The sequence below is a fragment of the Trichosurus vulpecula genome, chromosome 4 (assembly GCF_011100635.1).
Source record: "Trichosurus vulpecula isolate mTriVul1 chromosome 4, mTriVul1.pri, whole genome shotgun sequence".
Lineage (NCBI taxonomy): Eukaryota > Metazoa > Chordata > Mammalia > Diprotodontia > Phalangeridae > Trichosurus > Trichosurus vulpecula.
In genome coordinates this window covers 180,974,626-181,046,714 of record NC_050576.1, presented here as the reverse complement: position 1 = coordinate 181,046,714, position 72,089 = coordinate 180,974,626, and the positions used below count along the sequence as shown (strand labels likewise).

Sequence of the window (72,089 nt, the reverse complement as noted above, 5' to 3'; positions counted from 1 at the left end):
ACCTCCTTATGGCTAACTATGTATGTATTAACTCTCAGCGTTTGGATGCTTTGGGCATGATGAAGCCACCTACTTATTGCACACTGAGCAACAGAAGCTGATGACTCAATGGATCTTTAGAAGGGAATGACTCTGTACAACCCTGTGTAATGGCAAGCAAAGTGGGACTTTTTGTTTTGCTCTTTTTTTCTTTTGGAGTTCTAGTTCTTCTCAGTACTAAGGCAATCAAGTGCCTTTGATTGAGTCTTGCCTTTGTCTGGATCAAGAGTCTTTGATTGAATCAAGAGTCTTTGATGACTTGTTTAAGTCACAAGAAAGCCAAAGTCACATGAGTTTGAGTCACATGGTTGTGACGCCTTCTGTGGGCTGACCCTGAGGAAGTGTATATATATACTCTGAGGTTAGCATTTTGCTTTGGGGGCTCACTCGTTGGAAGGACGTTCCTGTGATTTCACCAGATGAGACTCTGGGTAGACATTAAGGAGTGCCCCCCGCCCCCTGCCTTTGAAAACCCAGATGTTGGTGCTTCTCTCTCTGGTAACTATGTATATATTTCTTTTTGAGATCTTTTTGAGGAGGTGATCTGTGGATTCTTTCGATTTCTATTTTACCCTGTGGCTCTAGAATATCAGGGCAGTTCTCCTTGATAATTTCTTGAAAGATGATATCTAGGCTCTTTTTTTGATCGTGGCTTTCAGGTAGTCCAGTGATTTTAAAATTATCTCTCCTGGATCTATTTTCCAGGTCAGTGCTTTTTCCAATGAGATATTTGACATTGTCTCTCACTTTTTCATTCCTTTGGTTCTGTTTTATAATATCTTGATTTCTCATAAAGTCACTAGCTTCCACTTGCTCCAATCTAATTTTTAAGGTAGTATTTTCTTCAGTGGTCTTTTGGACCTCCTTTTCCATTTGGCTAATTCTGCCTTTCAAGGCATTCTTCTCATTGGCTTTTTGGAGCTCTTTTGCCATTTGAGTTAGTCTATTTTTTAAGTTGTTGTTTTCTTCAGTATTTTTTTTCAGTTTTTTTTGGTTCTCCTTTAGCAAGTCATTGACTTGTTTTTCATGGTTTTCTCACATCATTCTCATTTCTCTTCCCAATTTTTCCACTGTTTCTCTAACTTGCTTTTCCAAATCCTTTTTGAGCTCTTCCATGGACTGAGACTAGTTCATGTTTTTCTTGGAGGCTTTTGATGTAGGCTCTTTGACTTTGTTGACTTCTTCTGGCTGTATGTTTTGGTCTTCTTTGTCACCAAAGAAAGATTCCAGAGTCTGAGACTGAATCTTGAGTGTGTTTTCGCTGCCTGGCCATGTTTGCAGCCAACTTACTTGACCCTTGAGTTTTTCGTCAGGGTATGACTGCTTGTAAAGAGTACTTTGTTCCAAGCTTGGGAGGATGCGCCATTGTTTTCAGAGCTATTTCTATACAGCCAGCTCTGCCACACCAGCACTCCTCCTTCCCCAAGAACTGCCAACCCAGACCTGACAAAAATATTAAGCAGGCTCCTGCTCTGATCAGCCACTTAATTCCTCTCACCAGATGGGCCTGGGGCTGGAAGCAACAGCAGCTGTAGCTCTGTAGCTGCACCACCTCCGCCGCCCCCGGGGCAGTGGCAGAACCGTGAACTCCTTCCACTCTGTCCCCGCAGCTTTTCCCACTAACCTTCTCTGTTGTCTTTGGTGTTTGTGGGTTGAGAAGTCTGGTAACTGCCACAGATCACTGATTCAGGGTGCTAGGGCTTGTTCCGCCTGGCTCCTGGTCTGGTTGGTCCTGCTGCTGCCCATGCTGTGCTCCACTCCCTTCCGCTCCCCTCTGCTCCCAGGCAATAGACCTCACCCAGTGACCATCCAGGTTGTCCTGGGCTGGAGCCCTGCCTCCCTCTGCTATTTTGTGGGTTCTGCAGTTCTAAAATTTGTTCAGAGACATTTTTTATAGGTTTTTGGAGGGACCTGGCAGGCAGCTCACCCAAGTCCCTGCTTTCCGGCCTCCATCTTGGCTCCCTATGTATGTATTTCTATGGACAGACAGTTAAAAGCTCTGTCTGCTGATTGGTGTTATTTGTTCTGCTTATATAATTTCTGCTTGTAATTTCTGTTTGTGTTTTCTCTGAAGTTCAGGGTGCTGACTTTTTCCCCTGACCTAAGTGAATAACATATGTATGTTTAATTAAAGTGAGATTGTAAACCCCTTAAAGTTGCTTTCCTTAGAAAAGCAGATCAAAGAACCTGTGCTAGCAGCCCTCCTATGTGCTGGTGTTATTGGCCTCACACCTCCACAGCAGCTGCAAGCAGCATTGTTGTTACACCCTGTTTCTCTTCTTCCTCTGAATCTCAAGTAGTGCTCTCATGGAGAGGGGAGTGGTGCAGGGACATGTTTCCCTTCACTCCACCCCAGAAGAAGTATTGCTCTGTTAGCACATGGCAGCCGAAGCACATGTCTTGCCTAGGCAAATCGGAGTCTGGGTTTTGGGCTGCTCCTTCTGTGTTTGTTCTTTTCTGAGTATAGTTATATGAACAGAGATCCTGAAATGAATATGTCTAATCTTGGAGTCAAACTTATGAGTTCAAAAAGTTTGGGAGATCATGGGTATTCAGTAAGAACTGAATCATGGTAGGGAAAGTTTCTCTATCAGAAAGGATACCACTGACAGGGAAGGAACTCAACCACTTGTCTGGCTTCCTAGAAGACATAGACCTGATGGGAGTTGATTGGACAGTACAGAGCCAAGGTGAAATGTGACAACGTTTATTCAGCAGTCCTGAGATCTGTTTAATATTCTGATGTTTAAACTTCAGCTTCTTGGCAGAATATAGCAGTATTTATGTTACTCTAGCCTGTTTAAAATTTTTCTTTTAAGGTGTGCTTGCGAGAGCCTTTTGTGTTTTTTTTTTCTGTGTAGGAAATAAGTGGTAGTTCCATATCTGATTCATATACTATACTGTGCATATTTTCTACCTTCGTTCCCTAGATTGGAGTCAAAATCTAAGCTTTAAGTAACTTTCCTGGAGCATTCAGATGGGGATGTTGTGAACCAAAGAAAGTGAGGGAAGGAGTCTGACCCTTCTTTTGGGTAGTCAAGGTTCTCCAGGACCTAACACAGTCCGGTATCCAACCCTATATACAGAGGAGATGGGCTCTTTAGTGACGAGTAAGAAGAGACAGTGCCCTAGCTCCCTAGGGGCTACTAGTTGTTCTGATGATTAGACTAGATTGAAGTGCATTAGACCTCTTTTATCTGGCTTTTCTTTTACTACGTAGTTGTGGTCCTAGAAGTTATGTATAATCAGTAATGATTAAAGTTTTATCATCACCTATTGTTTTTATAGGGGCGGCTAGGTGGTGCAGTGGATAGACCACTGAGCTTGGAGTCAGGAAGATCTGAGTTCAAATCCAGCTTCAGAAACTTATTTGCTGTGTGACCCGGGGCAAATCACTTAACCCCTATTTCCCTCAGTTCCTCATCTGTAAAATGGGGACAAACTGGAGAAGGAAATGGCAAACCACTCCAGTATCTTTGCCAAGAAAACCCCATGGACAAAAAGTCCATGGGGTCACATAAAGTTGGACATGACTGAACAACAGCAATAATTGTTTCTATATCTCACTTATTTCCCCTTAACAAGAACCTCTTCTTGCATTGAACCTGTATTTGTAACAGGGAAAGATATTAAAATAAAACAAACGGCACTAGTGATGGAGTATGACTTATACAGAATGCAGTCCATATCTATGGCCTTCCACCTCTCTACTGGCAGGAGGTAGCTGTGTGTTTCATCATCAGTACTCTGAGGCTGAGATTGTTCATCATGGTTCATTAGCATTCAAACTGCCTTTTAGCATTATCACTTACATTACAGGTGCAAGTCTCACCTCTGACAAATATTATTTATGTGACCCTGGCCAAGTCACTTAACTTTTCTGTGCACCCAAGAAACCCGCCAAGATTAGAAGTTTCCAATCATCATTGACAGTTCCTTAATAGGAGCTCCCAATACAGATTCGGTAAAAAATAAAAAATTAAATAATTTACATTATTATATTCATTATGTATATTGTTCTCTTGCTTCTGCTTACTTCACTCTGTATCACTTTTTACCAAATAATTTAGAAACTCCTTCTTTAAATGTACCAGGGTAGCTGGCTACTTAATAGAGCAATACGATGAATTCTTTTGTAAAGAGAAGAATTCTTTGTAGGGTTTGGATTTTTAAGTATGCTGCATATGCCCTGTATAACCCATGTGACATGTGTTATTGGAGTTTTCTTGAAACAGGGACACACTGCAAAGTGGGTGGACAGAGCGAGAGGAGTTAGAAATTAAAAGGACCTGAAAACATCTGGTCCCACCCTTTCATTGGATGAATGAAGGCTAGAGGCAGTATATAGGAGAAGCATGATTCGAACTTAGCTGTTGTTCACTTATGTCTGACTCTTCATGACCCCATTTGGGGTTTTCTTGGCAAAGACACTGGAGTGGTTTGCTATTTCCTTCTCCAGCTCATTTTACAGATGAGGAAACTGAGGCAAACAGAATGAAATGACTTACCCAGGGTCACACAGCTAGCGATTATCTGAGGCTAGATTTGAACTCAGAAGATGAATCTTCCCTGACTCCAGGCCCAGCACTCTTTTCACTGTACCACCTAGCTCCCGGGCTAATTCCTCACCAGATGTTGCCACAGGATTTAGGGCTAGAATGAAGCTTAGCTGTCATCCAGTCCAATATCCTTGTTTTACAGATGGTAAGCAGCAGAGTTGGGATTCAAACTCAGATCCTCAGACTCCAAATCCTACTTTCTTCTATGTTAATACTAATATTCAATTTCCTTTAACCTGCTGCTTTCTCTAATAGCAAAAAGTAAGGGAGTGAGCTGAGCGTGGGTAGATGCAGTTCTGGTAGCTCTGCTTAAGGCACTGCTAGTCCCCACTGGCTAAGCCATCTGTCTCCCTAGTCCAAGGTGAGCACAGATCAATTTCCTTCATTCAGGGAGCATGTTTTTCTCTGCACACCACAGTTCTGGGGACTTTGCATGTTGCCTGATCTTTATGCTATTCTTGTAACATCAGAATTAAATCCAAGCAAGAGACCCCAGCTCTGGGGAAGGGCCCAGAGTCAGAGCCGGCAGTTCTGTTGAGGAAATTAATAAAGAGGGAGAAGTGCTCACAGACAGACTGAGCGGTGAGAAATGAGTTAGGTCATGTCTCTTTCTAGTCAATCGGATATTAGTCTCGACCCTGATGTCACCCTGAAGCTATTAAGTATCACACTTCATAGAAAAGGAACTCAGTCCTCTACCCAGGCTTCTTATCATGGTTTTTTTTTCTTTTGGGTTAGTTTCTCTTATTGACTGTGGTCCATCTAAGCTATTTCTATGCCTGGCCCCAGGAGCCCTAACTGACTAGACTTCAGATATGCCAATTCTGTCCAGGATAAAAGGTGAACATATTAAATCTTGGTTTTGTGACAAGGATCAATGAGCTATCTCCCTGGGGTTCACTGGTAGGATAAGGTGGAATTAGCTTTGGGGAGTACAGAAGTTTGGAAAGAAGTGTCATGAGAAAAAGACTAACGGATTTCAATCTGGAAAAGGGGCGACATAACAGTCAAAAAATCTAATTTGGTCTTAGACTGGGTTGCATTTGTAGTACCTCCTTTGGGGTACCTACCCAATTTGGCACTCACAGGTTTATAGGTTGGGTCCCTAGAGGGGTGACTACTCTTAGATTCTAGAGTACTCTATAGTTATGTACTTCTAAAACTATAGTTCACAAGTCCCCATTGGTGAACTTCCCTTTAATAATCAGCCAGCAGCTTTTTCATAAGACCCTTAAGGGATGTGATCAATCCCTTCCAGGCAATAGACAAGCCTCTTCTAAATCAAAGGAAATTCCTTTACATTTAGTAGTAGTAATAATAATCCTAATAACAACTATGATGATAATGATAATGGTGGTAATAATACACAGCTGGCATTTAGATAGTATTGCAAAGTACTTTAAAAATATCTCATGATTTGATCCTCTCAACTTAGGGAGGTAGTTGCTGTTATTATCTCTATTACACAGATGGGAAAACTGAAGCAACCAAAAGTTAATTGACTTGGCCAAGGTCACACAGCTAGTAAGTGTCTGAGACTGGATTTGTATTCAGGTCTTCCAGACTCTTGGTCCAGGGATGACAAGGCATCACTTTCCATGAAGGAAAACATTTATCATACTTCCCAAAGGGATAATAGTTTTTTTTAAACATGTCATGTATTATCCTAACACATTAATACCTCAAAAGCAAAGGGTTATCTATCTCTTGATTTCTATGATTGCATCAGCTAGGGTGGAGGAAGAACCAAATTTCCCATTCCCCCTTTATGTTAGTAGCAAAATAGGATCCAGAACATGGGAAATGATGGTGCCCTGTACTATGCCCTGATCAGATCACCTTTGTGTTTACTCCTGGGCACACATTTTCAGAAGGACATTGACATATTGTTGTGATAAGAGGACTCACAACCATACTATTCAAGCACTGGTCGAAAGAATTGAGGATATTTAGTCCAGGGAAGAGAAGACTAAAGGGGACCTAGCTTCTCTCTTCAATATTTGAAGAACTGTTATGTGAAAGAGAGATTAGACTTGTTTTGCCGCAGAAGAAAGACCAAAGTGTAACGGGTAGATGTTACAAAGAGATAAATTTAGGCTCGATGTCAGAAAAACTTCCTGATGATTAGAATTTTTAAGAATAGGAATGGGCTGCCTTGAGAGGTAGTGAGGTCCCCATCACTGGAGGTCTTCAAACCAAGGTTGATTGATCACTTATTCCATATGTACTGTAGTATGGAATTCTCATTCAAACCCCAAATTCTATGATTCTTCTATATAATTGTAAACTTCTTGAGGTCACAAACGATTCCTTAAGTCTCTCTATTTCCCTTGGATATAGTGTAGAATTACACAATTCTTCAGCTAGTAGGAACCTCTGAGATCAACTGGTTGAAACTCCTCATTTTATAGAAGAAAAAGAGAGAAGAGATTTGTCTAAGGGCATATGGGTGGCAAAGTGGCATGGCAAGATTTCAACCCAAACTTGGCAGAGGGATTCATGTTACTCTATGTAGCCCCAGAGGGCGGAACTAGAAGCAACGGCTGGAATTTTTAGAGGAGCAATTTTGACTTAATGCAAGGAAAAACTTACTAACAATTATAATTGTCCCCTTTGAGATTGTGGTGAGTAAATGCAGTAAAGGTAAACTGAAGTACATACTCCAAGCAAAATCCATTTGTTAATAGTGACCTATTAACAAAGTGGGTCAGACTGGCTACCTCAGTAAGGCCAGTGACCCCAGTGAGAAGGGGAGGGCCTCTTTATTGATGCAGGAATGGAGGGGGATCTGGTTAGTTTTTGACCTTACAGTTGGCTGTACCAGGAAAAGTATATTGGCATTCAGGTGTGGCTAATTACACCCCTCTCTGACAATTAAGGAATGTTAATTGTTTTATGGGACTCATCAGCCTCTTGTAATCTTGGCTGGGAAATTGGAAACACCAGGTTATTTGTCCTCTTGGGGGAGATCAAACCTCCTCTAATTGCATAAGGACAGGCAAGGACAGATGACCTGTCTTTTGGGGGAATGGCACCAGGTTAAGCTGGTTGGGACCTACAGACAACAAGCAGATGTCCCAGGGGCTAAGAGCATGAGTGTTAACAATATTCCCTTTCAACTATACCCTTTTTTTATTAAGATTTTTTATTTTTAGTTTACAATATTCAGTTCCGCATGATTTTGAGTTCCAGATTTTCTTCCTTCCTCCCCAAGATGGCATGGAATCTGATATATCTTCTACATATAACTTCGCATTAAACTTATTTACATAATAGGCAAGTTGTAAAGAAGAATTATGACCAATGGAATGAATCGTGAGAAAGAAGAAACAAAGCCAAAAAAGCAAAAACAAAAACAAAAGAAAAGAAAAAGGAGAGCAAATAATATTTGCTTCAATTTGCATTCAGACTCCTTAGTTCTTTCTCTGGATGGAGACAGCTCTCCCCATCATGAGTCCTTTGGAGCTGTCTTTGCCCCTCGTGTTGCTGAGAAGAGCCAAGTCTATCAAGGTTAGTCATCACAGAATCCATGTATCTGTGGTTGTGTATAATGTTCTCCTGGTTCTGCTCTGCTCACTCAGCATTATATTGTGTAGGTTTTTCCAGATTATTATGAAGTCCATATATCTTCCTCAGCTACCTCCTTAAACTAACTTGGAGGGAAAACTGAAAGCGAGCAAGGTGAGTTCAAGCAGATACTAACCCAATTATAAAAATCAATACAGCATAAAATCAATTTCATTGTAAAATTAGAGGTGATAATAATTTTGATCTTTTTACAAGATATTGTGAGTACCCCATTGCTGGGAGCCTTCAAGGGGATCCTTAATGACTACTTGTTACAGAGGGGATGGATTCCTGCTCAAATATGAGTTGGACTATGTTACTTCTGAGATCATTTCAATTCTGATTTCTGGCAATTCTAGAAGGAGTGATATTTTGTTTGGGAAATATGGGTGGATCCAAAAAGAGACAATGCATGTATTCAGAGAAGAGAAGATCATTTCAGGATCATACAAAATACCTCTGGAAAATAGAACCACAGTAAAGAAATTTTATGGTGTGCATTGATACATGCCTGAGAAGTTAGGTGTAAATAACATCTTGGTAAATGGAATAATTTCCAATGCATGAGTGGAGCCCATGGTGAATCTTTTTATAATGTGCAGGCTGCTTTTGTATTATGAATTTGTCATTGTTCATTCACTCAGTTGTGCTCCAACTCTTTGTGACTCTGTAGACCATAGCATGCTGTTCCCTTCTATCCTCTCCTATCTTCTGAAGTCTGTCCAAGCTCATTTTCATTGCTTCTGGGGCACTATCTAGCCATCTCATCCCCTGCCACCCCCTACTCCTTTTATCTTCAATCCTTCCCAACATCAGGGTCTTTTCCAATGAATCCTGTCTCCTCATTATTTGGCTGAAGTATTTAAACTTCAGCTTCTGTATTTATCCTTCTATTGAGTAGTCTGAATTAATTTCCTTAAGTATTGACTTACTTGAACTCCTTGATGTCCAAGGGTCTCTCAAAAGTCTCCTCTAACACCACAATTCAAAAGCGTAGATTCTATGGCACTCAGTTTTTCGTATATCCAACTCTCACAGCCATATATTTACTGCTTGAAAAACCATAACTTTGACTATATGGACAAGGAAGTGATCCAGTGTATTATGGATAGTCACCTTTAATTTATTTGTAGCATCTCCTCTGGGCTACTCTTCTAACTTTCACTTTCACTCTTGGGTTGGTTCCCCGGTGGATCCCACTAATTTTAGAGTCTAGGGTACTTCTGTGTGTCTGCAGTATAGATTATAGTAATAGACTCTATACTCTTACTACTGTATCACATGAGCACCCACCAGTGTACTTCCCTTTAACAATCAGTCAAGAGACACAATTAGTTCTTAGCAAAGGCATTTACTAAGATGGCATAGTAAAAAGAGTATCTGCAAAATATTCTCCTCTTCTCTCCCTTCCCTCCACCCCACAGCTGATAAACCTGGGACATACTCTCCCACAAAAACATTCCATACCCATGAGAAGAGTGAGTTAAAAACTTAGTAGCCAGGCACATATAGCTAAGGCTGTTTATTCTCTACTTCAGTCCGGACATTCCTCAAAGTTCTTCCTCTTTTCTCGCCGTTCTCTCTGAAGCTCAACCCTCAGTTGAAAGGGCTAGTTCTCTTGTGAATCTGTAATCTTCTCTCTCCTTCAATGCCAGTGGTCCCTTTCCTTGAAGCTACCTCCTCTCTGGGGTGACTGCCTCTTTGGATCCATGTCTGTCTGGAGAATGTGTCCATTTCCTCAGCTATCCTTCAAACTGATTCTGCTATTGCTGGATGGGATATCTCATTTTTATGAGGCAGCTAAGTGGTGCAGTGGGTAGAGTGGTGGGCCTGGAGTCAGGAAGACTCATCTTCCTGAGTTCAAATCTGGCCTCAGACACTTACTATCTATGTGACCCTGGATAAGTCACTTAACCCTGTTTGCCTCAGTTTCCTCATCTGTAAAATGAGCTGGAGAAGGAAAGAGCAAACCACTAGCTGTGTGACTCCGGGCAAGTCACTTAACCCTGTTTGCCTCAGTTTCCTCTTCTGTAAAATGAGCTGGAGAAGGAAATGGCAAATCACTCCAGTATCCTTGCCAAGAAAAGCCCAAATGGGGTTGCAAAGAGTTGTACATAACTGAAAAATGACTCAATATGTATGTCATTTTAGGCTAGTTGCCTGAATAATGGTGGGGGGTGGGGGTAAAGGAGAAAGAAAAAACCCTCCTCCCCTACAAGATTGATTCCCTCTCAGGAGCAGGCTTTTTCCTCCACTACTGGCTCCTAAACTGCACTGTCTCCAGCTCTTGACTGAACTACTTAATGTCCGCGGTGGAGTCAAATGGACTGGATTATACCTCTCAAGGGTTGCCTGGGGGCTTGGCCAATCATTATGCAATGATGTTGCTCCCTAAGGATGAAATCAGAGAGATGTTTTGCTAGAGCAGTACAGGAAGGTGAAACATCCCTAACCATTTTTTAACATATTAACACATAATCATCTGTACATAATTGCATCCTGTGATTATATCATGTTGGGAGGGTGAGGTCCAACCAAATCTCTGCCTCCTCCTCATATATTGGTATTATGTTTGCATATTAAGGCAATTGTTCAGTGAGTAAATGACTCTTTCTGGGCCAAAAGATGTGGAAAGAGGGGGATGAATGAAGCAAGAAAGTAGTGAAGGAGAGAAAGAGAAAAGAAGAAAAAGAAGGAAAGAACAAAGAGAAAGAGGTCAAAGAAAAGAGAGAAACACATAGGGAAGAAAGGAAAGAGAAAAGAATAGAAAGCAATGGGGAAGGAGAAAAGGAGGGAAGGAGGGGGAGGAACAAAATGTGTCAATGAGAGATATTGTGGAGGACTTTTCAGGAACAGAAAATCAGAATCCATTAATGTCCTGTTTAATTCAGAGTATCCTCAAGGGTACTCAAAGGGGAAAGAATGAGGACAACTCATCAGTTTGACAGTGCCCATAATTTACCTAGATGGAAGAAAAGACCTGTGGCTTTCTTTCTTTTTCCTTCCCTCTTTCCTCTCTCCCTCCCATCCTTCCTCCTTTTCTCTCTCCCTCTCTCCCTCCTTTCTTCTTTCCTTCCTCCTTTCCTTTTTCCTTCCTCCCTCCTTCCTTCCCTCCTTCTTGCCTTCCTCCTTTCCTTTTTCTTTCCCTTCTTCCCTCCCTCATTCCTTCCTTTCCTTCTTTCTTTCTGAATCAGAAGATCCGAATTTCAGAGCTGTTTATGCTAGGTGTTCTTGTAAAAGAATATTAATAGAAAACTGGTGTTCTGGAAACAGAAGCAAGGAATTATATATCATATTGGCCAGTCTAACGGAAGGCTGGTGGGTAAGCCAGCTTAATCCACATAAAAAAAGGGAACCCCTTCTCTCATACTGCTTCCCCCATGCTGTCATTATCTGTAACAAAGGGTCTTTTTGGGTTGAGAGGCTGAATAACCACAGCCAATAGGGTCTTGTTCTCCAACAGCCTCTTGGTTTGCAAATGACCTCTGGCTCAGCTAGGCAGCTTGGAGCTCATTTCCAGTCCATGGAAGGGAAAGAAAGCCTCCCACTATGGAATCCCTCAGTTACGAAGAGTGAGAAAGGATGGAATAGTCTCCCTGCCTGACACCATTTCCCTTCTGTAAGTGAGCAAAGACGCATGGGACAAGCTCAGGTTCCAAAGTGCTGTCAGAAACAGGCACCGTCCAAGGCACAGGCTTGGAGCTGCTGATGTGTTTCGGAAACACTGAGTGCTCAACATGCACATGAGTTTTAAAGCTGGTTTTCCCCTGCCTTGTACTTACAGGCAAATTCTCACTTGGGGAAGAAGGGAATATAGAGTAATTAATGCTAGGAGCTTAATAAATGCTTACTTCATCCTTGATACTCTCCCAAGAAGGAGAAGCCAGTTACTGAAAAAAAAATCACAGCTTGGGATCTCCCATCGTTTGGATCTTCACCAAATTGTTCTCTTCTAATACAGTCACTTGGCAAAAGCTGGAAAAACTTGCCCTGAGTGGCACTTCTCCACCCACATGACCATGTGAGCTCCCAGGTCGGGAGCTCAAAATTTGGAGAATCTCTCGGTCTTGTTTTAATGAATATTCAGCAACGGGTTAATGTTCAATATTAGACTGAGAGAGACAATATTCCATGCTTGATTATTAAACCAAAAAATATCTGATTGAGTTATGAATGCATCTTTAATTTTGTGGGCATGACTTGATGGATTTAGAAAACTTGCTGCAAGTGACTTAGTAAATTAAACTATTCACACCTTAAAGAAATTTGATTTTAGTTTATATTCTGTTTAGCATAGTGCTTGGTATACAGTAAGCTTTTAATAGGGGCTTTTTCATTCATTCATTCATTTATTCATTCATTCATTCAACAAACGCTATCCAGAAGTCTGTTGTAGAACACTAATTCTAATTTTTCATAGGTTATTTGAAAAGGAAGGGATCTTAGAGATCATCTAGGATCAATCGGGGTGGGGAACCTGCGGCCTTGAGGATACATGTGGCCCTCTAGGTCCTCAAGTGCAGCCCTTTGTCTGAATCCAGGGCCACATGTGGCCTCGAGGCCGTGGGTTCCCTACCCCTGACTAGGTCATCACTTTTGTTTTATTTATTTCTTAATTATTATTTTTGGATACATGTGCAGTGGATAGAGCACTGGGCCTGAAGTCTGGAAGACTTGAGTTCAAATCCGCCCTCAGACGCCTACTAGCTGTGTGACCCTGGGCAACTCACTTAACATTGTTTGCCTCAGTTTCCTCAACTGTAAAATGTGTTGGAGAAGAAAATGGTGAGCCACTCCAGTATCTTTGCCAAGAAAACCCCAAATGGGGTCATGGAGAGTGAGACAACTGAAAGAACAGTAACACCAAATTTAATATAAATATTATAATAATTTACAGAGGTGTTAGACATTAGTGCATCAACAGTGTCAACTTCTAAGAATGGCAAAAATGAGCCCCATAGTGTCTGAACAGAAAGACCATGGATAAGAATAATAGCAGAGAGTTCATTGAAGATGAATGGTATATTCAGATGTGTCCCTAAGCCTAATCCTACCCTTCTTCCTCCTCAAATTCCCCAGGTTCACCCCCCAGTGGCACCCTGGCATTGCTGATATCTGGATATTCATGTTGTTGTTTGCATCTGTGAATTCCATCTTAAGAATTCATGTTTTCATCTGCGACCCAGTGCAGGAAAGCTTGGTGGTGGAACATAGCTGTAAATTGCTCCAGAAGGCACCTGGACAGCTTCTGACCAGCTGTGCTGTTGTCTATCTTGTGGTCACATGACATAATGTCACACCTGGTACTCTTCACATGGTTGGGAATCCACACTGGAAGTAGCTGTTTTCTTGTCCGGCACATACGCAAACATCTGTTTGTCCACCTCCTTTGTGGACACGTGGCCCCAGAAGATGGCAGTCATAGGTAGGCAATAAATAGCCATCCTAGAACCAAACCTAGCTTGAAATGCTGATAGGGGAATGACACCATGTTTTTTGCCAGTTTGTAGAACTCATCATTCACCTGGTGGGAACTGGAGATTGGAGTGGCGATTCCATTCCCGGTACCTGAAGGCAAATGGTTGGAGTCTCCACAATTGGGTGTGGTCAGTTTAAGGGTTTGGAAGCAAATGTCATATGGAACTTCATTGTCAATGGAATTTCATTGTCAATGGAATAGGTTTTTTCTGTGTTATTTACCAATGGGTAGATTGAGAGATTTAAATTATAAGGCCATCTGATAACTTGGGAAAAGGTATCTTACTGAAGTTACTCATGGTTCAATCTGGCCACTCTTCCCTGATCTTGGTGATAAGCAGGGTTCTCCTTCCAGATTCAGTGCTCCTGACAGTGAATGGGTCAACCATAAATCTTATAAACAGACATCTTTCTTATTCCTTCATCTCCATATCCAGTAGACACAGAGCTTACTTATTCAACTCCCTCTGCGTAGTGGCCTTTTGCCCAGTTATTTCTTGTACCACGCTGGCCAAAAATGAAGTTATCTGGCTTAAAGGTCTAGTCAGATGGTCCAGCAATGACTGAATCCATTGTGCCAGGCTCCAAATCCACTAGGATTGTCTGAGGTACATATTTGTTACCAGTAGCTTCATTGTAGTACACACTGATTTTCTCTAGCCACACATCATTGTCTCCATGATAAATGCCCGGAGGGGGGTGTCATCCTATTCATCGCGGGTGACTTCTCAAAACTCGGCTCCCACCTGGAGGCCACATTGGCCAGCCTGGATGAGCATGATGGTATCTGCTTGTGAAAGTGACTGTCCTTTTCCTCACCTGGCCTGAGCAATCCTGTTCCCAAGGCTGCCGCTGAGAGCAATATTTCCATTTTACAGGCAAGGAAATTGAAGACCAAGGAAACGACTTGCCCACATTGTATAGTGAGTTAGTAACAGAGAAGACTAGAACCTGTTATATCCTGGCTCCGCATGCAAATGTGTCTCTTAACAGATGGTGCCTCTTAGCCGCCATGTTTACAGATCCCAGCTCAGTTTGTTTTAATGACGACAACGACAACAAACAATAATAATTGTTCAGTTGTTTCAGTTGTGTCCGACTCCTCATGACCCCATTTGGGGTTTTCTTGGCAAAGACACTGGAGTGGTTTGCCATTTCCTTCTCCAGCTCATTTGACAGATGGAGAAACCGAGGCAAACAAGGTTAAGTGACTTGCCCAGGGTCGCACGGCTAGTAAGTGTCTGAGGTTGGATTTGAACTCAAGTCTTCCTGACTTCAGCTCCAGCACTCTATCTGCTGCACCACTTAGCTGCCCTGATAATAATAATAATTAATAATATTTTTGTGGGTCTTCAAGGTTTACAAACTACTTTATGGATAGTTTCTCATTTTACTTTCAGAGCAATCCTGGGAGATAGATATTATTATCATTTCCACTTTATAGACGAAGAAATGGAGGCAGACAGAGGTTAAATGACTTGCCATAGCTAGTCAGCGACTGGGACTGGATTTGAACTCTTCCTGCATTTAAAATCTCCCTGACTTTAGGTCTAGCACTCCATCCCACTCTATCCACTCTACCACCCACCTGCCTTTTCAGGGATTAGATTGCTTTCAAGTAGAGTTTTCAGTTTTCCCCACTTTCTTACTTCTTTCATACCTTTTTTTATGTCATTGTTCTACAAGCCTAACCTGTTCTCCTAGCTTATAAGCTTTGTTTTGCCTTTCTTCTTGTCCGTTCTTGTTTGGTTGGGGGGAGAAGGGAAGGCAAGTTGGGATTAAGTGACTTGCTCAAGGTCACACAGCTAGTAAGTGTGTCAAGTGTCTGAGACCAATTTGAACTCAGGTCTTCCTGATTCCAGGACTTCCTGCTCTACTCACTGCACCACCTAGCTGCCCCCTTCTTGTCCATTCTTTACCCAATTAATGGTAAGTCCTTGCAGTAATACCCTCTCCTCTTCCCTTGACCTTCTACCGTTACTGTCCTCTCCCCTTAGGTAACCCCCAAGAGTTCACCTGCCTTTTCTCTTTCTACTCACAACCCTTGAATGCTGCTAAAAAAAATCAGGTGCTGACTACATTCACTACAAGTTTTACCTTAATTGAATCATAGAATCACAGAATCTAGGGAGTTGAGGAGTAGCAAAATCTAGGAGAGATTTTTTTTTAAATTACAGGAAGATCTGAGAATTCTGTAGACTAAGGAGGAAGGAGACAACAATGAGAGAATGATTGAAGACTTGAGAGGAAAAGAGATGATTAATAGAATAAGCTAACAAAAGACAAGGAAGGACATAGGATCAAGGACACAAGCAGAATAGTCTTAGCAGGGAGGAAACACACCTCATCAATCCATCAATAGACAAGCATTTACTAAACACTTATTATGTATCAGGCACTGGCCTAGGAGAGACAAAGATAAAAATGAAATAGTAACCTGTCCTCAAGCTTACATTCTATCAGGGAATACGATATGGACACATACTTTTATATATAACATACATATGTATATAAAACATGTATTATATATATAATATATATGTATTTATAGTTTCTAAATCTAAATACATATAAATAAATAATATGGACACATATAGAATTGGAAGTTGGAAGAAACCGCCTCAGCCGTCTAGCCCAACTCATACATGAAATAAATTTCCTCTATAACGTATCTGAGTATTAGAAGAAGTCTATTTCCTTCTTCATACAGCTCTCATGTCCCCCTGAATCTTCTCTTCTCCAGGTTAACTGGGCTCAATTCCTTCAACAAATCTTCATATGGCATGAATGCAAAGCCCTTCATCATCTTAGTTGCCTTCTCTGGACACTTTCTGGACACTCATCAATGTCCTCCTTAAGCCATAGCACCCATAACCAAGCAGAGTATTCCAAATGAAGTCTGATGAGGGTGCAGTATAGTATCCTCTCCCTATTCTTGGAAGCTCTATACCTTGTAATTCAGCCCAAGATCTCATTAGTTTTCTTGGATATCATAATCTCTGATGGCAGAAAGTGAAGAAGAATTAAGAAGCCTCTTGATCAGTGTAAAATAGGAGAGTGTAAAAGCTGGCTTGAAGCTTAACATAAAAAAAACAAAACAAAACAAAACAACAAACCAAGATCTTGGCAACTGGTCCCATCACTTCCTGGCAAACAGAGAAGAAATGGAAGCTGTGTTAGATTTTATATTCTTGGACTCAAAGATCTACAGAGGGAGAATGCAGCCACGAAATTAAAAGACATTTGCTCCTTGAAAGGAAAGCCATGGTGAACCTGGACAGCATATTAAACAGCAGAGATATTACTTGGCAACAAAGATCCATATAGTCAAAGCTATGGCTTTCCCAATGGCAATATAAGGCTGTGAGAGTTAGCGCTGCAGAATTGACACTTTCAAATTGTGGTGCTGGAGAAGACTTTTGAGAGTCTCTTGGACAGCAAGGAGATCAAAGTAGTCAATACTTAAAGAAGTTAATTCAGGCGATTCACTGGAAGGTCAAATACTGAAGCTGAAGTTGAAATACTTTGGCCACATAATGAGAAGATGGGATTCATTGGAAAAGACCCTGATAATGAGAAGGATTGAAGGCAAAAGGAAAAGGGAATGGCAGACGATGAGATGGATAGAGAGTGTTATAGAAAGAATGAACATGAAGTTGGACAAACTTTGAGAGGTAGTGGAGGATAGAAGGGCCTGGCGTGCTATGGTCCATGGGGTCATGGAAAGTCAGATACAACTAAACAACAACAAGAAGAATAAATGTCACAACCACAGAGTTGATTCACATTCACCTTGTGGTCTTTTGACACCTGCTGTTCTTTTTCAGAACATCTGCTGAAAAGCTATACTTCCCCTGTCTCATACTTACGAAGTTGCAAAATATTTCATTTATCCTCATTGAACTTTATCTTACTAGATTCAGCCCAATGTTCTTGATTGTCAAAATCCTTTTGGATCTGACCTTGTCATCCAGTGTGTTAGCTACTTTGGTGTTATCTACAGATCTCATGAGTTTACTAAATATTATCTAAGTCACTGCAGTGTAGCATTTCTTGTATTTATCTTGTCTTGACTCTCTATCACACTTCCCATTTCCCCACAAACTACCTCTCTCTGCAAGACTCCACCTCTATCCCATCACTTTCTCTCTCATCTAATGAGCTACCCTCTTGCTTGGCTCGGAAGTACTAGACCAAGGGTGGGGAACCTGTGGCCTCAAGGTCACATGTGGCCCTCAAGGTCCTCAAGTGTGGCCCTTTGATTGAATCCAAACTTCACAGAACAAATTCCCTTAATAAAAGGATTTGTTCTGTGGATTCAGTCAAAGGGCTGCACTTGAGGACCTAGAGGGCCACATGTGGCCTCAAGGTCACAGGTTTAACTAGACTATCCCATATGATTACCTTCATTCTCCCTCTGCCACTTCTTAGACACATGGCATTCTATCTCTTATCTCCTGTATCTCTGCTTTTGAATGAGATGCTTAGAACATGTTTCTTACTTATTTCTGCCTCTTAGAATTCCTAGTTTCCTTTAAAACTCAGCTTAAATATCATCCCTTACATGAGGCATTTCCTGATCTCCCTCTCAGCCCCCAGTTATTAATGCCTCCTCTTCCAAATTACCTTGTATTTATTCTATATAAATATATTTGCTATGTTATATTATAATAAATTATATTTATATTTATTATATATGTGTACATATTATTATATACACAATACGTATTATATATAAACGTATGCGTACTTATTATATTCCCTGATCAAATGTAAGCTTGAGGACAGGTTACTATTTCATTTTTATCTTTGTCTCTCCTGTGCCTAGGCCAGTGCCTGATACATAATAAGTGTTTAGTAAATGCTTGTCTATTGATGGATTGATGAGGTGTGTTTCCTTCTTGCTAAATTTACTCTGCTTGTGTCCTTGATCCTATGTCCTTCCTTGTCCTTTGCTAGATTATTCTATTAATCATCTCTTTCCCTCTCAAGTCTTCAATCTTTCTCTCATTATTGACTCCTTCCTCCTTTGTCTACAGAATTCTCAGATCTTCCTGTAATTAAAAAAAATCTCTCCCAGATTTTGATATTCCTGAGATTATATTCCTGTTTGTTTTTCCTTTCTAATGTCAAACTATTGGGAGTAGATGACACTCACTCATCCTGTCCACTTAACACCTATTCATCATACACCTCTTGCTATGATTGAGGCATTTTTTTGGACACAGAACTCATTTATTTTGCTTAACTCTACCTGTTTGTAATAGGCTATGTTTTTCTTGCTTTCTCGGGGAGGGAGGGGAAGAGAGAGAGGAGAGGGAGAGAATGTGGACTTGAAAAACAAAATCGAATTTAAAAAAAATTATAACTGGCTTTTGTTGCTAGCACTCGAGTGAAATAGCTCTCATCAAGGAACCAATGGGAAAGGGGGCAGGAGGAGGAGTCCCCAGTTCCAAAGTACTCAGTGATTTCCTTTCAAGGACCAGGTTCTTTTTCTACTGCTGGCAACCTAATGCCTCGTCACCCAATTCAATGTCCTTTTCCCCAATTATCTTCATAACTTCTCTGTATCTTGTGACACTGTGGACCACTCCTTGATCCTTTTTCTTTTTTTGCTGGGAGTGGGGAAGGGGAAACAATTGGGGTTAAGTGACTTGCCCAGGGTCACACAGCTAGTAAATGTCTGAGACTAGATTTGAACTCAGGCCCTCCTGACTCCAGGGCTGGTGTTCTAGCCGTTGCACAACCTAGCTTCCTCCACTTTATTTTTTTTGTTTAAGTAGTATTTTATTTTTCCCCACAATTACACATTAAGAAAAATTTTAGCAATCATTTTTTACAAGATTTTGAGTTCTAATTTTTCTCCCTCCCTCTTCTCCCCTCTTCTGAAAATGGTAGGCAGTTTGATATAATTTATACATATCCTATCATGTAAAACACTCCTTGATTCTTAACGGTCTATCTACACTTGGCCTTTATCTATGTTCATGCCTTTCCTTCTTTTCCCATTTGTCTTTATTTCCTTCATTGTTTTCTCTTTCTTAGTCGGCCTTCTGAGTGTAGGCATCCCCCAGGTTCAGCCTTTGGTTTTTAAGGAAAACGTTCCTAAAAGTCATCCAAACGTAGAACGTGCTACCTTGGAAGACAGTGGGTTTTCCTTCCCTGGAGGTCTTCAAGCAAAGACTGGATGACCTCTTTCCAAGGATGTCGTAGAGAGAATTCTTTTTTTTTTTTTGAGGGGGGGAAGGCAGGGCAATTGAAGTTAAGTGCCCAAGGTCACACAGCTAGTAAGTGTGTCAAGTGTCTGAGGCCAGAGTCGAACTCAGGTCCTCCTGACTCCAGGGCCACCTAGCTGCCCCTGTGGAGGAAATTCTTGTTCATGTATGGGTTGGATTACGGGGTCTCTGAGGTCCTTTCCAACTCTGAGATTCTAGGATTCATTTCTTTCATTTCTATGCCTCGCCTTTTTTTTGGCGAGATATCTAGGTGGCATCTAGATACAATGCTATCCTTGGAGTCAGAAAGTCTCAAATTCAATTTGAATTCAACTCCTGCCTCAGATACTTACTTTGCTGTATGATTTGGGGCAATTCTCTCAACCATTCTGTGCCTCAGTTTCCTTATCTGTAAAATGGGGATGATTATCACCTACCTCCCAAAGCTGTTATGAAGGTAAAATAAAATTCTGTATATGAAGCAACTTCCAAATCTTAAGTGCTATAAATGCCAGTTATTATTATTATGTCCTCAGCTCCTATGGCTTCAATTATCTCTAAGCAGATGACTTCCATAGCTACTATCTCCAGTCACAATCTCTCCCCTACCTCCAGTCCCACATCTTCAACTGCCCAACTGGATGTCCCCACCTGTATGTCTCAACAGTACCTCAACCTTAACCTCAACATGCCTAAAAATGAATTCATCATTTTCCCCTCTAAATCATCCTGTTCTCCCAAATATCTTATTTTTGCTGATCGAATTTAGGGACAAGTTAAGGCTCTGGTGTACTCTAGGCAAGGATTGCTATACAATCCTCCTGCAACAGACATTGTTTTTACTGAAATTATACTGAAAGTTAATGGGAAAATATCTTGTTTTGCCAAAGTTTCCTTTACATCACTTTCCAGGAATATATAGGGAAGAGGATGGGAAACAGTTCCATCTGCATAAAGTTTTTCTCCCTCCAATTTGTAAAGACTCACTATTTGGTGGGATTTTCCTAGTTTCATTCAGGCAAGAATCAGGATTGTTACCAGAAATGAAAGAGAAGTGTGCACAAGATCAGGGGGAAAGGAGGGGAAACACCCAAATATTTTTTTTAATTTTTATTGCTTTTTTTCTTCAGGATTTTTGTTATAAAGTATAATGATCTTGAAGAGTTAGATTGATGAGAAATATACAGTTGTGCTTTACAAAAAATTACAGATGCTAAAATCAGTCATGCCGGTTGATGATCAATTTCCATGGTTTTTGTAACCGTTCAAAACCACATATGAAAGATCAAAGACTTCATTCCTGGCTGCCTTACCCTCTGCAGTGGGTTCACTGAGGGGGACTGAGAACTAAATTGAGTGGGGTCTCCTTTGGGGAATGGGGGGAGGTGTTCTCTTTCCCAGGAAGATCTGTTACCAACTACCAGGGCATCATGATTTCAGTCGCTTAGTCGTTTTCAGTTGTGTCTGACTCTTTGTGATCCCATTTAGGGTTTTCTTGGCAGATACTGGAAGTGGGTTGACATTTCCTGCTCCAGCCCATGTTACAGGGGAAGCAAACAGGGTTAAGTGACTTGCCCAGGGTCACACATCTAGTAAGCGTTGGAGGCCAGATTTGAACTCAGGAAGATGAGTCTTCCTGACTCCAGGCCCAGCATTCTATCCACTTCACCACCTAGCAACAGGATTAGATGGTCTTTAAACCAGTGCTCCCCTAGGCACATCCCTGCCCAACAGCATTACTGTGCCACCACTGAGAAGGGGGTACAAATTATGAGACCTATACCCCTACCTTAGACAATGTATAGGAACACAGTGCCTAGCACAGTGGCTTGTACACAATAGGTACTAAATAAAAGTTTGTTGTATTGAATTGAAGAGAGTGGAGATGGATCTGTCAGCACAAAAGGGCATATTTCATTTGGAATGTTCAGTGTTGGAGCTCTGTTATGAAATGGGACCCTGATATTAGACAAGTTCCCTTTTTCATAGGCTACCCAACCCTATGATTGACTTTCCTTATATTGGGGTCCTCATTTATGATACTTAAAACCCCAGCTCCCAGGCCATTGGCGTTTTCAGATATTTGTCATGAATTAAGGCTAGATCTCTCCATAATGGATCTCTGCTTCACCTACTTCAAGCCCCTGATTTTATAAATGAAGAAACTGAGGACCATGGAAGTGAAATGACTTGGCACAAATGATAAGTGTTAGAGGTATGATTTGAACCTTGGTCCTCTGTCACTAACACCAGCATGTTTGTTTTTGTTTCCACTATACCATGCAGCTTTGGGCTCAGTGTTGCACTGAATGGTGTGTGGAAGAGGCCCACTGACCACATGCCATCAGCCTGGCATTAACTTTGTAGAAACATGTAGTTGTTATGGGATTCTCTCTCTCCCTTCTCTTTTTCCTTCTTCAACAGCATTAGTGGCAATTAAACTAGATGTGAATAGGCCTCTTTGGTTTTACCAAATCTCATGTGACCCAACTCTAGGATCTCTAAAGAGATATTTTAGCATTCTCCCAATATGCTGCCTCAACCATCCCAGGGCCAGGGCTTTGACCATAGGGTGATATTTCAGCAAGGAAACGGGTCACTTAGCTACATGATTGGACACTTGTAAAGCAAATATTGTCAGATCACAGGGAAAAGCGAGAGTCATGGCAAAGTAGGTTCTCCAGATCTTTCTGACCAGGGTAAGGCATTAGAACTTCTGCCCGTCGCATCCTTTCTTAGATTTGTTTTCTGGAGGATTTCAAAGTATCAAAAAAGGGGAGGATCCAAAGTCTTGAACTCCAAGGGCAGACTAGTTGGGGTTGGGGCTGGGAAATAGGTGTCTTTTTCTTGTGTTTGGTCTCATTCTGGAAAGTCATCAATAGGTCCATCATATGTGCCACTGGATGGAGAGAACATTTCTCGTATGAAGCTCTGAGCACTGGTTCCATGATGGGGTTGGGAAAGGGAATAAGAAAGACTGGAGACTGGGGTAGGGGATCAGTCAATGATCCAGGAAGTCCCCCAGGAGGGCCACCTTAGCTGAAGAGGGGAAGCCTTTTTAGTTTGGCTTAGAGTCTCCAGTTTTTGCAGCTGCTTCCTGACAAAGGCACCCAATGACTTTGTGGTTGGGTAGGGATGGGAGGTGGGAGAGACATTAAGTTCTTTTTAAAGTAGATAGGGTCAGTGAGTTAGATCAAACAGAACATTTTTTTCCTTTGGAGCTTCAAGGTTCCAGAGGAGCTGAGTTATTTGTCTCCCTTCCAAGAGGCATGGAAAGGAGAAGAGTTTGGGAGATGTCCTTCAGGGTGTCAGATGTATAGTCTGTAGTGTGGGGCAGGTAGGGGGAAGAGTTGTTTGGGATCACAGCTCCCAGTCCCATTTCCCTCTTTCTGGAGTGTCTCACTCTGAACTTAGGGAGGCTGCAGAGTCCACATCTTCGGTATCTTGCTCCTGGGGGGAAACAGGCTGCCCCCCTTTCACCCGCTTCCATTTCATTCTTCGATTTTGGAACCACACTTTGACCTGGGGAGGAAAAAGGATGACAATAAGTTTAGTGACTCTTAGAGTTGATGTGACTTCTCCCATATGTCAATGTTTAATATAGTCCTAAGGGATAGAATAGCTGATTACCCTAGCATGCCCAAAGAGCAGAGATGGAAAATATCATCAATATTTTTACATGCTTTACTTTCTTCCCTACAACTACCTCAGAGAGCCAAAGGGACTGCCTGAAGACAACCCTTAGGATCATCTGGGAGACAGGAAGGTAGTACATTCATTAAACAGACAAAGAAGGGCTCAGGAAAAAGAAGATGAAACTGAGTATGGGAAGGGGAAGGGGAGATTGGGAGGAAGAAAAGAGAAAAAGTCAGTGGCATTGAGATGAAAGAGGAGAAAAAAGGGAAGAGGGAGAAGAGAAGAAAAAAGGAGAAGAATGGAATGAAGCAGAAGAGAAAGAAGAGAAAGGAAAAATGGAAGGAAAGGGAAAGGAGGGATGAGGAGAGGCAATTGAAAAGAAGGGGAGAGAGGAGGAAACTGGAGAGATAGAGAGAGGAAGAGTGTGGAAGGAAGAGTTAAAGAAGGGATGAGGAGAGGAGAGTGGCAGGAAGGGGAAAGGAAGGATAAGGAGAGTGAAAGGAAGAGGAGAGGAAGAAGAGAACAAAGAATAGGGAAAAGTCAAGTCCAAAGAGGTTCTTTTCCCACACCTGGCGCTCAGTGAGATCCAGGTTCACAGCAATCTCATATCTCCTCAGTCTTGTCAGGTAGTTGTGGTGGGCAAATTCTGCCTCCAGCTCCCTCAGCTGCTCCTTGGTGAAGGCTGTTCGCTCCTTGCGAGCTTTGCTGCTGGTTTCTGGCTTCCCTCTGCAGTCCTGGTTTTCTGGGGGTGGAGGGGGAGACAAAGTACAGAGGTTGTAGAGAAATTGTCACTTGCAGAAGGAAGACACTAATTGAAGAACCTATAAAAGCTAGCCAGCCAGCTCCTCCAGAAGCCACTGTGTCTTTCTTCTGCATCTAGGCAGGACTATTTCTCTACTTTCTCATTTTAAAAGACCTTCTGGGGAAAAGATATTACCTTTGTTTGACCTCCCTCACCTCTCTAGTGTCTCACATTCAGCTAAATTGGGCAGTTCTTTTTGCTACCTGATTTAAATCCTCTTAATCCCTCCAACTATTTATTCTGTACATATATTACATATAAATATATATGCATATATATTAATATATGTGTATATATACATATATGTAACATACATATACATTCTATACACACACATATATAAACATATACAAGAGCATAATTCAATTTAATTCTACTTCTAATACTAACTGTATGATCTTGGGCAAGTCACTTAACCTTTCTGGGTCTCATTTTCCTCATCTGTAAAATGATAGGGTTGGACTAGCTGTCCTCTGAGGTCCCTTCCATCTCTAGACTATGATCCTACGATCTTAATTCAACAAGCATTCATTAAACAGCTACTGTGTTCATTGTGCCCAATCATGAGACCCAAAGACAACCAAAAGTCTCTGCTCTCAAGGAGTTTACATTCTATTCTAAGGGCCACTAGAGACTCATAGACTGGTCAACTTTTTCAGTGTGTCCTCTTCTGGAGAAGAGGAAATCTGACTTCTTTTATCTTTTGAAATGTGAAAGGGCATGCTGATAAGGAAAGCTGGGCCTGGTTAATCAGTCAATGTCAGTCAGTCAACTTGTTTTTCAGTCATATCTGACTCTTCATGACTCTCTTGGTAAAGACACTGGAGTGGTTTGCCATTTCCTTCTCCAGTTCATTTTACAGATGAGGAAACTGAGGCAAAGACGGTTAAGTGACTTGCCAAGTCATACAGCTAGTAAGTGTCTGAAGACAGATTCGAACCCAGGAAGATGAGTCTTACTGACTAGAACTCTATCCACTGGGCCACCCAGCTGCCCCAGTTAGTCAACTACTATTTATTAAATGCCTACTGATATGATAAGTGCTAGGGATACAGAGAAAGGACAAAAAAAAATCTCTGCTCACAGGAGCTCACAGTCTAATGGGGGAGACAGCATGCAAACCACTATGTAGAAATAAAATACAAACAGGATAAACCTCAGGCAATCTCAGAGGGAAAGCGCTAAGATTAAAGACTGGGAAAATTGTCTTGCAGAAGGTGGGACTTTAGGCGAGACTTCAGGGAAGCCAGGGAAGCTCTCAGGCAGAGAGAACAACCAGGGAAAATGCCCATAGTAGGAGGCAGAGCCAAGATGGTGGAGAAAAGGCAGTGCTTCAGCTCTGATCTCCCCCAAACTCCATTTGAACACCTTTAGAAAATGCCATAAAGCAATTCCTGAAGTGGCAGAAACCACAAGAGGATAGGGTAAAATAATTTCCTAGCCAAAGACAGCTTAGAAGGTTGACAGGAAAGGTCTGTTGCATCTGGGTGAGAGAGGAGCACAGTCCAGTACAGACCAGGCCGAGGCAAACCAGGAGCAGGCCTTGGGAGCCACTGAATCAGCGGCAGCAGCAGCAGCAGCAGCAGCTGCTTCCAGAGCTCTCAGCTCACAGACAGTAAGGGGGTTGAGTAACTGCTCAGAAGGAGATCATGGGGTCTCTTTGCTAGCACTGAGGCAGGACTTTGTTGCTTTGCCCACGCTCAGATCTGGATTGCAGTCCTGGGTGGCAGTCCCAGGGTGAAGAGGAGCACTAGCACACCAGAAGAGGGACCCTTGTTATAGTTCCAGGGCAGAAAAGAGTGCCACAGATCAGAGCGCAGGCCAGGGGAGTAGTAAACACACTTCTCCTCAGATCATACCACCTTGGAAGAACTGAAAACTTAGATTCCCTAGAAGTACCTCTGAAAAGAGCTTCACAAAACCCCTAAAACTTGGGACAGTGCACCTTCCACCCTGGAAGCAGAGCCCCACTTTAACAAAGAGCTAAAAGTCAAGAAGGAGACTGGAAAAAAAGAGCAAACAATAGAAATAAATTCTGACCATAGAGTTACTATGGTGACAAGGAAGATCAAAACACACTGTCAGAAGAGAACAAAGTCAAAGCTCCAACATCCAAAGGCTCCAAGAAAACTGAATTGGTTTCAAGCCATGGAAGAGCTCAAAAAGGATTTTGAAAATCAAGTAAGAGAGGTAGAAGAAAAAAATTGGAAGAAAAATGAGTGATACAAGAAAATCATGAAAAATGAGTCAAAAGCTTGGTAAAAGAGACAAAAAGTACTGAAGAAAATAGCACCTTAAAAACAGACTAGGACAAGTGGTAAAAGAGGTACAAAAAAACCCAAAGAGGAGATGAGTGCCTTCCAAAGCAGAATTGGTCAAATGGAAAAAGAGGCACAAAATTCACCGCAGAAAAAACTTCTTAAAAAGTAGAATTGGGGGGCAGCTAGGTGGCCCTGGAATCAGGAGGACCTGAGCTCAAATCTGGCCTCAGACACTTGACACACTTATTAGCTGTGTGACCTTGGGCAAGTCACTTAACCCCAATTGCCCTGCCTTCCCCCCTCAAAAAAAAGTAGAATTGGGGGCAGCTAGGTGGCACTTAACCCAATTGCTCTGCCTTCCCCCCTCAAAAAGAGTAGAATTGGGGGCACTGGGTAGCGCAGTGAGTACAGCATTGGCCCTGGAGTCAGGAGGACCTGAGTTCAAATGTGACCTCAGATAATTGACACTATCTGTGTGACCTTGGGCAAGTCACTTAACCTCAATTGCCCTGCCCACCCCACCTCCAAAACAAACAAAAAAAGTAGAATTAGCCAAATGGAAAAGGAGGTACAAAAACTCATTGAAGAAAATAATTCCCTAAAAATTAGAATTGAGCAAATGGAAGCTTATGACTTTATGAGAAATCAAGAAAGAATAAAACAAAACCAAAAGAATGAAAAAATTAAAGACAACATGAAATATCTCATTGGAAAAACAACTGACCTTGAAAATACATCTAGGAGAGATTAATTTAAAAATTATTGGACTACCTAAAAGTCATGATAAAAAAAAGTCTAGATATCATCTTTCAAGAAATTATCAAGGAAAACTGCCCAATATTCTAGAACCAGAGGGTAAAATAGAAATTGAAAGAATCCACCAATCACCCCCTAAAAGAGATCCCAAAATGAAAACTCCCAGGAATATTATAGCAAAATTCCAAGGCTCCCAGATCAAGGATGGAATATTGCAAGCAGCCAGAAAGAAACAATTCAAATATTGTGGAGCCATGGTCAGGATAACACAAGATTTATCAGCTTCCACATTAAAGGATCGGAGGGCTTGGAATATGATATTCCAGAAGGCAAAGGAGCTAGGATTACAACCAAGAACCACCTACCCAGCAAAAACTGAGTGTAATGCTTCAGGAGAGTTCAGTCATTCATTCATTTAATAATTTTTATATATATATAGTAATTTTTCAGGGTTACAAAGTTATTTCCTTACAACATCCCTGGGCCTCAGATTCCTCTGACCTGAAGTTCAGAGGGGTTAAGTGACATACCTAGGTTCATGCACCAGAGCCAAGACCCAAAGCCAGGTTTCCTGATTCCTACGCCAACATTTTTCTGTACAGAGCTCTTGATCTCAAGGAACTTACAATCTAATTGGGCCTAGGACGCAAGGAAAACTAAGGAGACAGGATATGCTGAGTGAGTGGTACAGACAGTGACTGCTCCAATTAGGAATTCAGGGAAAGGAAGTATTAGACTGGATTGATCCAGTGAGGCTTCAAGGAGGAGGAAGGCTTTGAATTGGGTCTAGAAGGATGAGCAAGGTTTAGATTGTTGGTTTGTAGACTTTGAACTACCATAAAGGTCATCTAATAGAATACCCCCATTTCATAGATGAAGGAAAATTACTTGTCTAAGGTCACATGGGACTTGAGTGGCAGAATTGGGATTCAAAGGTTCTCTGACTCCAAGTCCAGACCTCTAGACATATGCCGGGCAATTCCTAGTTCTTATCTGCAAAAACTTGCATCAGACAGCTCCAAAAGACTCATGAGGCAAAAAGCTATCCTCATCCAGGGGAAGAATTACAAAGTCTGAATGCAGATAGAAGCAAAGTATTTGCTCTCTTTTTTCTTCAATTTTTGGGTTTGTTTCTTCTTTCTCATGATTCATTCTATTGGTTATAATTCTTCTTTACAACTTGACTATTGTGTAAATAAGTTTAATGTGAAGGTATATGTAGAACCTATACTGGATTACATGCCTTCTTGGGGGGGAGGGGGGAGGAGAGGGAGAGGCAGGAAATTGGGAATTTAAAAACTAGTGGAACTGAGTATTGTAAACGAAAAATAAAAAATAAATTTCAAAATAACTTATGTCAGAGGTCATGCATCATGGCATAAGAGGTGTAGCATAGCGTAGTGGAAAAGTATGCTGAACTGGCTTTAATACTTGCTAGCTGCACAACCCTGGACAACTCACTAGACCTCTCTGTTTTCTGATCCATAACATCTGGATAGAGACCCTCATATAGAGAGAGACTACTTCACAAAGATGCTCAGAGAAAAGTGCTTCATAAAAATAAATGATATTTAGATATTGAGTTGTGGTTTATAAATTTCTTTATATGCATTATCCCATTTTAACAAAAGGGATACTTTGCAACCCTTTGAGCTCTATATACATGTTAGCTAAATTTATTATTATTATTCACATACAACAACTCTGTGAGGATTCCCATTTTACCAATTAGAAAACTGAGGTAGAGCCATGGTCACACAGCTAAGATCTGACAATGGGTTTTCCTAACTCCAGATCCAATGCTCCACTCCCTATAGTGTGCTGTACAAGGCTCAGAGGGTCATAGACACATAAACATTTTTATTGTTGTTAGATATTACCTGTGATCTCACTGGTGTGGTGTCTGGAAATTCCCGGTGAGGAACTCCATCTGTTTATACAGATTTGGCACCTGTTAATTTCTAGTCTTAGTGCCTGGGGGCAATGAGGAATTAAGTGACTTGCCCAGAAGGCCAATATGTCTCAAAGGGAGTTTAACCCGGTTCATCTTCCCAACCATTACCTCACATCATCATCACTTTCATTTTTATTACTATTACTGATCTAGTGGAGTGAGTTGAGCAAGACACCCTGGATCAACTAATTTACTGATTTCCTCCCTTCCTAGCCCAGCCAATTAAATCACAGAAAGCAAGGGGCAAGTAACAAGGACAAGGTTTTAAAAATCTTAAAAGAAGTCTTAAGGAATCTGTCACTCAAGTTCTATAGAATTAGAAGGAAGCTTTGTTACCCTCCCTACCCCGTTCTAAAAAGTGTGAAAAAAGTTTTCAGCCAAGCTTCAGGAACCAGTCATTAACACCAATTCCAGGTAGCTTTGAGGAGGGTGACCTCCAGTAGCAGAGAAAAGAGCCAGCTATGAAATTAAAATCCAGCTCTTGAGAGGGGATCATTCTTTCCTTAGGAGAAAGATACTACATTGAGAGTGAGCAAGTAGAGAGTTGAGGAATACGACATTGGGAAACAGAAAACAGAGCTAGCTATGAATTTGAGGTAGAAATAGTCTGGAATTTTTGGAAACTGAGATTGAAAAAAGAGAATGCCTTGGGAACTCAGCTGAGTGACTTGCCTAGAAGAAATGCTATGCCCAATGGGAGGCATCATAAAGAGAAAAGAAATAATATCAGGGCTCTGTAGTGTCAGAGGTGTGGGTTGCTTGGCTACATGTATTCCCTATGTGTGTGTCTCTCAACCAGTATACTCTGTGTATGTGTTCACCCTTTCCACCGATGCTTAATGTAGTTGTAGAAGAATATGGCCCAGATCTACGTCAAAGGACTATATTATAGCTATTGTTCTTTATGTCTTATTGCAGTAAATGCCTTTTCTTTGAGCTAATTTTGTCTAACTAAAGGGAAGCACACTGGTGGGGGCTTGTGAACTATAGACTGCAGACCCACAGAGTAGTTTGAACCTGGAAATATTTGCCCCCTGGGAAGATACCTCAGAGTGGGTAGCATGCTATTTTAAATTTATGATCCTATGGCCACCACTCATGATTACTTCTACTATTACCATTATCACCACTGCGGCAGCCATTACCACTCTTACTATGGGAAATATGCTTAGCAAACAATTGAGATTCTCAAGTGTCTCTGTGCTGGGTTTCCCTACTCCTATCAGACTTCATTCCTTATCCTCCAGAGCTGGGTAGCACATGAGGAGAAGGGGAGGGGAGTAGTTGGCTCCTTCCCTCTGCAGAAAGGCCAAGGAAAGGCTCATGTTAAAACAATTTGTGAGCAGACAGTGTTGGGTTTCCCCATCCTTCCTCTGCACAAACCACTTTGCTCTTGTTAATCCCTTCTCTCTCCCCACCCCACCCCCATCAAGTGATTTCTATGATGTGGCCTCAGGTTTTACATCATTAAGACGAATTGGCTGCAGGGCCTCTGAGGAGGTCTGGATTCTCCCCCTTGAGTCATCTAGACAAAGTGCAGAGAAAGCCACAAACACCCCAAATCAACAAGGATTTAGACTTAGGAGCCCTGGGCCAGGTGGGAGGCACTGAGGGTGGAGGAGGGAGGGGGTTGCTGTCTGGTGTCCTGCTTCTCTTCCAGGGAATTTTGCTGTCCTGAGATATATCAGCCCACTTGAAGTTCCTGGCATATTGTAAGAGGTTATTAAAAGCTTGTTCATTAATTTATTCAGGGGCTTGTTAGGGCTAAAGCCAGCCATTGTCTGTGGATGTTTATATTAATTTAAAAAAAATTTGTGATACTAAGTAAACAGTACTGTTTTAGGAACTGAGGGGAACATAAGAGTAGGGATGTGAATGTTTAATGACTGGCTCTCCACAAACACACAACATACTTTCCAATGTGATCTGTATTATTCACATTTTCTCCATCACTTTCTTAAGTCTAGAGACAATCAAAGAACAATCAAGTCCTGATTTGTAGTTGTTTGCTGATCTCAGAGGTGTAAATACACACGCTGAAAATTTTAGTCTTTTGCAAACTAGTCCTACCTGATCTAACACATCCTTACGCAGGAGTATAAAACATGGTTCCTATCCCTAAGAAATTTACAATACATTTGGAGATTTATGATTAACATATATAAAACAGCAACAAATACTCAAATAGTCTGTCATTTAGAACTCAACTCTCTGGTACGGAATGTGTGTGGAATAGGAGAGTTTAGGGGTAGGATGGGGGCAGCTTAAGGAAGACTCCATAAAGAAGGAAGAATTTAGGCTAAGATTCACAAGACAAGTGGAAATTGAGTGGATGGAGGAAGTGGGAGGGGGCATTCTAGGTATAGAGAACAGCAGGGCACCAAATACCAGAGTGACCATGGTGGGGTTTTTTGTTGGGGGTGGGGAATGGAGCTAGGGAAGGGAAGGCAGTGAGGAGATGAGCTTGATCTCACAGTCTGCAGTACTGACCTCTGCATACAATACATAACTCAATAACAAGGATATTCGAGCAGCTAGTTGGCTCAGTGGATAGAGTGTCAGACCTAGAGTTTGGAAGACTCATCTGCCTGAGTTCAAATCTGCTCTCAGACACTTACTAACTGTGTGACCCTGAGAAAGTCACTTAATCCTGTTTGCCTCAGTTTCCTGATCTGTAAACTGAGCTGGTGAAGGAAATGGTGAACCATTCTGGTATCTTTGCCACAAAAAACCTAAACGGGGTCAGAAAGAGTCAGATACGACTGAAACAAATGGACAAAAACAATGATACTGGGAAGTTACTAGAGAAAGTGGTATGACTCTTGATACAATGTTTTCCAAAGTTGTTAGAATATAACGGCACTAATAGCTTTTGTCTATATAGCACTTTCCTTCTTCTAAAACACTTTTTAAATCCAATTTTATTTTATTTCCAGTTCAACACTTTCCCTCTATGAAGTGGACAGTGAAATATCATTGTCATTTTGCAGATGATATATACATTAAATTCCAGGCCTGCTCATCATTGAGACCCTTTTACCCTGGGGATAGAGGTGGAGTGAGGAGTAGAGGTCACTCTCTTGGCAGAGAAAACTAGTAGCCCACCTGCAGGAAAGCAGGGTGGGGGCGGGGGGGGGGTCAGACCTTTCAAGAAACAGAAACGTGGGGAAAGTGAGGAGGGAGGAGGAATTGAGGTGAGGGTAAAGGGCTCAGGGTCACAGGGCCAGAAATGTCTGAGTCCCGGAGGATTCCTGGTCCTGCCTTTCTGTCAGGGATCATTAACCATGGAAGAAATTACTCCAGCCTGCCTGCCCCTATGTTTGCTTGGAAGAAGCGACAGCTTAGGAGGTTTGCTCATGAGCCCAAGTAACGAGTTCCTTTACATTCCATTGACAGGTCAAGGAGACAGGTCAAGCCTGGACCAGGCTCTAGGTCACAGCTCAGACAGGAGATGGGGAAAGGTAGGGAATGGGGGTGGGAGGAGGGTTGGAAAGACATATGATGGGATCAGCTGTCACATCCTACACTTGCTTATGGGCTCTGTCCTCTGGTTGAGTCTTTCAATTTTTCCTCCCAAACTCTTAGGTGCTAACCTCTATAATTCAACTAGAGAGAGCTCTTTATGGAGGATAGACCCTGGGGAGAGGGTAGAAGAGGGATAGAGACAGGAAGGGAGAAAGAATCGTGAGAGAGCAATTGAAAGGGTCTTGGCTAACTTAAGGCTGGACTTGGGTCCTGAACCTGGGATAGGGTTACTACCGTGGACTTGGACCTCCTAACATCACATAAACTGGGTGGTCCTAAGCCTCCTGGAAGGCAATGGAAAACCCAGAAGATGTGGTTTTCTGCCTTAACCCTTCCATTTACCAGTTGTATGCCTTGGGAAAAAAAATGTAATTTCTTTCAGCCGCAGTTTCCCCATCATTTAAATAGATATAATGATACCTGCCCTTCTGAGACCTTTCCCATTTATAAAATGGATATTATTCTCCCAGAGTTGTTTTGGGTAGAAACAAGATAAGGCATGTAACTATAAATGAGGCACCTTGGCATAGTGGATAGACAGCTGGCCTTGGAGCCAGGAAAACCTGAGTTCAAATTCTGCCTTCAATACATATTGGCCATGTGGTCTTGGGCAAATCACTTAATCTCTCAGTGTTCTCAACAACTATTTAACACTAAGTTTCAGAGAAGGTGTTGACCTGCACCAGTAGAAGGAGTTTCTCCATCTGGGAGTTCCCTATAACAATGAAATCATAGGTCTAATCTCTAATCCCCTATGGAAAGAAACATAAAGCACAAACCACACTCATACAGGATGTCCCAAAAGTCTTGGTGCAGTTTTAAACTCTCAGAGCGTGGACTAAGGTTTGAGGACCCCCTATAGACCCAAACACAAATGTCCCAGCCTATGGTAAAAGCTACACTGACCATACATCTTAGACCTGGTAAATGGGAAAACAAGGATTTATCAATAAAGCCATCTCCTTGCTCCCTTGCTAGCCCATCTCCCTTTCCTAGGGCAAGGAGACAACATGGGCAAGGGAGGGCCACAGGGACAGGAAGAGCTTGGCTTAGCATCTAGCCTCTGCCTTCCTGACCAGTATAAGACATAAGGTTGGCTACCCACAAACCAGGCCAAAGCCAACTTCCCTGGGCCCACTCCTCACTCTCCATCCTTGGGGATTTTTATTGTTTGATTTGAGAGCTGTGATGTCATGGTTGGAATGTTCTGTGCCCCTCCCTCAGCCAGATGTGGGGGCCCTACCCAGTCCCTTTCTCTAAGTTTTATAACACAATCTTAGAGGCACAGAATTTCAGCTCCACCTATGCCTGCTCAGGCACCGTCTCTATAGCCTCCTTGACTTCTGTTGTCTCTGAATGCCTCAAGTAACAGGGAACTCACTGCCTTCTAAGGAAGTTCATTCCACTTTCGAACCACTCAAATCATTAAGAGGTTTTTCCTAAGTCTGGCCCTCCTTAGGCTGTCTCCCCAAGCTCCCGACTCAGTCAAGGCTGTGTTGGGTTGTTCTGGGATAGGCCTGAAATCTCTCTTAGTCTAAGGCTTGGAGAGACATGCAAATGTCTCTTGCCAAGATCTCTTCAGCAGATCATTTGTCCCCAGGCTGGGTGGGACTGGGGCTGGGCCTGGGAATGGTTATGTTTGTAGCTTCCCTTTGAGATTCTTTCCCCTACACACGTTGGGGGAACAGACTGCTCCATGCAGCTGAATTGGGAATTCCCCCTCCAATTTGGTCATAGACCATTGATCTAAAGATGGAAATATAGAGATGTCAAATACTCTTATTTTACAAATAGGGAAACTGAAGCCCAGGGAGGTTAAGTGACTTCCCCAAGGGCACACAGGTAGCAAGCCAAGATTTGAACCCAGGTCCTCTGATGCCACATTTGGCTCTCTGATGCCTTCCTAACTGGGTTCTTGGTTTTTTTGTTTGTTTGTTTTTAATATATGTTATTTTCTTACATTATATGCAGGAAGGATGTAACACATAGGGCAACAAGGTGTGATACAGAAGAAAGATCACAGACCTGGAGTCAAAAGGCCTAAATTCGAATTCCAAATCTGCTATTTACTATCTGTGGGTCCTTTATCCTTCTCTTCATCTTCATATGTAAAATGTCGGAGTTAGATTAGACAGCTCTGAAGTTCTCTTCCAGCTTTAAATCTTAGGATCCTCATGCAGCAGGCAGGCCCTGGGGCCCCTCCTGTCACCCTCCTCTCTAGGTTCTCCCCTCCCCTTCCACCAGATGCCATCGTTTGATCCAAGTGGGGAAAGGTACCATGACTTCCCATTCTTCTCTCTTTCCTTCCCTACTGTAAATACAGATGGAGAGTAAAGAGAGCAGGGAAGGCACTAATCCAGGAAGAGATATTTATTGTTTGCATGGTTAGTCAGTGAGGGGGAATCCCAGGCATCACGCAGACATTCCACATGACTTTGAGCTGCATTTGAGAATCCTCTTCTAGATGCCTGGTTTTTTAAAATGTACTTTCTTATAGCTGGATTTAGAGTCAGGATGGCCGGGTTCAAAGTCCCGTCTCTGTTACACACAGCTGTGGCAAATAGTTGTTAATTATTCAATCAAGTCCGACTCTTCATGACCCCATTTGGGTTTTCTGGGCAAAGATACTGGAATGGTCTGCCATTTCTTTCTCTAGCTCATTTTACAGATGAGGAAACTGAGGCAAAGCATGGTTTAAGCAACTTGTCCAGGATCACACTGCTAGTAAGCATCTGAGGCTGGATTTGAACTCAAGTCTTCCTGACTCTAGCTGCTTAATCCACTGGGCCACATACCTGCCCCCAGTTGTGACAGATATGCTGGGGCAAATCACAGTCTCTCAGTGCCCTCAGTCAACTCTCTAAAGCCTGAGAGTGGCAGAGAAGGTACAGACCTGATGGGTAGAGGGAGTTTCTTCACTGGGATGCAGCCTTCTCACCCCTGGAAGATCCCATCTCCTCTGCTGACTTTTCTTCTGACTGGTCAGTTCCTCCCGTGACCTCTACTTTAAGAAAAGTGCCTAGGCCAGTCATGGTCCCTCCTTCATTCCTTTTCCGTATAGTCTTTTCTCCGTTAGAATGTAAGCTCCTTGAGGGCAGGGGCTGTCTTTCTTTTTGTTTGTATTTGTGCTCCCAGTGCTTAGTGCTATGCCTGGCACATAATAAAGTTTAATAAATTCTTCCTGACCCAAAGAATATATCAATGAAATTACAGAGCCATTCCATATCCTTCTTTTCCCTTCCTACAATTTTTTTTTGGTAACTTGACTAAAAATTATTTTGTGGTTGATTTGTCATGTCTGAACCCTTCATGGTCCTATTTGGGGTTGTCCTGACAAAGGTACTGGAGCGGTTTGCCATTTCCTTTTCCAGCTCATTTTACAGATGAGGAAACTGAGGCAAACAGGGTAAAGTGACTTGCCCAGGGTCACCCAGCTAGTGTTTGAGGTTGGATTTGAACTCAGGTCCCCCCTACTCCAGGCCCAGCACTCTATCCATTGCACCACTGAGCTGCCTTAAGAAAATTATTTAGCATTTGATAACATAAGATTATCTCTGGACATTGTTTTTCAGAGGATGCTTCTTCATAGGAATATAGATTTTAAGGGGCAGCTAGGTGTCAAAGTGAGTAGAGCACCGGCCCTGGAATCAGGAGTACCTGAGTTCAAATGTGGTCTCAGATACTTGATACACTTACTAGCTGTGTGACCTTGGGCAAGTCACTTAACTCCAATTGCCCTGCCTTCCCCCCTCCAAAAAAAAAAAAGGAATATAGATTTTACATTAGAAGAAATCTCAAAAACCATTTAGTTCAGCCCCCTTATTCTATAGATGAGAAACTTCAACCCCTAGAGTCTAAATGACTTTTCTAAGGTCACACAGATAGTCAATAGCAGAGCCAAGGTTAGAATGTGTGACTCCAAATTCCACCTTCTTTCCACTGTACCAAACTTCCTCTCATCCTTACAGGGCTATGATTATTATTGTAGTGAAGCATGAAAATATTTATTTTAATATGATGTGTACTTACACAGGGTATCCCAAAAATATTAGTGCAGTTTATAAGCTTTAATAACTTTAGAGGCATGGAGGCTACAAAATACCCCTTTCCCAAATTTGAAAGTTTAATTACTTAAATTTCTTTTCATTTACTTACTTTTGTGAAGTTTGAATAATCCATTTAAGATTTTGATTTTTAACAAGACAAGGACCCCTGTCATTATGCATTTCATGCCCAACAATTTCTGGATGGCGCTTTATCACACCAGTAAATTGGTAGAGGAGATTCTCTCAGTCACCTGCCCTATCTCCTTGAAACTTTTCTTGTGGGGTCACGTCAAAACTGTGGTGGGTGCATCAAAACCTTGCTCTTTGGGTAATCTTTGGCCATCTTTGCAAAGGCAATTCTCTCAGTCACTAAGCAGCAGCTGGTGAAAGTTTTTACCAAGTTTGAAAATTGATTAAAATAATGAATAGCACAAGACAGTGGTTATGTTGAATTTTAATTTAAAAAAATCAATATCTTAAAATTTTAAGTAATTGACCTTTCAAATTTTTTTTAAAGAGCTTGAAGCTTTTATGCTTCAGAAGTTATTGAAGCTTAAAACTATACTAAACCTTTTTTTGTTGTTTAGTCATGTCTGACTCTTTGTGACCCCATTTGGGGGTTTTCTTGGCAAAGATACTGGAATGGTTTGCCATTTCCTTCTCCAGTCCATTTTACAGATGAGGAAAATGAGGCTAACAGGGTTAAGTGACTTGCCCAGGGTCACACAGTTCCTAAATGTCTGAGGCCAGATTCGAACTCACGTCTTCCTGACTCCAGACCTAGTGGTCTAGCCACTACACCACCTAGTGGCCCATACTAAAACTTTTCGGATATGCTATATGTGTATATGTTCTCTTCCCTGATTGAAAGCTTCTTGTGGTCAGGGGCAATTTCATTTTTGTCTTTTAATGCCCAGAGTGCACAGTACTAGCCGCACAGTAGGTGTTTAATAAGTGTTTCTTGATTGGTTGTAATGAAATTCTAGCTCATTTCTCCTGTCTCAGCTCCCCAGGACATAGCAATAAATACATCTTCAATAGTTCCAACAGCTCAGCACTGGCTGTTTCTGTTTGTGGGCAGGAGCTAAGTGCCCCTACTCCCCCATGCCAAGCCACAGAAGCCTTCTTTTGGAGAGTTCACCCTAAATCAACAATCACAAGGGTCAGAGGGACTCATGTTTCTTGTTTAAAGGAAGATACTGATACAGAGGTTCTCTGATGAAATCCTTGAGTGCGCCCACACAGCTGCCAGCGGGATGTATGTGTGTGTGTTATTATGGTTTCTATGGTGTGCTTTTATGACTGCAAGGCAGATTATTTCATAAAAAGCTGTCACATCTGTCAGTCTCGCTTAAAATTAGCATTTTATCGTGGCTGAAAGAAGGCTTAAACCCTAGGAGGTCAGACTTCTCGGAGGAGCCCACTTCCATACTGCTGGTTGCCCCAAACCCATGAAGTTCAATCTCAGTACCAGGCAGAGGATCAATCTGGAAATAATATCTCTCATATGAATAGGAAAGCATGCCTCCCACCTCTCAATAAAGAGGTGGTGGACGGTAGGTGCAGAATGAGGCATATAGTGCCGGATACGGCCAACATGTTGATTTGTTTAATTGTACTTCTGTGCTATGAGGGAGAACTCTAGGTGGGAGAGTCATTGAGAAGTGAATGGTATAAAAAAAGGGCATTGGTCTAAAGCTGGAAGGGACCTCAGGTCATCTCGTCCAACTCCCTTATTTTACAACTGAGGAAACTGAGGCCCAGAGAAGTTAAATGACTTCCCCATGGTAACATATATTAAGGGTAGAATATAGGATTTGAACCCAGGTCTTCTGAAGACAGAGTCAATGCTTTTTTCACCGAAAAGTCAGTAAGACTTTTTTGAAAGGAAGAAAGAAAGAAGGAAAGAAAGGAAGGAAAGAAGGAGAAAAAAGGAAGGAAGGAAAAAAGAAAGAAAGGAAGGAAGAAAAAGAAAAGAAGAAAGAAAAAAGAGGGAAAAAAGAAAGGAAGAAGGGAAAGAAGGAAGGAAGGAAGAAAGAAAAAAAGAAAGAAAGAAATGACATCTCACCTTGAAGGTGGGCTGGAGGAGAGAAAACATTGCTGTTCTATCTCAAAGAAGAGAAGAAGCTGAGATCTAGACCTAGAAGGGGACTCAGAGGTTATCTAGTTCCACCTCCTCATTGACGATGAGGAAACAGAGGTCCAAAGAGGTTAACTTTTCCAAGGTTACACAAGACCATGGAGTCATAGATTTAGAGCTGGAAGGGACCTTAGCCACTATCTAGTACAATTCCACTCCTTTCATGGAGGAGGAAACTGAGGCCCAGAGAGGTTAGGTGAGTGGCCCAAGGTCACACAGGTAATAATAATAATTGCTAACATTTATAGAGCTCTTACTGTGTGCCAGGCACTGTGCTAAGTGCTTCATATTTATTATCTCATTTGAGCCTCACAATAACCCTGAGAAGTAGGTGCGATTATTATCCCCATTTTACAGGTGAGGAAACTGAGGCGAAGTGACTTACCAAGGTTCACACAAGCAGGAGGTGTCTGAGGTCAAATCTGAACTCAGGTCTTCCTGTTTCCAGGCCCAACATTCAATCCACTGAGCCACCTGGCTGCCCAGGTCATAGATACAGAAATGGAAGGGACCTCAGAGGACATCTGACACAATTCCTCTCATTTTTCAGATAAGAAAACTGAGGCCCAGAGAGGTTGTGACTTTCCCAAGGTCACGTGGGTTGTAAGTAGCAGAGTCAGAATTCGAACCCAGGTCTTTTGACTCCTCTGCACTGTACCATGCTGCTTACCATTTGAATGGGGGTGTAACAGTATTAGCAGAGCATTTTATTTTTATAAAAGGGAGAGAAAATCCATGTGGAAGGGGAGAATCAGGAGTTGATATCTACTCCAACTTCCAGGGAATGATAGGAGATGAGATAAGATGGGGACTGCAGAGGGAAGGGGGACTGTGTTGTCAGTCATGGGAATGGGAGGCTAGGTGTGATGGGATAGCGGGGTCAAATGAGGCGGGGAGAGCTGCGGTAGTCAGCAGCATTGGGGAAACGACTGTGAGGTGAGGGGGCATCTCGTAGCAGGGGGTGAGGTCAGATAGGAACACTGGGAGGGGGAAGGGAGAGAGGGGGATGGGCTGAGGCCCCCTCTGGCTTTGTTTATTTTTATAAGTTCCAGATGCTGTTCTTCGCTGTCACTGAAAGAAATGGCATGCTTGAATGCCGGGGACCTGCTCACAACATTTCTCTGGATTTTTGGTTTGAGGGGAAAAAAAAAGGATGTAAAAAAAAAGAACCTAAAAAAAAACGTAGAAAGAAGGGAGAATTTTTCCTGGCTCATAGCCCAGGAGCCCCTTCGGGTGGGAAGGTTTCACTCTGATGGCTGAGGGCTGGCTGGGAAGGTGAGCCTGCTTACATTGGGAGGAATATCTTTTTGGCGCACTGCCAATTAGAAGCAAGTTTACTATAAGGCAGCAGCCCTACGGATCTGTTCATGCCCCATGGGTTTAATCCAGGGGTGGGGAACCTGTGGCCCCGAGGCCACATGTGGCCCTCTGGGTCCTCAAGGGCGGCCCTTTGACTGAGTCCAAGTGGATTCACTTTCCTATTCATACATATGTGTGTGTCTAATATAGACACACACTCATACGTACATTTCACTATTTAGAAGAAACTGGATTCAAACTGAGTTTCTCTCTCTCTTTCTCTCTCTCCTACTGTCTCCTTTCCTTCTCTTCCCCCATATCTCTCCTTCCCTTCTTTTCTAGGTGTTCTCTCTCTCTCTCTCTCTCTCTCTGTCTCCCTCCCCATCTCTCTCTCTCCCTATGTCTCTCTCTCCCTCTGTCTCTCTTTCTCCTCTCTCTTCTCTCTTTCTCTCTCTTTCCCTCTCTCCTCTCTCTCTCTCTTTCTCTCTCTCTCTCTCTCTCTTTCTCTCTCTCTGTCTCTCTCTCTCACACCCTCTCTCCCTCTGTCTCTGTCTCTCTCTGTGTACCTGTATATACATATATACACTTGCACATACATATACCATACACATATATAGATATCAATTTGAATCTAGTCTCTCCTAAATAATGAATATTTCTAAATATTCACCTATTTAGTGAATTTCACTATGAAATATATTCTGAATATCTGGATGACTTCAGGAGAGTCCTTCCTCCTCCTCTCTGGGCCTCCATTTCTTCACTTGTAAAATGAAGAGGTTGGACTATCTGGTCCCTGAGGTCCCTCCCAGCTTTCAGTCAGGGAGCTTATGGGCCTAAGTCACTTAGCCTTCATGGGCCTCAGTTTCATCAAATGTAAAATGGAATTGGACAAGATGACTTTTGAGGCCCTACCTAGCTCTAAATCTATGATCCTATATTTGACAATGTGGAAAATTCCTATTGTAGAAACACTTGATACCTGTGCAGATGGACAACTGGTCAGAAACTGATGGTCTTAGAGATTTGCCTGAGACCCTGGGAGAGTCTCCGACTAGCCTATGATGACCCTGGTCTTCCTGTCTCCAAAACCTACCCTCTCTCCATGATACCAGCCTGTCTTTCCAATAGATAAATAGGTCTTGAATAGAACCATATACATTACTATTTTACAAATGTTTATAAAAGCTGTTGAAAACAAACAAGTACATGCTTATTTAATGAATTCACAATAACTTTTTTGTCCTATTGTACCTTTTCTTTTCAGGCAATCGGGGTTAAGTTACTTGACCAGGGTCACACAGCTAGCAAGAGTCTAAGGCAGAATTTGAACTCAGTTCTTCCTGACTTCAAGCCTGGTTCTCTGTCTACGGTGCCACCTTAGCTGCCCCTCAGTGTGCTTTTTCAATCAAGACTAATGAATAGCTCAGCTGTGGGGGCTGGGGGCAGGGTGCCAAGAAATTGTTGGATATCAAAAAGCTGCTCTCCTATTGGAAAAGGCTGGAAAAAGTACCTGACTTAGGTGGTGTCTGAGAGCTCCATGTGTCAGTTGGGTTCAACAAACATTTATCAAGTGACTACTAAGTCCAGGGCACCGACCTCTTATTTGTAGCCCAGGGCTACACTGATAAGGTATTAAAATCTAGCTGCTTAGCAGCCTAAGCACTAATAAACAACAAACTTTCCCCCTTTACTTTCTCTGGGCTCCCTCACAGTACGGTGGCTCAAATGCTGGACTAATGATAAGCCAGGAAGACCTGTGTTCTAATCCTGTCACAGATACTTATAAGGGTGAGCCTGGCAACACCCTTAATTTCATCTCTTCCTCTGTACAAGGAAGAGGGGTTGGTATAGATGGCCGACGGCCCCTTAGCCCCTTCCAGCTCTAAATCCATTCTCCTACCCACAGCCTTGGATCTTAATTTCGTCTTCCTCCCTGAGGGCTGTAAGCCTAGAGAAGGGATTTCTAGTCTGCCTGCAGCTGTATAGTTATTCAAACCAACTTCCGGCTGCCTCTTGTTTGGGGAGGAGGGGGGAGACCGGTGAAGGAGGGAAGGCAGTGGAGTGGTGGAGAGGGCAGAATTAACTGCCTGAGGAAGGTCAGACAGCTCAGGTCTGACAACTGGGAAGGAAGAGCTGAAACACCCGGGCAATTCCTGCAAAGCCCAGTGTGGGACACTGAGTCACATCCTCCCCTGTTTTCAATCCATACTGGCATCCGCATTGTGTTTACCAGAAAGGATAAGCCAACAGCTAGAGAAAAACATTCAAGTTTACCAGAGGGATCTCTCAAAAATCACCAGTTCAACCCTTTCCCATCCTTATTTATTATTATTCTGCAGAGAGGAAAAACCCCCAATTCAAACCTAAGATCCGGAGAAGGGAGGTGACTTGATGAAGGGGGCACAGTTAGTAAATAACAGAGCTGGCACCAGAACCCTCGAACCCGGGTCTCCTTGCCCCCAATTTCACATTGCTCCCCGGTTTCATTTAGCATTCTGAGGGAGAGTAAAGCCAATTAGAAAATCGCTTTCCAGCTGATGCTCTCTCCTGCCTATGAGTCTTTGGGGACGCGTGTTTTCCAGTTTTCATTGTGTGTTTATGTCATTGCAAACACAATAGTACTGAAATGCTAACTCGTCTCTCCTTTTCTCCAATGCATGTTCTGAAGCTGAAAAGGTCGGGGAGAGGGGAACTTTTCACTGGTCTCTGTTCTTGTGGAGGAGCTGAATTTCTGGGCTCACAGGATCTTCAGTTTAGAGGTGGAACGTTCCCTAGGGCACATCTAGCGCCACCCCTTCATTTTTCAAATGAGAAAACTGAGGCCCTGAGGGATGAAATCACTTGCCTAAAGTCAAGCACAGTCAGAGCCAGAATTTGAACCCAGGCCCTCTGACTCCAAAGTCCAGAAACACTCTTTCCCATGGACCACATATCCCTATTCCTCTTTCTCCATGTTAATTCTGTGCCTGTGCCATTTTGTATTATGCTTTAGAAGTAAGCCTCATCTGGTTACTGAAAATTGAGGATTTTTTTGCCTAAGTTTTTCAAGGCCCTTGCTGTGGTCAGAATGGCCCCCATCTTTTAAAACATTTTTGTTGTTCAGTTACGTCCATCTCTTCATGACCCCTTTTGGGGTTTTCTTGGCAAAGTGGTTCGCCATTTCCTTCTCCAGTCCATTTTACAGATGAGGTAACTGAGGCAAACTGGGTTAAGTGACTTGCCCAGGGTCACACAATTAGTAAGTATCTGAAGCTGAACTTGAACTCAGGCCCTCCTGACTCCAGGGCCGGTGTTCTTTCCACTACACCACCTAGCTGCGCCCCCTTTTAAAAGACAGTTATCTTTAAAATTCTCCTATTTCTATTTCTTTGTAGAACTGAGACACTTGTCTCCAAGCATATGACTCTGGGTGCTAAGAAACTATCCCTTCCCAGGAGCTCTTCAAATGTTATTTTGGGATTAACCCTTTCATTAGGCTGTGACTGGCACCTCCTTTCCACCCTCTCCTTCTAGAGGCCATTTCCCTGGACAGTCTTACTTATGAAGGGCCTGCCTTGCTAAGATACACGGCTGAGTATCCAACAGTAGGTAATAGTTGCTAAGAAGGACATTGGCCCTCAGTGTAAGAAAAAGAACCTGCTGAAATAGAAGGTGCTGCCTCATGAGGTAGTGAGTTCCCCATCCCTGGAGGTCTTCCACTTCTCCCCAGATGATCATCCCTGAGGGGTTTTTTGAGAGATCCCTTTAGTAAACTTGTTGTATATTGATCGTTGCAGAGGGGGTTCTCTATCAGGTACAACTTGGACTAGGTGGCTTCTGAGATCCCTTTCAGCTCTGGCATCCTGTGTAATCTGAAGCTGCAGCCCAGACGGTGGCTTGAAGTGGGGCTTTTTCTTTCTCACTGACCCTTGCCCTTCTTGGTGCTAGTTTTATGTCCGAGGCATACTTTACTGCCGCAAGTTCCGTGCCTCTCTCAGGCATGGAAAGGTCAAGTCATGCCTTGATTACTGTAGCCCAGGGGTACCGGGAGCAAAAGGGCTTCATTCCCAAGAAACCTTACGGCGGGCTCTAAACGGACAAACATCCTTCTCGTCCCCTCTTCCTCTTAGAATATAAACTCCTTGAATGTTTTATTTGTCTTTTATTGTATTTTATCCCCAGCATCTGGCACAGGGCCTGGCACATAGTAGTTGCTTGATTTATAACAAATGCTTATTGGTTGATGAGTAAGAACCACCAAGAATAAAAGCAGCGCCAAGGATGGAGAATAAGTAGCGGCCCATATACGTGCACTCTGAGGATGGAGGGTGAGGCTGGCTGGCGTCAAACTTGATTAAAGCAGGGAAGAAATGTAATCGGGGAGAGAGGGCAGAGCCAGGGTCCAGACAATTGAGGTTTTACATATGATTAAATTTATATTAAATGAAATAGACAAATGATTAAATGCTTCCTTCCCTTGAATTCTACTATGAAAATCGGCAATTTCTCTCACAATGATAAATTCAATTAACTTATGTTTTTTTTGGCAGGGGAGGAGGGGCCTACTGTTTAGTTAGTTTAGGGGAGGGGTAAATAGGAACAACCAAACACTGAGGAGCATTGACTTTGAAAACAGTGAGATCCTTGGAAGAGTCCCATGTAAGATAACATCACATTTCATAGGAGAATAGATTCAGAACAGGGAGGAACTTTAAGAGGACATTGAGTCCAACCCCTTCATCTTACAGATGAGGGAACTGAGGCACAGAGTTGTCAAGTGACTTGACCAGGATCCTATATGTAGTATCCAAGGCAGAATTGGAAACCTAGGTCTTTCTAACTCCAAGACCTATGCTCTATCTACTACGCCATGATGATAACAGGAGGTTGAACCAACAGAACCGAAAAGCAAGTTAGCAATGTGCCTGAGCAGTAGCGTGGGCAGCCCTTTCTTTATTAGACTTAAGACATCAGAACCGAGTGAAGCCAGCCAGTCTGGCTCTCAGAAGAATAGGTAGAGAAGGGGAGGGGAGTCAAGGGAAATATACGCCATTTAAACTACCAGGTGTCCAGACCCCACTTAAGGGTTTTGCTGGTGAAAGATGAATGAGGAGCCTTCTTCCCTGTCCCTTTTTCCCTACCTCCTCTCCCCCCCACCAGACCCTTGGAACAGCCTAGAAGACTCCAGCTGATTTAACACCCTGAATTTCAAAACAGATCAGTGGTTATGAGAATCTTAAAGGCAGGGATTCACCTTCATAGCCTCCATAGCACCTAACACAGTGACTTGCCTAACCCCATTGGTTAAACTATTCCAGCATGCTAGAGATGAGAGATAACCACATGTTGAGTTATCTGGGGTCAATGGTAGGGTGAAGGGGTAGAAGTGTTGTCTTTGGGATAAGTTCTGTTTGTTTGGAGCTGAAATGCACCTGCTTAGTTTGGGGAAAGTTTGTATATTGATCATAGCTTTTGAGCTAAAAGGGACATTAGAGGTCATAGGGTCATATATTGGGAATAGAAGGGATCTTTGTCATCCAGTTCAACCTCCTTTTTTGAGGAAACTGAGGCTCCTAAAAATTAAGCAGCATGTCTAGGTCATATAGCTGGTATCAGAAGTAGGATTTGAACCCAAGACTCTTTCCACTATCCCACACCACCTCCCTGATAATCACAGTGGGATTTAACATAGAGGGGTTTGATTATGGATTTCAGTCCCTTCTATTTATAGAAGAGGAAAGCTGAGGTTTCGAGATGTTAAGGAATTTGGCAAAGATCATACAGATAGTAAGTGGGAGAGGTATAATTTGAACTCAGGTCCTCTGATTGCAATTCCAGTGTTCTTTCTGCTATATTATACACAGCGAGGTTTCTAAGTGGACCTTAAGTCAGGAAGACCTAAGTTTAAATCCAGACTCAGTCAACTCTGTGCATGTCACTTAACCCTTTGTCTGCCACAGTTTCCTTAACTGTAAAATGAGAATATTTAACAGCACCTACCACTCAGGGTTGTCGTGAGGGTCAAATAAGATATTGTAAAGTGCTTTGTAAACCTTGAAACTGGTTATTAGCTATCACAGTGCCTGGCATATAATAAGAGTTACATAAATGTTGTCTGTTGTTATTACAACATTTTTAAACATAAGACAACATCTCCTGTGTTGGGTTGGATAGTAATTCTGGGGCAATATGGGAGTGAATGAAATACCAGGGCCACTGACAGCCTCACCTCATAAATATGTGCTGTTTTTCCCAAGGAGGACCAGACAACGGCACCAAACCCACCCTCCTACAGAAAAAACAACTCAGAACATATGGTCTCCTGATGGCCGCTCTGCAACATCACCTCCGTGGATGGAAACCTTGTTATTGCAATGACTTTCTAAACAAAATTACTCCATGTGTTACTTGGATAATAATAAAACCGGAATAACACAGAGGAGCATTCAATCCAACTCAGTGAAGTGCCCTCGCTGTTTGCAAACGCCAAGCAAGAGTGCTTGGCCATCTATGGCGACGAAAAATGACGAGCGAATTTGTCAAATCCTGACCAACCATTAGGCTTTCCCCATCCCATCCCAGTCTGTTTTCACTCACTGTTCCACTGGAAGGCACCTAGAACCTCCCTTTTCGGAAAATCAAGAGAGTCGGAGGAGAAACAGTGAGAATGCCAAATGAGATCTTTCCAATTTAGTGTTGGAGCTGACTTACTTCCAGTCGTAGGATGAAGACAAGGGGAGCCGATACCTTAACTCACAGAGCTCTAGTGAAAGTGGGAAGGGGCAGGAGGGAGACTATTCAGATTACTTACTTCACTGAGGTTTTAAAGGGTCAACTCTGCTTAGCGTACAGGGACACACTTGGAAAAATCTATCGGTACATGCAAAAGCACTACATTTAATTAAGATTCCAGAGATTGTTTAATAATAAGGATTTTTAAAAAACCAAAAACATGCCATTTTTTTTAAATAAAGGAAATTGTTTCTTTGGAGCCTTTAGTTGTTTTGGCCACCGTGTGATGAGGCAGACTAACATCATGCCTAGAGGGCCACATTTGGAGCCAGGAAGAGTTCAAGTATTGTCACTGGCACATAAGGGCTATGTGACAGTGGGTACCTCTTTGCTCGAAACAACTTTCTAAAACTATAAAATATAGATAAACTGCTGATTTGATCAATGAAAGTAGTTTCTAAGGTAGCCCTGGGCCTGGTCAGGAAAACCTGAATTCAAATCTGGCCTCAGACATGTACTAGCTGTGTGACCCTGGGCAAGTCACTTGACCCTCTTTGCCTCAGTTTCCTCAACTGTAAAATGAACTGGAGAAGGAAATGGTAAACCATTCCAGTATTTCTGCCTCAAAAACCTCAAATGGGGTCACAAAAAATCAGATATGACTGAACAATAACCACAGTTTCCTAAACTAATGAAATCATAGATTCCTTCTTTCTCCCCTCGCCTACACGCATATAGGTACCCATGTGCAAATAGGTTCAGTTCTGCACTGCTCTGATGAGGCATGGACGGAATGCATAGGTTCTTTAAGCCTAGGCCAGTGGGGCACAAGCCGGGCTAGATCCCACCATGCCTGGAAAGCTCTTGAACCCAGTCCAGGCAGCAGACTATGTTGCCTATCTGAGCACCAGGCTAGCTATGGAATAATGATCATGACAATGATAGAGAAAGATGAGGCAAAAATATGAAAAAATAAGAAATGATATAAAAATAATAAGAAACTTTCACTCAACAAAAACTCATTCTATTCACCTACATAACAGTTTGCTGAACACTGAACATCAAAGATAATAGCAGACTAGTGACTTGTCCCAGGAGGATTTCTGAGACCCACAGAACAGAAAGATGAGAAGAATGAAATGCTAATAAGAGAGGGCTAACATTTATGGAGCACTTTAAAGTTTGCAAGTGATTCACATAGATAATCACATTGGATTGAAGGTTTAAGGTTTACTAAATCCTTCACACAGTAATCTCATCTGGTTGGATTTTAATTATCCCTGGCAAGTTGACATTAGAGAACGAATTCTTTGGTGACCTATAAAATCTGCCAAGGTGAGGTTTTTTTTGGGGGGGGGAGGGGAAGGGGGAGGGGTAGAAGATGGTAAATGCAGGAATAAACAGATTCATTTGGGGTCTGCCAGGTAAGGTCAGACTGGTGTACTATAGAACCCACTCACTGAAGGCTATCTTTGGTTAAGAGAAATAAGGAAAAGTAAGGTGGAGTGGGGGAAGAAGTGGTAATGAAAGAAGATGAGACTCAGTTTCCCATTGTGGCTAGATTTACCATTGTAACTGTAGAATACATTGCTGGGAAAATGGTGACAGTAATGATCCTAGCTGTCCTAGAATATCAAGAACACAATGGAAAATATTAGCACAGCTAATGATTAATTTGGGGGGCAGCTAGGTAATACAGTGAAATCTTCCTGAGTTCAAATCTGGCCTCAGACTCTTGCTAGCTATGTGGCCTTGGCCAAGTCACTTAACTGTTTGCCTCAGTTTCCTCATCTATAAAGTGAACGGAGAAGGAAATGGCAAACCACTAGCTGTGCGATCCTGGGCAAGTCGCTTTATCCTGTTTGCCTCAGTTTCCTCATCTGTAAAGTGAGTTGGAGAAGGAAATGGCAAACCACTAGCTGTGCGACCCGGGGCAAGTCAGTTTACCCTGTTTGCCTCAGTTTCCTCATCTGTAAAATGAGCTGGAGAAGGGAATGGCAAACCGCTCCAGTATCTTTGCCAAGAAAACCCCAAGTGGAGTCATGAAGAATCGGACCCAACTGAACAACATCAGAAGGCTTAATTTAAGGCATTATCAAAACCACTCTTTGTCTCAGGTAGTTCCAGTCCTCTAATACTATATAAATGACTAGCTTTGTGATCAGTGTCAGCTCCAAGGCTCATTCTGCCCTCTTGTCATCAGCGTGAAGGATTTCTGACCTCAACCCAGGTTGAGGGCTTCCTAAAGCGCTGCTGCATTTTCACAATGAAATAGGTTTTCCTGACCCCGATCCCAATCCCGGGCAGTCCGCTAGGTCAGTCAGCTATACTTTTGTGGTAAATGATCTTGCACTTTGGGCACCTCGACACGAAATGGTGCCACCTTCCACCATGCTCACGCCAAGGTGAGAGATGAGGAAGACCTCTACCTCATCTACATTCTGAAGCATTGTCCCACGGTATCCCCGGACCCATTCACTCCTGCCCCGGGTGCTGGTCCCAACCTCTTCTATCTCCCTAGAGGGCAGAGCTAGGAGCAGTGTTTACAAATTGCTAATTGCTTTAGGCTTGATGTGAGGAAAAACTCCCTAACAATTAGTCTTACTAAAGTGGCCTGGGCTACTGCCCGAGGTATTAAGTTCATTCTCACCGGAGGGCTTCAAGCCCAGGCTGGATGAACACTCATCTGTGGTGTGGAAGACAGGATTCTTTTACAATTATGGCCATGGAGGTCCCCTCTAACTCTGAGATTCTGGGATCCCTCCACCTTTCACCAGGTTCATGGGATTCTGACCTTGATTAACCCTGCCTTAAATCACCAAGGGGCATTGCATTTTATGCTGATTTCGACTTCCTCTCCACCATCCCCTCCTTTCCCCTACCCCCTGTTGCCCCATTCATTCTCTTGCAGTCAGCTCTGCTCCACAGTCTTATTTGGGTTGACATTTAAAAATGCTGGATGGAGAGTTTTGACTGAAGCCCCAAATTCAAATAATCGCCAAGGGTGGGACTGTCACTCCAAGGGGATGTGGGTTTAGGCAAGTGATCACTGAGTTCCAATGTTCCTTGCTTTTGTAAGGGCTGACTGTGTGGTACCTGCCGCATGATTTGGGTTCTATTCAGAGTCAGGTGGGGGTCAAGCAGGCTCAAAGGCATTGTGGTACCACCTGGAGGATCAATCTGAGTCTCTTGTTTTTTCCTGAGTTTCACCTCTGCCTGGCTCAGTCTATCCTTTCCCTTGGGTCAAGACTATTTGACAGGATTTAGACCCTAGAAATTGCCTGTCCTTCTTTTGCTGGCATATGCTTTCCTTGGCACAGTGCTTCCATAGGGTGTAGAATTCTAGACTAGTAAGTTTTCAAACTAGACATGACTTTAAGGGACCACCCCATCCAGCCCTCTGCCTTTGAGGATGGTAATTATCCTGATTTTATAGACTAGGTAACTAGGCCCAGAGAGGTTGAACAATTTGCCCAAGGTCACACAGCTTGTAGGTGTCCATCTGCCCCAGTGCTGGCCCCTCCCATCTCCCCCATGCCACTTACCTGAGTTCTCTTTTTTCCTTTTCGCTGATTTTTTCTCAGTTTCATTGGCAGTGGTCCCAGTGACCCCATAGTCCTCCCCTAGGCTCCCTACAGCATCCATGAGGCCAGGGCTACTTTCACCCACCTCCCCAGAACTCAAGGGTGGCCCTGGGGTGAGTCTTCTCCGGGCCTCAGAGCCAGGGAAGTGCCAGTCAGGGGGCTGTGGAAAGGCAGGGTGCTGGTCAGCAAGGAGCCTCTCCTCTCGGGGCAGGCTATGGGGTGCAGCGGCCAGGCACGAGGCAGAGAAGTCAGGGTACGTCGGGAAGTCTGGTTTCTGGTGGAAGGAGAATGGAGCAGGAGGGTAGTGGGGCAGTGCCATTGGCCCGCTGACCTCAGAATGGGGGCTCCGCAGGCAGCCCCACAGGGGGGCTGGAGAATGGGGGCCCCTCATACAGCTGTTGGCTGTTGAATCCATCTGTGTCTCCGGCTGCGGTGCTGTGCTCAGTCCTCCCACGAGTTCAGTTGTTACCCTTTTTAATTCAGATTAAAAAAAAAAGGAAACCACAAAAAAAAAAATACAAACCACCCAAGACAACAGAACACCCACCCAGACAACCCCGAAACAAACAAAATCCTTCCCTACTTAAAAAAAAAATCAGATCTATCTCCTTCTCTCTCTCCTTCCACCTATATCAAACTTGAGCCTCTAACTTCCCACCCTCTAACGAGTCAGCCTGTTTATTTTGGTTCTATTGTAAATGTATTTGTTGGGAAGCGGTGGATGTCAATGAACATTTTCACTGTCCTGGCTCAGACCCACCAGCTGGTTAGGAGTCGCTAGCAGCCCAGCCCAAATGCACTTCCCAAGGCCCTGAGACTCCTGTGAGAGGCTGGACAGGGGGGGCTGGGGAGACACTTTTTAAATACTGTGGTGGGGAGAGAATGACAAGTTTCTGAAGTGAAATGTGAGAGAGGGGAAGGAGGGGTTAACCTGCACACATTAGATCCTCCAACCAAAGCAAAGCAGGCAGCTATTAATCATCAGAAACCTTATATGCACATCTAATGGGATTTGCAGATGCAGACTTTTTAAAGAAACATTGTATGTATTTTTTTTAAAAGGAGAGAGAGCAGCACACACACAGAAAGGCTTTCATGTTTCCCTGTAACACTATTAAGTTATTTTTATTGCACTGTTAACAAAATTCCCCAAGTCTTGGATTTGGAAAAAGCCTTAAACCAGATCCAGAACCCAACGGATGCCAAATTCCAGGGAATAAGAAGCAAGAGACAAGCTTGCTGACTACATTTGATTTAAAGGCCTTTCGTATACGGACTTCAGAAGTCAAAATTATTTCTAAGTAATTTTGTCCAAGTCTTGATATAGGACCATGGCTTAACCTAGATATAAAGACAGAGTTGTCGAAACCCTTCTGTGCCCAGTGGAAGATTCATTCACCTTCTTAGTTACTTGACGCAAGAATCGATACCTTCCTCCCTATCAATAGACTCTGGCATTCTCACTGATTTGCTAAGGCATCCTTTTTAGGCAGCAGGGCTGGCTCTTCCTCACACTAACAGGACTCTCAGAAATTTCCTAAGTCCTAATGAAAGTGTCCTCTGCTTTCCTTCTCCACCTCCCCCATCTTCTTGGCTCCCCCCAGCCTTGCCTTTTTCATGGTCAACGCTTTTTACCATCTGTGATGGAAAAGGGAGGGCTAGACCTGACTTCTCCAAAGGAGTTATCTTTGGCAAAGGAGTTATAAATTGTGCCCAGACTATTGCCTATAATATTAATATGAGCTCCTGTCTTCTAGCCAGAATATGCCCATGGGCTTTCCCACCCTATCATCTACCTACCTTAGGGATGAATTTCTTGGACTAGCTAGTAACCAAGATCTGAGATCTCCTGGAGAGATATCACTCCCTGAGTGATATTTCAATCAAGTCCATCATTTCATGTAATCCTCCATGCACTGCGGCGCTCCTGAAAAGTTATTGTAATTTCTTGGAGAAATAACACTCTGAACACATGGGGAGCAGAACTCCTCTCCCACTAATGAGGAGCTGAGTGGCTGGTGCCATCTGGAATGTCTCCATGGGCCAAAGCAATAGGATATGGGTGCAGAAAATGTTGATAGAACCAAGTCTGGAGGCTAGTCTTTTAACTTTGTCTCTGCTGTTATCATGGAGACCCAGGGATCCCCCAGGCTGGGAGCTCCAGGGATCTCAGCTCTGTGGCCTGACAGTAAAGTCAATGGAAAGATGGGGAGTGGGGGTAGGGAGGCCTTCTTATTTGGCAGGCTTTGGTTAAGTCGGGTGTGAAGTCATATCTTTTAAGGCAATATGGAAGCTTGAGTCTGTGACTTGTTAATATATACTGAGCACCTAGTGTGTGCAGGACACTGAATAGCATTGGACAATGAGTGTGTATGTGGGGGGGGGGCACGGGGGAGAATGCATGGTATTGCAATGGTTCATACTTATAAAGCTTAGGTAAGAAAAACACATCATTCTTTTCCTTTGGGACCTAACAACTTAAGGAAATGGGACATACCTAAATGAAAAAGCACATTATCTTGTTAATATGGTGTAAACTGAGTGTTTTAGGACTAAGGGGACCCAGAGTAAATATGTGGCCAGAGGCAGGTGGAGCTCCTCATGAAAGGCTTCCTGGAAGGAAATGACTTTGGAAGGAGATGAGGGGCATGGGTGGGTATCAAGGAGGCAGGAAAGGGAATTCCAGGATGTGAGAATGACAAATATAATGGTATGGAAGGGGATGGGATTCCCCTCTCATAAAAGAGAGCTGCAAAGTAGTATGTGGTGAATTTAGGTAAGACTTAGATTTATCTCTGCCATTTACTTAGTTATAAGATCCTAGGCAAGTCGCCTAATCTTTCTGAGTCTCAGTTTCTTTCGCTATAAAATGGGAACAGCATCGGTACAACTGACCTGTCTTACAGGGTGGTTGTGATCCAGGATCAAATGAAATAATTTAGTCAACTGCTTTGGAAACCTGTAGCCCTATGTAAATGTCAACTATCAGTATTGTTGGCTAGGACTTGTGGTTTCATTAGTATGGGGGCGCTCCCAGTGAGAAAAATACCTCTACCAACTTCAGGTCAGTATCTGTGATTCTTGGAGAGAGTTGCCTGTGGGTGCCAAGAGATTAAGTCCCTTGCCAGGGTCACACTGACAGTCTTTGTCAGGGGCAGGATCTGAACACTGGTTTTTTTCTGATTCTTAGGCCAGCTATCCATTCATTATTGCTTCGCTATCATATCATCATCATCACCATCATCATCCTCATCTCACTATTGCCATACGGCCTCTCTAGTATTATCACCACTGACGTTACCATTATGACTGAACAGACTTAGGGTCATTCACTGGAAGCAAGAGAATACCTAAAGCCTGTTAGGCTGTCAAGTACCTGAGTATAAAGACCTGACTCCCTCTGCCTGTTAGCTTCATGGGCCCTTCCACAATCTCTGAACAGTTAGGCCCTTCCATGAGTTAATAAAGGTGTCCTCCTGTGGTCTAGCTTCTCCTTGTTGGCTCCTTCTAATACAGCTTTTCCTGGTTGGAATAGGCCTAAAGGGCTGAATGTCTCCTACCCCAAACACACCTGTCAATAGGGCTGCAAACATCTCTGCTGACTCCAAGTCAAGTACTCTAACCACTACATCACACTGCCTCTGTGGTTCTGAATCATAGCCTGTAATAATAAACCATACGATTGTTGTTCATTCTAAAAGAAGAAAGAGGGAAAGGGGAAGTCCAAGGGAATCGTATCAAACTGTGCTCTGAAAGCTGTCCATGGGATAGTGGAAAGGAAATGCTACTGGACAACACAGGAAAGCCTTTCAGGATCAGGCTCATTGATCCAGAAATGCCCTGGGTGGCTGGTTTGCTCAGAATATCCAGCCACTACCCTAAGTTGTCCAGAGTGGCCTGTCACTCACAAATGCCCTTCTCTTTCCCCCCTGAGCCTTGGCAGCAGGGCTATGGAATGGGATGTGAGCAGTGGGGTGCATGGAGAAGAGATAGGTGGGTAGAGGGCAGTGCTCTTGGTGGTGAGAATGTGCTGGCCCTGCAGCCCCCTAACACCCTCAGCAGCTGCCTGTGTCTGTCAGCCGCCCCTCGGGGGGGTTGTTTGCCCTCTACATCTTCCTGACAGTTGACTCTTCTGAAACCAGAAAAAAACAACAATTCTCCTTGTCACTGAAACCCATTTGTTAGATGCTGCTGGGGACTGGCACCTTTAACCTTCTTAAAGTCAACATTTCTCTTGTCAGTATCCAGGTCCGGATAAGAGGCCAAGATGGATGGAAGACAATTGTTTGCAAAAGAAACTCCTTTAGCGAGACCATCAAACTGAACTAGGGGTTTCCAAGAAAGGCTCTATGGAAGCCAAACCCAGTAATTCTACTTTGTTAGGGCCATGGGGGGAAGGGAAAAGGGAGTCAGTAAAGTAGGGGGCCATGGCCTAGGTTCATCCTGGTTAATCATCATGGTAGAGTGACACAAATGTGAGTTATGAGTAACCAGAGAACAGAAGGTGATGAATGAATGAAGATGAAGGAAATGGAAAATAGCATATCGGTCCAGGACCATTATCCCCAAGGAGTTCCCAGGAACTTGACGGCATTTTCTCAAAAGTTCTTCGCCAACCTTAAAGCACGATATTAAAGTGAGCTAATATTATTATTGATTGTGCACAAACGATTATCATCATAATTATTCTGCCAGCAATGACTGGGCTTAGGGTGGGTGAGTGGGCTGCAAAACATTGCATATATGGAACCTAGAAGAACTAGAATAAGGATGTCAACAAGGAAATGTATGATTGGAAAAGATGATGGGTTGGTCATGTGGCAAGAGTAAAGGATGATCAATAGACAGCCCATGTGTTCTGTTGACTTTGTGATGTCAGGAGAAAGTAAGGAAGGCATGCAGCGCATTGGGTGAATTCTATGTAGCAAAATTATAGGAGGGTAGAGTTGAGTCACTGAGGATGGTCAGGTGCGGATGAGTTTTAATCAGCATCCCTGGAGGGAATATCCACATTGATTAGATTCCGGATCCATTTAAGTAGTTGGATAAGAATAACATGAGACCGTGAGCTGGCATGGTGGATACAGCGCTGGCCCTGGAGTCAGGAGTTCAAATGTAGCCTCAGACATTTACTAGCTGTGTGACCCTGGGCAAATCACTTAAACCTACTTGCCTCAGTTTCCTATTCTGTAAAATGAGCTGGAGAAGGAAATGGCAAATAGGGTTATGGAAAGTCAGACATGACTGAAACGACTCAACAACAAAAATTACACTCCCTTATATTTTCATCCCCTAGGTGGTGCAGTGGAGAGAGTGCTGGGTCTGGAAACAGGAAGACCTGGGTTCAAATCCAGCTTTAGACTATTACTAGCTAGTCCTTATGTTCCTTAACCTCTTTACAACATTTGATATTGTGGATCATTCTCTTCTTACTAGTTAGTTACTCTCAGAATCACAGAATTCGAAGGGATCTCAGAGACAGACTAGTCCAACTCATTTCAGTTGTTTTTCTGTTGTGTCCAATTCTTCACAACCCCATTTGGCAAAGATAATGGAGTGATTTGCCATTTCCTTCTTCAGCTCATTTTACAGATGAGGAAACTGAGGGAAAGAGGGTTAAGTGACTTGCTCAGGATCACACAGCCAGCAAGTGTCTGAGGCCAGATTTGAACTTAGGTCTTCCTGACTCCAGGTCCTCCACTGAGCCACCTAGCTGCCTCACTCACACCTGGACAAAAATCCTGTCTGTAATGTTCCTAAATAGATGTCATTCAACTTTTGCTTGAAGATATTCAGTCAAGAGGAATGTAACACATGCAATTCACTTTGGGAGAGCTCTAATTGCTAGGAAGTTTTTCTTTACATAGATTTAAAATTTATTTCTGTACAACTATCAACCATTGCTCCTGGTTCTGCTCTCTGGTGCCAGGCAGAACACATGTATTCTCTTTTCTAGGTGATCATCTTTCAGTTACTTGAAGACAACTATCATGTCCCTAATAAGTCTTCCTTTTCCTAGGCTTTCAGCCATTCTTTCAAACAGTTCTCACGTAGAATGAACTCAAGGCCTTCGTCTATCCTGCTTGCCCTTTTCAGGAGCTTGTCAATGCACTTCACAAAATTTGATATCTAGAACTGAGCCTAATACTCCAGATGTGTTTTGAGCAAGGTAGAACACAATGATTCTATCACCTTCCTATTCTGGGATGTTATTCCTCCCTAACCACAGTAGAAAATAGAATTATCTTTCCTGGCTGCCCCTGTATTGATTCATATAGAGTTTGCAGTTCATCCTTTTCAGACGCTCTGTTGTGCGGTCATACCTCCCCCATCTTGGATTTGCGAAGTTGATTTTTTGAGCCCAGATGTACTTCTTTACATTCATCCATCATACTACATATAATCATCAATAGAATTGTATTAGATTTGGCTCAATGTTCTAGTTTTTAAGATCATTCTGAATCCTGGTTATTATCCAGTGTTGTTTCTTCAGCTTCATGTCATCTGTAAATCTGATGCCATCTATTCAGTGCATGATGCCATCTATGCTTTTGGCCAAGTGATTTGCAAAAATGTTAAATAGCATAGGGCCAAGCAGAGATCCTTGGGCCACTCATTCCATGGGAAATTTCCTTCCAAGCTGTCATCAAATCATTAGTGTCTGCTCTTTGGGTCCAAGCATGAAACCAGTTCCAAATTTATGTAATTGTATTATTGCCTGTTCCACACCTCTTCATCTTTCCCACAAGAATAGCATGAGTGACTGTTAAATGCTTCACTAAAATTTTGTGAAACTATATTTATATTTCCCTTGTTCTGCCAATCTAGCAACCTTGTTAAAAAAGGAAATAAGATTAATTTGTAATGACCTGCTCTTGAGAAAAACATGCTGTTTTTTGTGATCATTCCTTCCTTTTTGAGATATTCACTAACTTTAATAAAACTTTTCAAGGCAAACTGCTAGGAAAAAAGCCATCTCTGCTTGTTGCCTGACTTCCTCTTTTCTCATTTACTTCTCAGTGCCTAACAATCTATCTACCTCTCCTGCCACTTGACTGAAAGTGCTCCCTTCAGGGTTTACAGTGATTTCTTATTTATTTTTTTAATTACTATTTTATTTTTACCCAGTTACATGTAAAAACAATTTTTAACATTCACTTTTAAAACTTTGAGTTCCAAATTCTCTCCCTTCCTCCCTCCCCACCCCATCCCCCATTGAAAAGGCAAAGAATTCAATATAGTATAGTCATGCAAAACATATTTCTATAATAGTCATGTTGTGAAAAAAAACCAGATAAACAAAACCTCAAGTAGAATAAAGAAAGTTAAAAAAAACCCTACACTTCAATCTGCATTCAGAAACTATCAGTTCTTCTCTGGGGATGGAGAGCATTTTTCATCATAAATTCTTTAGAGTTGTCTTGGACCGTTATATTGCTGAGAATAGCTAAGTCATTAACAGCTGATCATCTTACAATATTGTTGTTACTTTGTACGAAGTACATTTCACTTTGCATCAGCACATATAAATCTTTCCAGGTTTCTCTAAGAGCATCCTGCTCATCATTTCTAATAGTACAATAGTATTCCCTTATCATCATAAACCACAATTTGTTCAGTCATTCCCCAATTGATGGGCATCCCCTCGATTTCTAATTCTTTGCCCCCAGAAAAGATTTTTGTACATGTAGGTCCTTTTCCTTTTGGTTTTTTAAAATTTCTTATGAGATACAGACCTAGAAGTGGTATTGCTAACTAGCCAGATTTGAGCTTAGGTCTTCCTGACTCCAGACTTCCAGACACTGAGCCACCTAGCTGCCTCACCCACACTCTTACTCACACTCATAGCTTCGGAGTCATCCTCAACCCTCTCCTTCCCACAACACCCGCTCCCCATGTAATTGGTTGCCAATCTAATCAGTCTTGTGGCTTTTTCTCTCTGACAGCTCTTGAATCCATCTACTTCTTTCCACTTACGTGGATACCACTCTTTCTAGATTATAGCAACAGTCGGACAGTAATTGGGCTCACTGTTTCTAGTGTCTCTTCTCCAATCCATCCTCTGCCAAAATGATACCAAATGTTCTATGTTACCAAAATGACATTCCTAAAGCAAAGACCTAGCCATGTCGTTCCCTCTCTCAGATATCTTTAGCTGCTTTTACAATAAAATCCAAACTCAGCTTGGAATTGAAAGTCCTTTGTGGATTAACTCCAGCCTACTTTTGAGTACTTATTTCACCTTACTAAGCCCTCCCCCCTGTAACAGCAATAAGATCCTCATAGCAGCTGTTATGAATATGCATACATATTCCCAGGGTCCATTCAAAAAATATAGTAAACTCTCTTCCTCCAAGACAAAACCAAAATATTTGTTTGGAACATTACTATTAAGACACCAGAAGGCAAGATTTAGCAAGGTACTCATCACCAATCCAGGGGGTGCTGATATCTCAAGACTTCTCCCAGTTAAACCTCCCCACAAACAAGTTCCCTTAGGCAGGTTCCTCCCTAGGCAAGTTCCTTCCTCTGCCCAGTTCTCCCTCCACTTGCTTCTCCCTCCACCCACACCTCTCCCTCCGAGAAATACAATATATACTGTTTCCAGTCAAAGACTTGGCATTTGATTGGCTTAGTGCTGAGAAGCTTGGAAATCAGTACTTAATTGGAAAGGTGTGGAAATCCTTGTAGCCCAGAGCCTAATTGACTCTGGTCAGGGCTCCAGGTTAGGCCTATTAATGGGCAGGGAAGATCTTATATCCCATTACCTTCCCCCTCCCCCCCAGGCTTTTAGGTTCTCGTCAATCTGGCCTACTTCCTGTATGCTGGTCTAGAGTTTGCCAACTCCATTCTCTTCATATAAATATATATGTGCATGTATGCATGGGTACACATATACACACATGTGCATATATGTATATACATGTATGTGTACATGTGCACACAATATATATTTATATGTGTACGCTATAGAGAATGTATAACATTTGTATATAGCATGTGTAATAATAAAGCTATAAATGATAAAGCTATACATTATGAATGAATGTTTGTGTATATATAAACATATGCATGTTTGTATGTATATATAGATATGTGTCTATATTTTAGTCATTTTTAGTTGTGTTCAACTCTCTGTGACTCATTTGGGTTTCCCTGGCAAAGGTACTAGAGTGGTTTGCCATTTCTTTTTCCAGCTCATTTTATAGATGAGGAAACTGAGACAAATGGGGGTAAGTGACTTGCTCGGGGTCACATAGCTAGTAAGTGTCTGAGGCCAGATTTGAACTCAGGAAGATGAGTTTTCCTGACTCCAGTACTGGCATTCTATTCACTATGCCACCTAGCTTTCCTTTATATGTATGTACATGACAGAAGTCATGGAGAGTAGGAGAAGTACCATAGATTTTAATAAGGGAAAATGTCCCAATATATGCGTATGTATACACATACATATATGTATCTACGTATATTGTGCATATATATGGATATGCATACATAGATATACAGGTATATACATGCATGACACATATATCCATGTATATATGTGTGTGTGTGTATACACACATATGTGTATATGTACGTACCCACACACATACATATCAGGACATTTGTATATATATGGATACCGATACACATCTATATCAGGACATAGTTTCACTATTGAAACCTGTGCTACCTCCCCTACTCTCCATGAAGAGCCATGGCAGTCACTCAGCAATCACATCTGCCAGTATTTTCAGTGTCTTTGGATGAATGCAGTTCATTTGGATCAGATGATTTGAGGGGTAGCTAGGTGTTCTCTTACCACCCCTCTGCTTTTCTTGGGTATCGGTTTCCTTATAACATTTTTGTTCTGTTCTTTTCAATCCAAAGATCATTTTCTATGGCAGAGAGGGAAGAAGCAGTTAACATATTTGTTCAGATTTTTCCCCTGAATTTGACCCTGGGCCTGGCTACCCTATATCCCCTAGGAGATCATCTGGAAGCTCGATAAAACTCAGGAAGAGATGAGTTCACATCCAGATTAGAACTAGAGAGCCAGGGTCTAACTCCATTACAGCTCAGGAAGAGATGAGTCCACATCCAGATTAGACCCAGAGAGCCAGGGTCTAACTCCATTGGAGCATTAAAGTAGTCATGACCTTGTGGCCAAGAGCAATGGGGGAAGTGGGAGGGACTCCAGGGCTTCCTACAGGCTGCTCAGGCACCTCATTCTCTCATTACTGCTCAGGAGTATCCAAAGCAAAGAAATTTTCTGGGAAATTGAATGAAACTGGCAGAGACTAGGCAGCAGATCCTTTTCTTGAACTTGGGAGACCTAAGTTCTAGTCTGACAATAACTCATGATTCAACCTAAGATAGGTCACTTCCTCAATCTGGAACTCAGGTTGCCTTTCTGTAAATATGAGGAGTAGCCAGGTGGTGTAGTGGATAGAGTTCTGGGCCTGGAGTCAGGGAGACACCTCTTTGTGAATTCCAATCTGGCCTCAGACACTTCCTAGCTGTGTGACCCTGGGCAAGTCACTTCACCCTTTGTCCCAGTTTCCTCATCTGTAAAATGAGCTGGAGAAGGAAATGGTGAACGACTTCAGTATCTTTGCCAAGAAAACCCCAAATGGAGTCCTGAAGAATGAGAAACTGAAAAATGCCTCTACAAAAATGAGGAGATTGCCAATGGATCATATGAGCAGGAAGTTTTCGGAGGAAGAAACCCAAGTTATCAAGAGCTATGTGAAAAAATGCTCTAAACTACTAAAAATTTGATAACTGCAAATTAATGTAACTGAGGTTCTCCCTCATAACTACCAGCTTGGCAAAATTACAGGAAAGGGAAAGGACAAATGTTGGAGCGGCTATGAGAAAATGGGCGCATTAATATACCGTTGATGGAGCCATGAGTTGGCCCAGCCAGTCTGGAAAGCAATTTGGAGCTATGCCCCAGCAATCACTAAACCTTACATGCTCTTTGACCCAGTCATACACTATTAAGCCTGTACCCCCAGAGATCAAACAAAGGGGAGGAGGAAACATATGCATCAAAATATTTGTAGCAACTCTTTTTATAGTAGTAAAGAACCAGAAATAAAGAGTACCCTTCAATTGGGGGACTGGCTGAACAAACTGTGGTATATGAATGCAGTATAATACTATTGTGTCATAAGAAATTATGAATGCAATGTGTTCAAAGAAACCTGAGAAGACTTGTATGAACTGATGCAAAGTAAAGCGAGCAGAACCAGAAGGACAATATATAAAATATATAATATAATAAATAAAATATATAAATATATAAATAAAAATATATAAAAACAAGAGACTTTGAAAGACATAAAAATTCTGATCGATGCAAAGATGAACCATGATCCCAAAGGCTAACTACCTCCTGACAAAGAGGAGATGGATTCATATTGTAGAATGAGATATACATTTCTGGACATGGCTAATGTGGGAATTTGACTCACTTAGCTAGGCATGTTTGTTACATGGTTTTTGTTTTTCTTTTTTCTTTAAATTGGGAGTGAGATAGAAGGAAGAGAAAATAAATGCTTGTTAACTGCAAAATAAAATGTGGGAAGATGAAGTATGATATAATTGGGCCCAGCAGATGAGAGAGGAAGAGAGACCATGGAGGAACCTGAAGGCTCTATAAACATGTTTCACCAACTTTACATACTTGCCCCATAATGGCCCTGCTCAGATTCAATCTTTACTTCCTCTACATTCATTAAACTGTAATCTGGGGTGGGGAGGTGTTTATCTTGCTGTGTTAAAAAAAATTCATAAAAGTAAATTCTTCTTTTGACAATGCAGCAAATTCATTGAACATTTAAGTGGTTATGGTGTGCCAAAGTCCGGGGTAGGTGGGAGGGAGGAAGGTGCTGCCCCTCCTTACTCCATCACAGAAAGTCTATTGAGGGAGAGCTACTTATTACATAGGAGAATCCAAGCAAGAAAGAGACAGAGGGCAGAACCGCTCTCTTTTTAAGATACAAGTGTGCCATTCATCCAGGCCTAGTGGGCCATTCTCTCTGGTGCAGTTCTGCTGCATCCTTCCCCTTACTTTCAGCTATCATGGCGGGGGTGGTGGGACCCAGGGACCTCCTAGGACCTCATACCAAAGCATCGAGTTCTCCAGAGGTGAGCATGTTTCCTTGTAAGTGCCTGGGACACAGGGTCAGCACCATATTGGATATACTCTACCTAGAGCTTGCTTGGTTAAGTGGCTCAACTTACCTCTGTTTCTTCGTTTGTCAAATAGGGATAATAATACATGTAATATCTGTAATAACTGCCTCACAGGATTGTTGTGAGACACAAATGAGATTGTGTTCTTTGGGAAACTTAAGCACAAAATAAATGTCAGCTATTGTGTGTGTTTGTATGTATACCCCATGGATTACAGAGTATGTTAGATTTAAAATTAGAAGGGACCTTAGTGATCCTCTCAGGACCACCACCATTTTAGGAAGGTCTATAGCATTGGTGCCAAACATGGCCAACCTACAATATTTCTGAGTGTATCACAAACTAAATTAAAAAGTAATTGGAGAACTGGCCCTGGCGTCAGGAGGATCTGAGTTCAAATCCAGCCTCAGACACTCGTCACTTGATAGCTGTGTGAGCCTGGCAAGTTACTTAATCCCATTGCCTCACCAAAAAAGTAATTGGGAAATATTTGACAGGATAAATAAAAATACAATAGAGCAGAGATAATGTTAATATGTGTTTTTCTAAGTCAATACATAACCAGTAGGGATCCTTAGATTTGGTTTTAGTAGTCACCATTTCTATTTGAATTTGACACCATTGGGCTACATCCATGTTTCGCCTCAATCATGCCTGGACTATGCTCTGAATTCCTTCTCCTCCCCCTTTGCATTATTCCCTGTGCAGGTATGCTTCCTTTTCCTCCAACCCCATTTTTAAGCTCCCCTAATGTGTTACCTTTTCCCCCTAGAATGTGAGGTTCTTGAGGGTTAGGGATTGTTTTGCTTGCTTATTATTTGTATTTTGGAGGTTAACACAGTGCTTGGCACTTAATAAGTGCTTAATAAATGTTTGGTCATTCTATCTATCCATCCGTCCATCTAGCTGTCTCTCTCTCTCTTTCTGTCTCTCCATCTCCACCTGCCCAATTCCTGCTCTTTTATTTTATGGATACAAATAACTTACTCCAGGTTGCATAGGCAGAAGATGAATCCAACCCAAGTCCTGTGATCTCAGATCCATTGCTCTTTCTACTCCATCACACAAACAGATAACTTGCCCATGGCCGTATAACTAGTAAATGTCAGAGGTGGAATTTGAACCCAGCTCTCTTCCGGCTCCAAGCCTGACTCCGAGGTCAGGATGGGAGGGTAGCAAGAGTTCCAGGTCAGACAGGTGAGGGCATATCTGAACACCTGTGGCAGGCAACAAGGGGCTTTTCCCCTGCTGTGACTCTCTTTACAAGTACACCAAGGAGAGGTGTGGGCTGGCAAAGGCTGGGCTTCCTCTCCCCGTGCAGGAGCCACCAAGGACCCAATTCCCGGAGCCCAGTGGCTCTTCTGCAGGAATCTCCTGCCCCATGTTTTCTAAACCATTTGCCTGGGAGCCAACAGTGGAACTATTTGGGAAAGTGGCCTAACAAGATAGGACAGGAACTGGCAACCCAGGGATTTATGTAGTGTGGGAATGGCTCACATTTCCGACACTGTTTACACGGCAGTATTTTTTAAAAAGAAATAAACGCTAGTGAAAACCACAGCTGTGAATTACTTATAAGGGGCTGCGAAAGGGGGTGGGGGACTGGGGATATTCCCTGTAGAGCAGAGCTCCCTTTGTACTATTCCGAGAGTCTCCCCCAAAATGCCCCTCTTTGGCCCTTCTGGGTGGCCTTCCCAACCTTTGTCATTCTTAGTCTTTGGTCCTGGGTAGGGAGGTAGAGGGGGAGGGGAGAGAGAATACCTGAGGACACCACTTAGGAGGGCCAGTATTAATTAATGGGGGGGAGCATGAGGAGGGGGAGGATGAGCCTCTTGGACAGAGTTAGGTGGGGCCTAGTGGAGAAGAATGGGAGAGGAGATATGTGGAATCGGGATGACATTAATGTGCCATTGCCTTCCTCCCTCCCACAAGTATCTTAGTGTTTACTGTGCACATATTGCCTATATACTTACATATGTACATGTTGTCTTTCTCATAGAATGTAAGCTCCTGGAGCACAGGGACTGTTTCATTTCTGTCTTGGTGTCTTCAGTGCCTGGCACAGTGCCTGGAACACAGTAGGCGCTTATTAAGTGCTTGTTTGGTTGGCTGATTGCCAGATCATCAAATCTTAGCACGTTAAAACCAGAGGAAACTTTAGACATCACTTAATCCAAACCTTTCATTTTTCCGTGAGAGAAACAAAGGCCTTAAGATTAATTTCTTTACTCATTCATTCCTCCAAATTAAGCATCTGTTTAGTCAAATGCCTTGCTATCGTTCAGTTGTGTCCAACTCTACGTGACTCCATTGACTTTTGTCCGTTGGGGTTTTCTTGGCGAAGATACTGGAGCAGTTTTCCATTTCCTTCTCCGGTGTGTCCTCATTTTACAGATAAGGAACCAAGGTAAATAAATGACTTGTCTAGGGTCACGCAGCTAGTAAGTATCTGAGTTTCTTCATCTGTAAAGTGAGAAGGCTAGACCAGATGGCCTGGGAGGTCCCTTCCAGCTCTATGATCTAATGATCTGATGTTCCCTACATTGAAGTCTCAATGCTCCTTCCTCGTTGTAGCCATGGTGGCAACTCTTTATAGTTGTGTTAGTAGAATTCAAGTGAAAAGACCCAAGGCTCTGTGGTTCCATAGCTTTCCAGGAGCACTTCTGTTATACAAAATGAGGTACACCTGTAAGAGATTTCTTGGGAAAGATAAGGAAGGGCTATCCTTGATTTCTTAGAGCAGGGATTCTGAGATAGGAAGGGCTATTCTTGACTTCTTAGAGCAGGGATTCTGAGATAGGAAGGGCTATCCTTGACTTTTTAGAGCAGGGGTTCTGAGATAGGAAGGGCTATCCTTGACTTTTTAGAGCAGGGGTTCTGAGATAGGAAGGGCTATCCTTGACTTCCTAGAGCAGGGGTTCTGAACCTTTTTAGGGTCATAGACCCCCTTGGCAATCTGGTGAAGCCTATGGGTCCCTTCTCAAAATAATGTTTATTGCTCACATTTATGATCGAAGGAACTGCTAACCTTCAGTTTCAGGTTAGTGAAAATAAAAATGTAATTTTTTTCCTATTTGAATTCATGGACCCCAGGTTAAGAACCAACCCTTCTCCTAAAGCAGCATCTGTCAAACTTTTTGCTCTCAGGATGCTTTTATACTCTTAGAAATTGAGGACCCCTCCAAGAGTTATTGTTTATATGGGTTTTATCTATTGATGGGCGGCTAGGTGGCATTGTGGATAGAGTGCTGGCCCTGGAGTCCTGTGGACCTGAGTTCAAATCTGACCTCACACACTTACTAGATGTGTCACCCTGGGCAAGTCACTTAACCCTCTTTGCCTCAATTTCCTATAAAATGAGCTAGAGAAGGAAGTAGCAAACTACTCCAGTATCTTTGCCAAGAAAACTCCAAATGGGGTCATGAAGAGTTGGACACAATTGAACACATACACATACCTATCGATATTTACCATATTAGAAACTGAGAGCAGCTAAGTGGTGCAGTGGGTAGGGCACCGAGCCTGGAGTCAGGAAGACTCATATTCCTGAGTTCAAGTCCAGCTTCCAGCTTTAGATGCTTGCTAGCCGTGTGACTCTGAACAAGTCACTTAAACCTGTTTGCCTCAGTTTCCTCATCTGTAAAAGGAGCTGAAGAAAGAAATGACAAACCACTTCAGCGTCTTTGCCAAGAAAATCCCAAACGGGGTCATGAAGAGTAGGACACTTTTGAAAAACAACCCAACAACAAGTGTTATTATGAAAATAGTTCTGACCTTGTGAACCCCCTTTGAAAGGGTCTTGGAGATTCCCCCAGGGGTCCTGAACAGCTGTCCCAGAAGAATAGAAACCACATGCCTGAGAAATGCTTTGGGGCAGTGACCTCCTATTTCTCCATGACCATTTTCCAGGCCAGTGGCAGGGCCATCTCTTCTAGTAAAGAAGCCAGCAGAGAATCTTCCTCAGGGACAGTGGGTAAAAGGGCCCATTTTTGAGATGGGGGGAGGAACCTCAGGGCAGCTAAAATGCTGCTGCCGCTGTTCTTCCTACTGTGTTTATGACTTTGAAAATGCTGCAGTTTTTTAAAAGTGTGTTAATTTCTTAGAGTTCTGCCTCAGCAATTCCCAGGGCTTCTTTTTCTTTAATTGAATAAATAAATAATACATGAGGCCTACTTGGGCAAGGAGAAGACGCAGGTATGATTCTTATTGTAGGAAGGGCTCTTTGGGATGGAGGGAAGATGTCATTCTAACTCCCAGAGGAAGGAGGAAAACTTGAGAAATCAGCAGAGGGCTTATCTGGTGCCTAGTGAGGGCATGTAGTATACGCATGCAGAGACTCAAATATGCCTAGAGCCATCAATATGTTCGTGCACATCTGGACACTTGGGATCACAGATTTAGAGCTCGCTGGGACCTTAGAGGTCAGGCAAATGCATGCACACACATGTCTGGACAGAGAGCATAGGACTGGGGATATCAATGAGTACATACAGACACACACAGAGCTGGACACAGATATCCTCAGATATGCCAAGGCACAAACGTGCACATATCCACACACTATACTAATAGGCACATATAAGCACCTTGACCAATCTCAGAGACACCAGTATTAGGGTGTGCAGTGGATAGAGTATGGAACTTTGAGTCAGGAAGACCTGAGTTCAAATTTTGCCTGATCTCCTACTGACTGGGTGGTCCTCAGCAAGGCATTCTCTCAATCAGCTTCCTCATCTGTGAAGTGGGGATAGTAAAAGCACCTCCCCCTCCCCCCAGGGTTGTTGTGAGGATCAGATGAGATTATATTAAAAAATGTATGTACACACACATATTACTTTACAAGCCTTAAAGACCTTTATAAATGCTAGTCATTGTCTGGACAAACTAGCAGCTGGGTGACTCAGTAGATAGAGTACTGGGCCTGGAGTCAGGAAGACCGATTTTTATGAGTTCCAATCTGGCCTCAGACATTTACTAGCTGTGTGACTCTAGCCAAGTCACTTAACCCTGTTTGCCTCATCTGCAAAATGAGCTGGAGAAGGAAATGGCAAACCACTCCAGTTATTTTTTGCCAAGAAAACTCCAAATGGGGTCACAAAGAGTCAGACAGGACTGAAAAACAATCGACCACCACCAACGACGATGTGGACAAACGCACAGAAATGGACACAGACACTGTAGGAGACATCAGTATCATGCATACACACCCACTTGGAGCTCTCTCCCATCAGGGACATCAGTACCCGCAGAACCAAATATAGAGAATCAGATGTATAAATACGCACGAATACCCAGACGGATCGATGTGCTCGCAACACTATTCATTCTTATGCACACACATGTTCCTACCTGGAAACACATTCTCAGAGACAACAAAACATATCCTCAGACACACGCAAGAGCTCGGAGACACCAAGATCTTGGAGCATATTCACACTCTTATGTATGACTTTTTTCCCCATGTATTTTTCTTGGAAAGCTGGACTTGTGGTTAATTTCACTTGGCTGTATTTTTATAGAATTATACAACATTGGAGCTGGAAAAGGCTAAAGAGACTATCGAGTTCAAGCCTCTCGTTTTTCAGAGGAGGAAATTGATGGACTTGACCGGGTTTAGCTAGCTGAGCCAGGAATCGAACCTGGGTCTTCCAACTCTCTATCAGATACATGGCGCCTTCCTATCTCTCTCTTCCCGCATCTGAACATGCAGTGGGGATGCAGCATCTTAGCACCCAAAGATAATATGTTAGGACCAGGTCTGGGCCCTTTAAGGCATATCTGGCCGCTTTTTCAAAGAAACTTGTCCTCAAGTCTCTGGAGTCAACTTTCCTCCTCCGCTAAATGGGAACTCATTGAAGAAGCCAGCTTCCGCGTTTGAAGCAAATGCTTTCAGGCAGAAACGACTTTACCATAAGGGGAGCCAGGGGGCTCGGCTACGGGAGGCGCCAGGAGGGACATCCTGTGGTAGGAAATGGAACTGTGGGAAGGGCTCTCCAGTGGGGCACTGTGGCCTGGAGGGGGGCCAGCGGAGTGAGCTCTCCGCCCAGACTCTCACTTAAGGCTCTTGAAAGCCCGGGGCCACCGAATTCCAGAGAATGCTTTGGTTGACCTAGGAGGTCCAGCGAGGCAGGGCAGTGTCTGGGCGTGGTCCTTGTCCTGTGCCTCCATTTCCCTAACCTTAAAATACAAACACACAAACATTTTTTTTAAATTTTATTTCTTTAAAACTTATATACACAATAAGAAAAGAAAAAGAAACGTATTATCAACTTAAATACAATAAGAAATGGGGAAAAAAGCATGTCGTGTGCACAGCAGAATGTAAGAGGATTCCAAATATATAGCAATAAATTTCCATTTCAAGAAAGCCTATATAAAAAAATACTACACATTGTGTTGAGAGTTGTCCGTCTTTTCTTTGGTTCCTTGTAAGTTTTCTTTTGTTTTCTGCTGTGCACTTTTTATTTTGTAGATACAGACACTCTTGAACCTTCTTAAGGCAGGCACTGGCCATAGCATAGTGTCATGGAACAGGCTTATACTAAGTTCCTTCTAGTCAGAACTTGAACTCTGAATGAGACTTTAAAGATCTTCACCAGTCTCATTTAACAGACGAGAAAACTGAGACTCGGAGAGATTTAAGAGACGTGGCTAAGGTTACAGTCAAGGTACTGGTGGTGTCTAGGACCTAGAACCTGGGTTTCCTGACTCCTAGGTCAGTGCCCTCTTTATTAAAAATATCATGCCTTTTTAAAAAAAAAATAAATTTTTTCAATTTATTCACATTTCAATTTTTTTAAATTAACAAGCATTTATTTTCTTTTTCTCCCACCTCCCTCCCGCCTCACTAACAAAAAAAGAGAAAAACAAATAACTACCTAAAGAACTAATAACTAATAGATCTTACCCCCCTTTCCCCATTTTTTCCTGGGGGGAAAGAATAATAGCTCACATTTATATGGTGCTAACCCCATCAGACTCGATTTAAATTACAATAGATTTCACTAAGCCTCTACTGCTGGTTGCTAGTTAGGTTTAACCCCTTACCTCCTGCTTCTTCCCAGCTGGGCCTTGACAGAGCTAGTACTAATGTATGGGAAATAATAGAATATGTTTAAATATTAGTAAAGAATGTGGGAGCTTAAGCAAAAAAAAAAAAAAAGCTTAAAGCTGAGGTCATGTTTGGGGCTTTGATCCTATATCTCCATAAAAGTTATGGACATAATCAATGTTGCCTCCTAGGGAAGACTAAGGAGAACTCCTTGATAGGAAGTGGACAGTAGGGTCTCTCCTCTCCCCCAAGTACTTATTGATCCATTTACACCTCATTAAAGATGAATGATTAATTCTTAGCATTGAGAGTGACTTTACTGGTTCAATTAAGATATACATTTGTACTAGGTCTATAAAAAGGGTTAGGCTAAGCAGAACAACAACAAAAAAGAAATTGAACCTGGCATAATGTTCAACATTGAATCTAGAGAAGTGTTAAGAAAATGTACCATCCTCTTTTCATTGCAGAGGTGGGGGACTATGGATATGAAATATTGTATACCCTGTTGATATGTTGGTTGGCTTTGTCGAACAGGTGTTTTTTTCCTCTTTTAAAATCTTGCTTCAGGTGTGGTAGTGAATAATTGTCTTAATCACTGGGCAAATGGCGACCAAGATAGCTGCTCTCAGGTATAAGTGCATGAGCAAACACCTGGAGGGGAGGGGCTCTCTGGGGAACTTAGAAGGGATGCTCTGTCTGTACCTTGAGCGTTCCTCAAACTTGAGAGATTAATTGTGAGGGCTACTTCCATCTGGGGTCACTGAGTGGGCCTGGGAAGGTGGGGATGTGCCTTTGCTCAATATATACATTTGTACTTTAGTAGAAGTAACCACTTGATTTGGATACTGCTGCTCCTAACAGTCTCTTTAGTGCCAGATCAGATCAAATTTGGACAAGAATTAATTGCTACAGCTGATAGGGTAGAGCACAAGGACCTTGTAGGTCGGAAAGGGTAGTACTCAGAAATAAAAGATGCCTCAAATGCTGGGATGGCTGAAAAGTATAAGAATGTCTTTTTCAGGCTTTGGCAATTTTCCCAATTCAAGGGGACAAAGACAATTAAAAAGGTGAGGCTTTAATGTGAAAAACACTTTTTAAAAAAGCATTCCACAGGGACAGTGCATTTACTGAAGATGAAATCTGCATCATTATTTCATTATATATATATACATACATACATATATATAATATTCAATCAATATATATTGACGCATTATTTCCCATCTACCTATTTGCACATGACCAATAGGAGAAAGCTGTCTTGTGATTATCATACAACTATACATTTCCTAATTATGGGTTAGCCTTCAGATGATTTATTCAATGTACTGGAGCAGCCTAGCTTGGCAGGAAAGCTACCACTCAAACACAGATTCCATGCCCATCAATGAATGTTTATGAGGACGATCCTTAAAACAGGTAAAGGACACCAAAATGATGAGTTGCCATAGCCACGCGACAACAATACATGTGTTCCCTAAGTAAGTGCCATGGTATTTGAAGTTTGCATACACTCTCCCTCATGAATATTGTTTGCGTTGGTAGGAGAGTGCACCCCAGCCTCATGAGGAGAATGTTGTATAATCATTGTTCTTTGTTGCTGTTTTGTTGTATAATTATTGTTGCTTTGCCTTTTATGTAAATTCTTTTGTCAAGACTCAACTGAGTCAGCTGGCTGATTTGCTAATGGATGGCATTAATGGGCGTTTAGGAGCTACATGGTAGGAGTGTAACCGCCCACAATGGTTGTCTTAGATTCCTGGATAGAAAATAGCAGCAGTGCCCCCTCTGGAAAACTGCAAGCACAGGGAAACAGAGAAAGAAAAATCCACATAAGAAGACTAGACAACTAGTTTTTTAGTAAAAGCAGTCAACACAGACACCAGCTCCTTGGGCATCTAGGCCAGTACCAGTGTGGGACAATGTCATGAGCAGGAGTATTATAATCTTTCACTTAATGTAAATTGGAACTGCTAAAGACTACTCCATTTAAATACCAGTATGGTGCTCTGGGGATAACGCCAGTGACATGTGTTGTGAATATCCCAAGGAGGAGGGGATAGAAAAGGGATTCTGGACTAACATCTGCTTTGGTGAAACTGGACAGCAAGGGGGCAGCAGCTGCTAGTATTAGGGGTGCCAGCTCTTGGAACCTGGCCATCATTTGCAGTGATTGTGACTCTCACTAGGTCCCTGAGGATCAAAATTCAAGGAGTGGATTGTGGTGGGAGATACAGCACATATGGCAACCAGGTGTATGATCTGGGCCAA

General features: G+C 42.6%; 1 protein-coding gene and 1 pseudogene across 1 annotated transcript; both read right to left on the bottom strand.

Annotated features, from left to right (window-relative positions):
• Positions 1–13,584: 13,584 nt before the first annotated feature.
• LOC118846939 lies at positions 13,585–21,085 on the bottom strand (annotated as a pseudogene).
• Positions 20,986–51,375, bottom strand: MEOX1 (mesenchyme homeobox 1). The gene is made up of 3 exons (XM_036756970.1): positions 50,537–51,375; positions 24,064–24,236; positions 20,986–23,380 (listed from the first exon to the last, which is right to left on the bottom strand). Exons 1-3 carry the CDS (start codon positions 50,988–50,990, stop codon positions 23,258–23,260), a joined length of 750 nt encoding a protein of 249 aa, XP_036612865.1. The 5' UTR covers positions 50,991–51,375; the 3' UTR covers positions 20,986–23,257.
• Positions 51,376–72,089: the final 20,714 nt, after the last annotated feature.

What these genes read in the sequence shown, in the direction of transcription:
- MEOX1 (XM_036756970.1), bottom strand. Translation starts at nt 50,990, where the DNA reads ATGGATTCAACAGCCAACAGCTGTATGAGGGGCCCCCATTCTCCAGCC. An exon ending in AAGGAAAAAAGAGAACTCAG is followed by an intron (nt 24,237 to 50,536) that starts GTAAGTGGCATG and finishes CTCCACCCCCAG; the next exon opens with AAAACCAGGACTGCAGAGGG. An exon ending in TGGATCTCACTGAGCGCCAG is followed by an intron (nt 23,381 to 24,063) that starts GTGTGGGAAAAG and finishes TTTCCTCCCCAG; the next exon opens with GTCAAAGTGTGGTTCCAAAA.